Source organism: Oryctolagus cuniculus, chromosome 14 (assembly GCF_964237555.1).
Source record: "Oryctolagus cuniculus chromosome 14, mOryCun1.1, whole genome shotgun sequence".
Taxonomy (NCBI): Eukaryota; Metazoa; Chordata; class Mammalia; order Lagomorpha; family Leporidae; genus Oryctolagus; species Oryctolagus cuniculus.
Genome location: NC_091445.1, coordinates 1,340,968 through 1,410,554, shown reverse-complemented (window position 1 = coordinate 1,410,554; position 69,587 = coordinate 1,340,968). Strand labels below are relative to the sequence as shown.

Genomic DNA, 69,587 nt, shown 5'->3' with positions numbered 1-69,587 from the left:
TAATTCTGTTTCCCACCAACTCTTTGAAGCATCCTTGCAGGAATGTAAAAGGGTACCTCCTTGACGGAAAACAACCAGACAGATTCTTTAAAAATTCAACCTGCATCTACCATGCATCCCGGTGACTCCACTCCTGGGAACTACCCAAGAGCAATAAAACATATGTATACTTTTCAGTAAGGAACTGTTTTAAAGAGTTATTTATTTATTTGAGAGGTAAAGTTACAGGCAGAGGGAGAGACAGAGAGAGAAGTCCTCCATCCACTGGTTCAGTCTCCAAATGGCTGCAACAGCCGATCCAAAGCCGGGAGCCAGGAGCTTCTTCCAGGTCTCCCATGCGGGTGCAGGGGCCCAAGGACTTGGGCCATCCTCACTGCTTTCCCAGGCCACAGCAGAGAGCTGGACTGGAAGTGGAGCAGCCGGGTCTTGAACCGGTGCCCCCGTGGGATGCCGGCACCGCAGGTGGAGGCTTAGTGAACTAAGCCACAGGCTCCCCTGCAGTTCATTTTCCAGAACGGGTGTTGCCGTCACTGCACAGTGCAGACCTGGGTGGTCACTCTGCTGTAACAGCAAACACCTCTTTTTTTTTAGGACTTGCGTATTTGAAAGGCAGAGTGGCAGAGAGAGGTAGGCATCGCCCATCTGCTAATTCACTCCCCTGTGCTGCTTTCCCAGGCCATAGCAGAGAGCTGGATCGGAAGTGAGCAGCCTGGACTAGAACCAGTGCCCATATGGGATGCCGGCACTGCAGGCGGAGGCTCTATCCGCTACGCCACAGCACTGGCCCCGTACACGGATTCACACAGAGATGTGTGCAAGCATTTCCATGGTGGCGTCGCTCGTCACACTCAACAGCTGGAAACCACCCAGACTTGTGTGTCCTGTCCACAGACAGGTGTGGCGGTAAGAGGCCATGTGCCAAGTGCCAGCAGCGGTCAAGTGCTTGGCTGTGTAACCTTGACCTGGTGTCCACACCCGGCTCGTTCCCTGGCACCGTGCAGCCTCCGGGCTCGGGGGCTCTGCTTCCCTGGCTTCTTGTCCAGTCTCTGTGACGTCTGGGCCAGGTGTGCATGGCCTGCTCAGCTCCACAGCACGGACCCTGGTGTCTGCGGGATGCCCTGCTCCGCAAGGGGAAGGATGGGCTGCAGGGTGTCCCTGCGGGGTCTGGCTCATCTGCACGGGACACTGGCCCGCTGCTGGTCTGCCCTCTGCCTGCCTGTGGACCTCAGGGGCTCGGGTCTGCTTCCCAGCTCATGAGCACTTCCTTTCTGACTGAAGGTTGATCGATAGATTGATCGATCGATCTATTTATTTATTTATTTGAAAGAGTTACGGAGAGAGAGAGAGAGAGAGAGAGAGGAGAGAGAGAGAGAGAGAGTCTTCCATCCACTGGTTCACTCCCCAGACGGCTGCAACGGCTGAGGCTGGGGCAGGAGCCAGGAGCTTCTTCCAGACACCCACGTGGGTGCAGGGCCCCACGCACTTGGGCCGTCTTCTGCTGCTTTCCCAGGCTATGAGCAGGAAGCTGATAGGAAGTAGAGCAACTGGGACACGAACCAGCACCCGTTTGGGATGCCAGTGCCACAGACGGCAGCTTTAGCCATGACGCCTACAACACCTGCCCTCCTGTGGCACTTTCTGTGGCCTGTGGCATGGAGGACGCCCTTGTCTGTCGTCCATCGGTGGGACACTGCCCCCAGCTCCCCGTGGCAAGGCCTCTCTCGTGGCAGCTCACTGTCCAGCCGCCTGCTCCGTCTTGTTGCCATCTTAGCATTGCAATTGTGCAGGAGCTGCACACCAGTGTACCCCATCACACCCCCAGTTCTCAGGGTGGAGCCAGGCACAGGTCCCACTCCACAGGGGCACACCAGCGTACCCCATGACATCCCCCAGTTCTCAGGGTGGAGCCAGGCACAGGTCCCACTCCACGGGGGCACACCAGCGTACCCCATCACACCCCCCAGTTCTCAGGGTAAAGCCAGGCACAGGTCCCACTCACATGGGAGTGAAACCCAGAGGCAGGAACCAGGGGTGACGCGAGAGCCTGACCACCACGGTTCACCCTCTCACGCCCAGTGACTGTGTCCCTCCCACGTGTGAAATAGCTTTGCCTCCTCCCAAGGGCCCTGAGAGCCTCCGACCACCACAGCACCACAGTCTCCTTATGCAAATCAGGCCCGGGTACCAGGGCATGTCCTTGGGGTGGCTCCCCTCCGTCCACAGACCTGCGAGCCCCCCAGGGAGGGCAGGTCTGGTGGAAGGCACACGGTTCCCCCTGTGAGGTCGTCTGGGGGCAGCCCGCAGAGCCCAGCAGGACTCTTGGCCAGAGTTCACAACCCCCCTCCCCCCAGCTGCTGGACCCTTCAGGGAGACAGCCCAAGGGTCAGGGAGGGCAGCCCGAGGGTCAGTGAGCACTGTGGTCACCCCGCTTCCTGCCGGGGGACGGCCAGACCTCTCACAGCCTCCCACTGTCCCTTCCAGTTTAAGTCCCCAAGTTTCCACAGATACTTTTCGGGTCACCTGCGACGTTCCCTTTATAAAAAAGCCAGAGCCAGGGCTGGCGCTGTGGCCTCGCGAGTAAAGCCACCACCTGCAGCGCCAGCATCCCATGAGTGCCGGCTCCAATACCAGCTGCTGGACTTCCGATCCGGCTCCCTGCTAATGACCAGGGAGTGCAGTGGAGGATGGCCAGGTGCTTGGGCCCTGCACCCGGGTGGGAGACCAGGAGAAGCGCCTGGCTCCTGGCTTCGGATCAGCCCAGCTTCTGCCGTTACAGCCATTTGGGGAGCGAACCAGTGGATGGACGATCTCTCTCTCTCTCTCTCTCTCTCTCTCTCTCTCTCTCTCTCTAACTCTGCCTTTCAAATAAATACATCTTAAAAAAAAAAAGAAAAGAAAGCCAGATCCACGGTTCTGTTTGGGACACGCCCTCATCTACTATGGGAGGGGCTCACAGGGCTGGAGGACCGCCCGGCTGAGCTCTGCAGGGCCCTGTCCCGTGGGAGGCTCCGGGGGACACACCGTGGTCTCTGGGGACGCCCTGTGTGCCTGGGTCCCCCTCGGCCCCTCCGATCTTCCTGACAACGGAAGCTTGCAGTTCCAGGCTCCCGGCTGCTTTTGCTCCAGGCCTGGCTGGTGTGGCCACTGTGGGAGTAAACCAGCGACGGAAGATCCGTCTCCCCGCCCACCCCCTCTGCGTCTCTGCCTTTCAAAGAAATATGTACACATTTAAAAACATGTTCGGAGTGGGTTAGCAAGCTCACACACTCCCATTTTCAGCTGAGAGACGTCTGCACTGTAGAAGCCTCGCTGCTCGGTCTGCTCATGCAGTTGCGGAACCTGGTAGTGAGCAGAGGCTCTGGCTGTGTGTACTGGGCCTGGGGTCTGCGGACTGCGGGGCCCTGGGCGGCTGCTGCCCGGCCTCCCTTGGTGGTAAAGGCTGCCCAGTCCACCCGGTGAGCACCAAGAGGAACACACAGAGCTCCCGAGAAGCCCGCGAACAGCGACACTAAGACCTCCGTGTGCTGGGGTACGAACGTTTGGAAACACAGGCACCATGTTTTCATAATAAGCACTTTCCATGTACTTTTATTTTTTGGACAGGCAGAGTGGACAGTGAGAGAGAGAGACAGAGAGAAAGGTCTTCCTTTGCCGTTGGTTCACCCTCCAATGGCCGCCGCAACAGGCGCACCGCGCTGATCTGAAGCCAGGAGCCAGGTGCTTTTCCTGGTCTCCCATGGGGTGCAGGGCCCAAGCACTTGGGCCATCCTCCACTGCACTCCCTGGCCACAGCAGAGAGCTGGCCTGGAAGAGGGGCAGCCGGGACAGAATCCGGCGCCCCGACCGGGACTAGAACCCGGTGTGCCGGCACCGCAAGGCGGAGGATTAGCCTAGTGAGCCGCGGCGCCGGCCTTTCCATGTACTTTTGAAGGTTCCCTCTCATATGGATTTCACAACTTTTGCCCTCAGATAAACTTTTCTTCTGATCCATGAACGCTGGGACGTGCTCTCCCGCGCAGGCGTGGTTGTCTTTCTAAAGCACTTCGGAAGCTCCTCCTCCGCCGTCCTCACACTCAGCCAGGCCTGCACGGTGGCCGCCAGGCCGCTGGCGAGCGAGTCTAGCAGCAGGTGCTCCGTGTGTGCCGCTCACTTTGCCCCGCAGCTCGAGCTCCGTGGTTGCCCTCGGAGCTGCCCGGCGCCACCCCGACCTCCTCCACCGACGGTGCTGCAGGAACTTGAGAACAGCTCCCCGTCTCCCGCGACCCAGCACCGGGCGTCCCTACGGCTGCCCCCGCCTGACCCAGGTCCAGGTCCCCGGCTGTCTCAGCGAGTCCCCTCTGGTTTGTCGGCAGTCCCTGCAGATTCTCTGACTGCTGGAGCCTGTGTCCAGCACCAGGGATGCAGCCCCCGTGCCCCCGTGCCCCGGGCTGTGCCAACCTCTCCCCGGCACTCTACGTCAGGGACCCGAGCCCTCCGAGCCGTGCTGCCAGGTGACGGACCAGAGCCTGGGCTTCCTCGTCTCTGGGTTTTTCCACAGGAGGCGACTCCTCGTGCGCCTTTCTTCACCCTCTGTGCATAACTGGAACACGTTCTGGTCATGGACAGAACGCACCCGTTCCCCACCTCCTAACAGATGCACAGCCGACGACTGTGTCTGTCAGAGAGCCTGCAAACCCTGCAGCTGGCTGCTGGCGCAGCCACTCAAGCTTCGTTTAGGACATCCATACGTCAAAGTGCCTGGTTCGAGTCCCAACCACGCGGCTTCTGATCCAGCTTCCTGCTAATGTGACTGCCCAAGTGCCGGGGCCCTGCCATCCACATAGGAGACCTGGATGAGTTCCTGGTTTCTGGCTTCAGCCTGGCCCAGCCCTGGCTGCTGCTCGCATTGGGGGAGTAAACCAACAGCTAGCAGATCTCTTTCTCTCTCTGTCCCTCTCTGTCACACTGCCTTTCAAATAAGTAAATACATTTTTTGTTAAATCTGAAGGAACACTCCCTTGTCTAATTGGGGTGGGGTTTTTTTAAGATTTTATTTATTTATTTAACAGGTAGAATTACAGACAGAGAGAGGGAGAGACAGAGAGAGAGGTCTTCCATCTGCCAGTTCACTCCCCAGATGGCCACAACAGCCAGAGCTGCGCCGATCTGAAGCCAGGAGCCAGGAGCTTCTTCTGGGTCTCGCACGTGGGTGCAGGGGACCAAAGACTTGGGCATCTTCTACTGCCATCCCAGGCCACAGCAGAGAGCTGGATCAGAAGTGGAGCAGCTGGGACTAGAACTGGCGCGTGTATGGGATGCTGGCACTGCAGGCGGTGGTTTTACCCACTACCCACAGCGCCGGCCCCTAATGGGGCTTTTGGGTACCAGCAAATGGGTCTCTGGTGCGCAGGCTGGGACGCGTGACGAGCCAGGTCCCTCTGCTATGGGTTAGACTTACCTTCCCCACCCCCTCTGTGGAGCTGGAGGACCTGAGCCCGCACCGTAGCCCCTGCACAGACCCCTCACAGCCTCTTCTCTGAGGGGCTGCTTTGTAAATGTTCATCATTCACGCTGTCCCCTCCGCTCCTCTGCAGCCTCCCCACAACGTGCTCCACTGGGCCCACGACCCAGCAGAGCGTCCCAACACCGTGGGGGGGGGGGGGGGGGCAGACGTCTGTCATACCACGGCTCAGTGTCGGGGAGACTTAGCCAAGAGGAGTCAGGTACGACGGGTCTGCTCCAGCTCTCTGCAGCAGGCATGGGCTATGTGGGACATGTCCCCCATCCCGCCCCAGAAACAACGTTCTACCCAGCAGGGGCCCGCAACACCCACAGGGCAGCAACTCAGCGCATGGATTCCGGGAGCAGGAGACCGAACGGGCACCTCCTCCGGGTTCTCGGCGCTGTACCGCTCTCCGGTCCGGTCGGGAACGCGGTGGCCGAACGCAGTGGCCTCGCCTCCCTTCTTCCCACCCTTATCCCAGGGTCCGGGGCTGCTGTACTCCTGGGACCGCCCAACTCCTCAACTCCGCCCCCTGTGGCCTCGGCTCCGCCCTTAGCTCAGCCCTCAGCGCCGCCCCCAGAGGCCCCCGGCTCCACCCTCAGCTCTGCTCTCCCTCAGTGACCCTCAGCTCTGCCCCGGAGGCCCTGGGCTCCGCCCTCAGCTCCGCCCCCGGAGGCCCTAAGCTCCGCCCTCAGCTCCCCCTCTCCCTCCAGAGCCCGCCCTCCAAGAGAGTGAGGACGAGGACAACAGGCTCAACACAGGAGACTGCGCACCAGGCAGCCTCACTGACTCAGCAAGCACAGGCCACAGACCCGCCCCTGGCCTGCCCACCACAGACCCGCCCCCGGGCCTGCCCACCACAGATCTGGCCACAGATCTGCCCCTGGGCCTGCCCACCACAGACCCGCCCCTGGGCCTGCCCGCCACAGATGTGGCCACAGACCCGCCCCTGGGCCTGCCCACCACAGACCCGCCCCTGGGCTTGCCCGCCACAGACCTGCCCCTGGCCTGCCCACCACAGACCCGCCCCTGGCCTGCCCACCACAGATCTGGCCACAGACCCGCCCCTGGCCTGCCCACCACAGATCTGGCCACAGACCCGCCCCTGGCCTGCCCACCACAGACCCGCCCCTGGGCCTGCCCACCACAGACCCGCCCCTGGGCCTGCCCTCCACAGACCCGCCCCTGGCCTGCCCACCACAGACCCGCCCCTGGCCTGCCCACCACAGACCCGCCCCTGGGCCTGCCCACCACAGACCCGCCCCTGGCCTGCCCACCACAGACCCGCCCCTGGGCCTGCCCACCACAGACCCGCCCCTGGGCCTGCCCACCACAGACCCGCCCCTGGGCCTGCCTACCACAGACCCGCCCCTGGGCCTGCCTACCACAGACCCGCCCCTGGGCCTGCCTACCACAGACCCGCCCCTGGCCTGCCCACCACAGACCTGGCCACAGACCCGCCCCTGGGCCTGCCCACTACAGACCCGCCCCTGGGCCTGCCTACCACAGACCCGCCCCTGGGCCTGCCCACCACAGATCTGGCCACAGACCCGCCCCTGGGCCTGCCCACCACAGATCTGGCCACAGACCCGCCCCTGGGCCTGCCCACCACAGACCCGCCCCCAGAGCCTGCCCACCACGGACCCGCCCCTGGGCCTGCCCACCACAGACCCGCCCCTGGCCTGCCCACCACAGACCCGCCCCCAGAGCCTGCCCACCACAGACCCGCCCCTGGCCTGCCCACCACAGACCTGCCCCCAGAGCCTGCCCACCACGGACCCACCCCTGGGCCTGCCCACCACAGACCCGCCCCTGGGCCTGCCCACCACAGATCCACCCTCGCCCCGGGGCCTGCCCACTACAGATCTGGCCACAGACCCGCCCCTGGCCTGCCCACCACAGATCCACCCCCCCACGCCCCCACCCCCTGGGGCCTGCCTGCCACAGGCTCCCTCCTCCTCCGCCATGTCCGCGCGCTCGGGACAGGCCACCGTCAGTCCTCAGCAGCTCCAGGACTTCTCCTTGTCACCGTGTCGAGGCACTGCCGAGGGAAGGCCGCCGGGCACCGCCCTCCAGGAGTGGGTATGTGGGATTGCGTTCCTGAAACACAGAAGAGGAAGCAGCCTACGGGACAGACAGCGATGGAGCTCGCCCAGGGCCTGGAGCCGGGGACCACCCCAGACAGCCCGGGGGACGCTCTCGCCCGCACTGGGGTGGAGCTTCCCCAGGCCCCCCCCCCCATCCCCACGCGTCCAGGGACCGCGCCGTCACTCCTCGGAAAGTGCCACAGACGCACAGAGGAGGACGCACACAAGACCACTTGGCGTGCATCCAGCGGGCCGTATTTGCTGCAGGAATATTCCAGGAACGAAGTGGAGCAGACCCCAGTGACAGCCCAGCCAAGCCCATCTCTTCACCCGGCCCCAGGAGCGGCTCTGCATCCGAGCACAGAGCACAGAGCGGCTAATAATTCTACACGCATCCACGGTCTGAAACCACGTACTTCCATGTGCTTAACAGATCTACATACATGACACCCATGTTATTCTACAGGTCTTCTACAGCACGTCATGTGTAAGAAGCGGCTTTCTATGCGCGGCTACACCGAGTGATGTACAGGCACGGCCGTCACACAGAAACACACTGCACTGCAGAGACAGTTCATTTACCTGTTCTCCCAGGGACAGGCACAGCGTAACAACAAGCGATTCTGCAGTCAGCTAAACAGTCCTCAGAACACACGAGTAGCACCGGCGGTCAGCACCACTGGCCGCGGCCACCACGTGAAGGTGTGCACAGGTCCCGTACAGGCCGGACGCTGGGGAAGGGAAACGTCTGGTTCCAAACACCCACGACTGCACACAATCACCCACGTGCAGCCGGTCACGTCCAGAGCCCTGCACAGCCACGGGGCCGGGGATGTCCCGTAGGACGGTTCCAGGGGCCCACAACTCCCAGATCTGACGTGGACACACCCCACAAGCTGGCGGGGGAGGGGTGGATGCCTCTGGCGAGTCGGCCACTGGAGTGCCGCTGCCCAGAGCCCACCTGCGTTGCTGAGGGCGGAGAGCGTGTACCGGCGGCCTCCAGGATACTGAGTGTGCTGCACACACGTGAAACCTGCCTTGTGCGCCGTGCCTAACATTTACTTTGTTGGTTTGCAAAGGCTCTGGGCGCACCTTACAGCAACACAGCCACAGTGTGGGGCCAACAGCGGCTCTAACAATGAGGCACACACAGGTGTCCCAAGGTGCCAAACATGCGTCTTTGATGCCAGAGTTGCCTTTCGTGTTATCGAATTGTATTTCAAGAGCAAGGACTGGGGGTGACCAGCACTGTGGCATAGCGGGTTAGGCAGCCCGTCTCAGTCCCAGTTCAAGCCCCAGTGTCGCTCCCCCTCTTCGTGGAGGAACGACACAGGACCCTGCGCTGTTCTTTCGTCTGCTCGGCCCTCCCCGGGTTTGCTGCTGGTTCTTCCCGGGTTGGCTGCCGTCCCTTCCACCTCCGTGGAAGGGCGGTTCCCCCTGCCACATTCCCCACTTCCGCGGGGGAGCGGCACACCGCCGGCCGGCTCTCTCGGGGGCTGCACAGGTGTTCCTTCAGATAGATGTTCCTGGTGCATGTTGTCTCTCTCCTCCTTTATAGTCCTCTTCCACCAATCCCAACTCTGCTACCCACACGCCGAGTACGCTGCTCTCCTCCAATCAGGAGCAGGTCCCACAGTTTATTGGTTGAACTGGAGGCAGCTGAGTAGAAGCTGTTTCTCCCTTCTCAGCGCCATATTGTGGGAGAGCAGATGCATAGAATAAGTCTTAATTCCAGTAACTTAGTCTAGTCCGAGTTGCTCCCAGTTGCTCCCCACACCCCAGCTGCTCCACTTCTGATCCAGCTCCCTGCTAATGCACCTGGGAAAGCAGCAAACGATGACCCAAGTCCTTGGGCCCCTGCACCCAGGTGGGAGACCCAGAAGAAGCTCCTGGCTTCAGCCCCACTCAGACTGGACAGTTACGGCCATTTAGGAAGTGCACCAGTGGATGGAAAATCTCTCTCTCTCTTTAAAACTCTGCCTTTCAAATAAAAAAAAAAAAGCGAGGATTGGAGAACCTCCAGCAGTAGAGGGGCCCTTGCGTGGTGCAGCAGGATGCCCCCGCAGAGAAGGTGGGGAGTAGGGTGTGTGGTCCCACACGTGGGTGCACCTGACAAGACAAAGGCGCAGCCTGGCTCCAGAGGCCCAGCAGGAGGCGGGGCTAACACCTCTGTATGCCCACGGGGTCTGGACAAGCTGAGGGCCCCGGGCCCCCCGGGGTTACAGACCACTTACAGACCAGTAAGGTCTGGTCTCTGGTACGGGCTAGGAAGGCAACTGAGCATACCACAGAGTCTGTCCCCAAGGGCGGCCCTGCTGGCAGAGCCAGGATCAGATACGGTGCTGTGTGCTCGGTCTCTTGGTGAAATACCAAGGTCACACGGGTGGGCGGTGGGCGCAGCAGTCAACGTGCCAGCTAGAAGTCCCACAGCAGCTGGCAGTGTGGAAGAGTGGGCAAAGCCGCCACCTGTGACACCAGCATCCCGTATGGGCGCCGGTTGGAGTCCCGGATGCGCCACTTCCAACCCAGCTCCCTGATAACGGCCCTGAGAAAAGCGGCAGAAGATGGCCCACGTGTTCTTGGCTGCTGGCTTCGGCCTGGCCCAGTATGGGCCTTTGTGGCTATCCTGGGAGTGAACCAGTGAATGGAAGATCCCTGTCTCTCCCTCTCTCTCTGTAACTCTGACTTTCAAAATAAATAAATAAATCTTTAGAGGAAAACCTCCCACCTCCCGTGTCACAGCAGCAGCGTAAACTCCTGGCTCTGCTCCCGACTCCAGCTTCCTGGTGATGCGACCCTGGCGAGGACACCGTCCTGATGCCTCCTGACGAGCGCACAGGCTCACTAGCTCACGCTTCTTCTGTTTCTAAAAGATTTATTGACTGATTGAACGTCTGAGGTAGAGACAGAGAGTGGGGGAGACAGAGAGGTCTTCCATCGGCTGGTTCACTCCCCAGATGGCCACAGCAGCCAGAGCAGGGCCATTGTGAAAGTCAGGAGCCAGGAGCTTCTTCCAGGTCTCCCACGTGGGTGCAGAGGCCCAAGCACGTGGGCCATCCTCGCCTCTCCGCTGCTTTCCCAGGTGCATTAGCAGGGAGCTGGACTGGAAGCGGAGCAGCCAGGACTGGAACCCACACGGGGTGCTGGCGCCGCAGGTGACGCCTTCACACACTACACCACAGCACTGGCCCCACCACTCACGCTTCCATGATAAGTGATTTGGGCCTGGCCTTGGTGGTGTCTGTGGTCAGTGGGCAGTGGCTTTGCTCACGTTGGCCGCCCGTGAAAGGAAGGGTGGAAAGGAGGCCGGGCCCGCGTGGCCCCGGAGATGGCTCTCCCTGTTTCACTCAGCAACGCCCGTGGCAGGGACGCGCAAGCCGCGCGTGACCCCGTGAACGGTTTGCAGCCGGCTTTTCAAGCATCCCTGGAGCAGCGGGCTCCACCCTTCCACGCCGACCCTGACAGACTGGGGGTCAGATCGCCGACGAACCGGAAGCACGTGTCCCAGGAGGGGCGTCAGAGCTGTTTAAGCGCGTGGCTCGATGCTTCTCTGTCACTGCGCAGCCTGAGTAAGACATCGCGAGTCCTATCCTTGACCATTCCCTCTCTACACTCAGGAACTGGATTTCGAAGTTCGTCTGGTCCTGAGCTTTTGTCACCAACGCTGTGTCCGCAGTGGCTGTCAAGGCTACTGTGAGGACGCGATCAGGACGCAAGGAAGGTGCTTGTGGCAGCGCTGGCTCCCAGCTGTCCCTCACGTATGGTCGGCCCAAGCTGTGAGCCCCCCACGCAGGTGCAGGCCCACAGGACCCAGTGAGGAGCGAGGGGGTGGCACTGAGCAGCACAGGGCAAACGCAGCCCCCGCGCAGCCCTGCGGGCTGTGAACAGCAACCCCAACTCGGTGCGTGCGCAGGGCGGGAGGAGAGGCTTGGAAGCCACAGGCAAGGCCACGGAGGAGCTGCGTTGGAAAACCATGCTAAAGCGCCACTTCCTGTTTCTGGCTTCCCTGTGCTGGGCTGGAGAACAGCGGGCAGCCGGGCTGACGGCAATGCTACACAGAAGGCAGGTGACGCTGGCCAGTCGGGAACGCCCACGCCAGCGCGAAGGTCACGGGCCATGTCCCACAGTCCTGGAAAAACAAACGCCAAGTGAGACTCCACCAGCACCAACTCCCAGCGACCTCCCGGGAGAGACACGGCTCCCTCTGCCAGGAGCAGCTGCAGGGAGCCCGGGCGAAGCAGCCAGCCGAGGGAAGAGCTCCGTGGCAGGCTGCCACGAGACGCGGGTCGCCTCCTGCCTCCCTCACGTGTGCCTGGAATTCCCAACTTCTCTGGTCCTGGAGGCTGACTGATGGGACTTCCCGATTTTATTCTTCCTCCTTGTGTCCATTTACAACTTCCCATCAGGAAGGGTTTTGGAAAACTCAGCAATCACAGCTCCTCACGCCAGGAGATGCCCGTGACGGCCGTCCGGCCGCTCCCCGTGTGTGTTTCCCTGCCCAGGAGCGCGCTGGCCTTTTCCACGACTCACTGCATCACGTACCAGATTACAGGCCCAGTGGCTGAGCAGGCCGATGGACTGCGTCCCGACCTCGAGACCTGCCCAGAGCTGCGAGCCGAGTGCAGTCACTGGGAGGTCCAGGGCGAGGACGTGGACGAGTCGGGAATCCTCAGGTCCTTCAGGCCCCTGAGGAGTGACCTGGAGACCACGGCCCTCCGGCTGAGCCAAGCCCAGCACCGAAGCCACACGGATCACAGAGGAGCCAGGCATCACACGGCAAGCTGACCTGGTTCTGGTCCATGTGTCTGGGAACTGACCTCCAGTTTCCCTGGGTTCAGCCGAGCACCAGGAGGGAGCTGACCATGCGTCGCTAACCCATGGCTACAGGCAGAGCCACCAGGGTACCAGACTCCAGCCACGCTGCAGGCAACGCATTCCAGGTGGGCACGGGCTGGCTCCTCGGAGACGGCATCTGACACAGTCTGGATCTCATGCGCTGGCTCCGGGGCCCGACAGCCGCATCTGTGATGCCATGACCCGCACAACCCCCAGGGCCAGGCAGTTACTGCTCCTGAGCTCCCTCGGATGGGACGCTGCAGGTGGACAGACGCTGCAGGTGGACAGACGCTGCAGGTGGACAGAAGCTGCAGGTGGACAGACGCTGCAGGTGGACAGACGCTGCAGGTGGACAGAAGCGTGGTCCCGTGTTACGTGTTTAACTGACACGCTGAAAGCTGTGCGTATTGGTGAGGTACCATGTGATGCTCGGGGCTTATATACACCTACTGTTCAAATCAGGGCACACATCTGTCTCCTCAAATGCTTATTATCTCCTCACGGTGAAGACATCCCAAACCCTTTCTTTTATCTTTGCTAGGAAAAATACACTGATTATTACCTGTATCTACCCTTCTGTGTAACACACAGAACAGCAGAACGGCCCAACCTAACCAACCTCCTTCCCTCTCTGCCTCCACGTCCCCAGCTCGGGACCCACCACTCCACTCAGCTTCTATGAGATCATCTTTTTTTTTTTTTAATGATTTATTTGAAAGGCAGAGTTATAGAGGCAGAGAGAGAGAGAGAGAGAGGGCTTCCAACTGCTGGTTCACTCCCTAAAAGGCCACAACAGCCAGAACTAAGCCAATCCAAAGCCAGGAGCCAGGAGCTTCCTCTGGGTCTCCCACGTGGGTGCAGGGGCCCAAGGGTACAGGGCCCACACCCAGGGAGGTCCTTGGGACTCCCTCGGCCCCCACGTTTACCCCGGGGGACCTGTGCGTCTCTCGTTCCCACGGTGCCACCCGAGGGTAGCTCACTTCTTGAACGGCTGCAGTGACCTTCCCTTTCCCGTCTGTCTGCAGTCCATGCTTCGTTCTGCAGCCAGAGGGACTTCTCGTCACCAGGCGACACGTCCCCCCGGAGTGGCGACATGCAGCGCTGCCGGTGGGTGCTTCGTGGTGCCTCTGTCGGGCTGAGGGGACTCCCCTCGACACCAAGATCACCGAGACTTTTCTCAGGACTGGCTGCTGAATTGCATCAGACGCCTTCCACGTGCTGAGCTACAGGCTCCGTGCCCGCCATCTGACGCCCCGCGGAGCTGGCTGAGCGGGAGGCGGAGCTGCAAGGTCAAGAGCGATGGCACCGTCTGACAGAGCCGATGCCTCCTGGTCTGGGGCAGGGGACCCGGTGGGAGGCCGCGGGAGGCAGTGATTCCGCCGTGCCTGTGGCTGGCGAGGGGACGGGTCCTGCAGCCTCAGCGCACAGCCTCCTGGGGTTCCCTGCAAAGCCGACTGTGCCCACTCCTGCAGCCTTGCCCTCCCGTGACAAACAGCGATGGTGTCATATGTGAACCTGCACCCAGTGCAGTCCCTGCGGTGAGCTGTGAAGCCGCAGGCCCGACCCCCCACGCAAATCTATTCAGAGGACGATTGATTAACCTGACTTGCTCACTGGGCACCTGCGGCTTCCCTAACCTCTCACTCAGGCCACGGGGTCCAGGTGATGGCTGTCACCTTGTCGTTTGTCACGTCAGTCACACCACTGCATCGTGCAGCCCTGAGACCACTGAGAATGCGTCACCTGACTGCGCAGAGCGGCAGTGCAGAGGACACAGCTGTGGTCACTAAGTAGCACGGGCCGTGGCACGTGTTTCAGTAATGCATTCCAGCGTGTCGGCTCAGCCACGGCCACTGCCCCGGCCACCCTGCCCCGGGAAGGCTTCCCTGAACCTACAGCAAGCGTGGTCTACCTCGGGACAAAACTTCACCCGTCCCCAGATGACAGACGCGGACAGACACACCACACTGCGGCGCCTGGTGGGCTGGGGGCTGACGCGGCCCAGGGCTGCCCTGCGCGGCTGGAGCTCCCCGTGCTGGGAGTGGCACCCTCCACCCCTGCCCCCTGCTGTCGTCCTGAGCAGCCCCTGCCAGGGGACCATGGGAGCTGTCCCCTGAGCGTGGCGCATGCGCCTGCCAGTCAAGCAGGAGATGTGAAACGTGCCACGGTTGTCAGGGATCAGCACAACCCACCGATGCATCACCTGCTGGTCTGTCCCGGAAACGGGTCACGCTGCTCCCAGACCACAGGAGCAGCCACGGAAACGAACCAGCTTCCGGCCTGAGGACGTCATCCACGCTGTGAAGTGTGGGAACAGGAACACGACGCTGCCGCCCCCTGCCTCACTGCTGCACGTCTTCAACACAAGGGGCCCGCCCCTCAGGGGTGACGGGCCGGAGCTGAGCTCTGCTTCCACACCTCCGCCCTCTGCCCCGGGCTCCGAGGAGCAGGCGCAGGACGAGGCTGCCCGGGGCTGGAGGCACGGCGGAGGCTCTGCCACTGTCCGCACCCCTCCCGCAGGGAGCGCACAGCCGAGCTGTGGCCGTGGGACAGGACAGCCGCGCGGCGGGAATTCTCTGAACCCCACGTGTGATACTCACCGAAGGGCGACGCCAGCAGAGCGCACACCACTGACAGACAGGTGCTTTCAAGTTATCTGAGAGGCAGAGGGAGGGCAGGGGGCGGAGGGAGGAGGAGCGCGAGAACGGGAGTTCTGTCACCAGGTCTCCCTCCAACGCCAGCGATGGCTGAGCCCCAGTGTGGGGGACTCTCTTAGGAGAGAGGCACCTTCGGCCACGCGGCCACACGGCAACCGCCCACCCCCGCAGAGGGCACAGCAACACGGCGCCCGCTGGACACGGAGACCGCAGCCCAGACGCAGGCTCTGGGGGCCTCCTGGTGCCCAGGAGAATAACTGCAGATTCCAACTTGAGGGACCGTGGGCAGGCCCAGCGCGGCCCTTTAGGGAGGAGGCAGGAGGCGGCTGTTCCCTGCACCCAGACACCAAGGTGCACAGGCAGAGGACGAGGGCCTTGGGGCTGGGGGGTTCCCGGGACTGGCCTACAGCTCGTGGCCCATAGGGGGCGCCTCCGTGTCCCACTGCTGACTTTCGGGAGGCACAGTCCCTTCGCAGGACACCCGCTGGAGGGCGCACAGGCTGTGGTCGGGAAAGGCTGGTGTCCGGGCCTCACGGGGCGAGAGCCCACCACACTCCAGGTCCTTCCTCTTCAAGCTGGAACTGAGGGTGGGAGCACAGCTGGGGACAGATGGACCAGGAGCTGCCCTGCTTCTGTGGGGGGCAGGCGGGTCCTGGATTAAGAGCCTGAGCTGGGGGGGGGGGGGTTGCTCCCGCAGCCACAAGGGGGCGCCTTCCAGGCAGGCGGTCCTAGGTGGTCCCCGAGGGGGAAGCTGTGGTGTTGCAGGGCCCCCTCTGGTCCACTCGCGGCTGGGCCTTCCACGCAGCGCGTTCTGTTTAATCCTCACAGCGACGCCATGGACAGAGGCGTGAGTGCTATGGTCTGTGTCTTCCAGGTGGAAAAATCAAACCAAACCAAAGACCTGAGCTGTTAGGCTGGAATGGAACGGCGGCTTCTGGGGACCCTGCTACCTGTTCTCACGCGGACATGAGCTGTAAGCCAAACCCAAACCAAATGCCTGGTGCACGCGTGCTGTCTGGGAAAAAGGGAGCCGGCCGGGGGGAAGCCGATCCCGTCCAGGTTGCAAATCCTCACTGGTGGTGACCACTGCGGGCATCCATCTCCTGAACCGTTCCACCTTCCCAAACGGCAACTCAGGGCCCGGAACGCTCACCTCCCCCAGCCTCCGGCAGCAGCACCCGCGTGGTCTGAGCCTGCTCACTCCATGGGGCTTGTCCACGTGGGACAGGACACGCTCTGGTAGACCTTCCGTCCTCCCAGGCACTCGCGGCTGCTTTGCAGTGAGAACACACACGACGGAGGCCGAGTCCCACGCCCAGCGGCTTCAGCTGCGCTCCGAAGGCAACACCAGATGCTAACAAGCCACGCACTAGGTGCACGACGCCAACATGGCGGCTGAGATGGAGTCAGAGCCAGGGGAGATCCTGGTGGCACCAGGCAGTGGAGGAGAAGAAAGCTTCATTCCGAGGGTGGTGACCGGAAGAATGGCCGGGAGGTCTGGTTGGGCAGAGAGGGAGACCCAGACCCAGGCAGGCGGCTGGGCCGTCCCCAGCAGAACCCCGCCCTGGGCACAGCTCCGTGCGTGTCTCTGAGCACAGAACAAATGCTCCGAGTGTGAACGGGGCCTCTGCCTGGCCCCAGGCCACACACACACGTGATTCTGAGAGGGAGGGAACCTGAGGCGGGCGAGAGGGCGAGGCCCTACCCTCCACGACGTTTCATGTCGGTGCTAAGCGAGCCGGGAGGGCCTGCGCTCAGACAACCCGGCAACGTCAAGAAACGCAGGCAGCCCCAGCAGCTGGTCGGGGAGACAGCAGGGACTGCCAGGCGGACAGTGTCCGACGACCACCTATCCGTGCCCGGTCCCGGGGGCACGGGGAGGGGCAACAGCTCTCCCGACAAGCCCAAGACAACGTCCGGTCTTTGTTCCGTGGAAGACCTGTCGCACACAGGTAACCCTGCGGGGCGGAATCAGAACGGTGAAGACAGACCTGAGCACCTCCGTGCTGCACGGTACGCCGGCCCGCGGCTCCCGGCTCCCGGCTCCCTCAGCCCCGCTTCCTGGGAGCCCCTCAAGGCCCTGCCCCAGTCCTTGGTGTGGGCGCTGCCTGCAGAGAAACCCAAACCAGGAAGAGGCCCTGGACTCGCAGTTCCTCCAGCCTGCAGCCCGCTCCCCGCGCTCCAGGCCCAGCGCTCCCTCCTGCATGCTCTCCCCTGCTCTCCCTTCCCTCCCTCTCCTTCCTCACTTCCTTCTTTCAGACCCAAAGCTGCAAACAGCTAAGAAAAAAGCTGCTAATCCTACCTTCCAGGGAACCGGGCTACAGGGAAACACGGGCAGGAAGGATGTCGGCAAAGAGGTGGCTACAAGACGGACTTGAGGAGGCCAGCCCCCCGGCAGCCCCCAGCCCTACCTCTTCCCTGTGCAGCCAAACACCACAGGTGCCACACCGGTGCTGGCCCAACACACCTGCTGCGGCCCTGTGATGGCCTTCACTGGTCACAACGTCCTGACAGTGAAAGTGCCGGCTCGCACTCCTGCTCCCATATGCACCTCAAACCACAATACGCCCAAGATTTCAACAGGAGGGTGAGGATGCATGGAGCACTCAAACCCACCCAGGCCACAGACCCTGACAGTCAGCTACCACGACCCCTATGCACACAACACCCCCTGTGAACAGTCAGCTAACACTGCCCCTCCGCACACAACACCCCCTGTGAACAGTCAGCTAACACTGCCCCTCCGCACACAACACCCCCTGTGAACAGTCAGCTAACACTGCCCCTATGCACACACCACGCCCCCTGTGAACAGTCAGCTAACACTGCCCCTATGCACACAACACCCCCTGTGAACAGTCAGCTAACACTGCCCCTCCACACCCCACACCCCTGTGAACAGTCAGCTAACACTGCCCATCCACACACCCCACGCCCCCTGTGAACAGTCAGCCAACACTGCCCCTCCACACACCCCACGCCCTATGGCTCCCGACTGTAGAACGGATGCACCAGGATCACGCCGAGTACAGCTGTCCCGCGCGTGCCTTGCTGTCCTGCTAACGTTCACCTACGGCTCTTCCTCGCACCAGGCACACGAGCCCGGGCCCAGCAATCTGTGGCTTCCTGTCAACAACGTGACAGGAAGACAACAGGTGCGGTGAGCGGGGTCGATCAGCACCCAGGAAGGCTGGCCGCGTGCCCCTGCAGGAGAGGGTTTGTGGAGCTGTGTCTGCAGTCCTAACCCTGGGCATCGTCTTGCTGTGTGTAATTGTGCTACAACGAGGTCACTGCAGTTGGCGCTGTGGTGTTAACGGTTTGAGTCCTGGCTGCTCCACTTCCCATTCAGCTCCCTGCTGATGCGCCTGGGAAAGCAGCCAGAGGTGGCCCAAACGCTTGGCCCGCTGCACCGATGTGGGAGACCCAGAAGAAGCCCCTGGCTCCTGGCTTTGGCCTGACCCAGCCCTGGCCATTGTGGCCATCTGGGGAGTGAACCAGTGGATGGAATACCTCTCTGTCTGCCGGCCAGGGACACACGGGGCCCAGGGCTGTGGCCCGATGCTGGGCCCTCAGAGACTCCTGCGGAGAGCCAGTCCCAGGGCAGCCATGCTGGGCTGGGGCATGATGGGAGGTGCTCAGGCCTCAAGAGCACAGCTCAGTGCCGCTCCTCCCCCACTCACCTGCAGAGGCCAGAGCCCAACCCCGGGCAGCCTCCAGAACTGCCGGCCACACCCGGCTGTCCTGCTGAGCCTCTTCGTCTCAGGTGCTCTGTTCCAGCAGCACCGGGGTGTCGCTCCCCCTCTTCATGGAGGAACGACACAGGACCCTGCGCTGTTCTTTTGTCTGCTCAGCCCTCCCCAGGTTTGCTGCTGGTTCTTCCCGGGTTGGCTACTGTCCCTTCCACCTCCGTGGAAGGGCAGTTCCCCCTGGCCACATTCCCCACTTCCGCAGGGGAGCGGCACACCGCCGGCCGGCTCTCTCGGGGGCTGCACAGGTGTTCCCTCAGATGTTCCCCTTAGATGTTCCTGGTGCATGCCGTCTCTCTCCTCCCTTATAGTCCTCTTCCACCAATCCTAACTCTGCTACCCACACGCCGAGTACGCTGCTCTCCTCCAATCAGGAGTAGGTCCTACAGTTTATTGGTTGAACTGGAGGCAGCTGTGTAGAAGCTGTTTCCCTTCTCAGTGCCATATTGTGGGAGAGCAGATGCATAGAATAAGTCCTAATTCCAGTAACTTAGTCTAGTCCGAGTTGCTCCCCACAGATCCCCCTTTCTTTTTATTTTTGGGGTTGATATGCGCCTGTCTTCGGTGCCCCGCGGCACACACTCTGCTCTGCTTGCTAGAGTTGCCCACAGGTGCTTACAAGCCCTATCAATCAGGCAAACCGAATCCGGGTCCTCTCTTCGCCATGTTGTGAGGAGGTTTTTAGGCGCTGATGCGTGCCTGTGTTCGGTGCCCTGCAGCGCATGCTCTGCTCTGCTAGAACTGCCTGCAGGTGCTTACAAGCCCTACCAATCAGGCAAACCGAATCCGAGCCTTCTCATTGCCGTCTTGTGGGGAGACTTATTGATGTTAATTCGTGCCTATCTTCGGTGACCTGCAGCTCATACTCTGGTCGAGCTGCCTGCTGGTGCTTATTGCCTAATCAGGCAGACCGAATCCAAGCTCTCTCATTGCCATGGTGTGGGGAGGCCTTATTTTTCTCTATTTCTCTATCTCTGGGCATTCCTATCTCTCCTATTTTACTTCTATCTGCCAGCATTCCTATTTCTCATTTTACTTCTAAACTTCCCGCGGCTTCCCGGCACCCGCCCTGAGGCAGCTTCTCGGCGCCTCCCCCGCGGCAGCTTCCAGGCTCTGTGCCGCTTCAGCCTGCGCTTCTCTCATCTGCGCGGCTTGGCTTCGCACGCTCCGCGGCCCTTCGTGCCCGCACCACGGCCTTCGCGCCAGCCCCGCGTTCCCTATCTATTCACGCCCCGTGCTCTCTCTGCACGCGGCGGCTTCCGCGAATCACACAGCCCAGCTCACGTTTCCGCCACCGGCATTCAATCTAAGTTCCCCGGGCTAACCTGGCGAATTCAACCTAGCTCACGTCTGCGCCTTTCGGTTTGCCTTCCCATCTTTTGCTCCCTGGGCTAATCTGATGGATTCCAACCTGGCGGCCCACGTCTCTGCCTCTGGTTCCAGATTTTCGCCTTTTGCTCCCCGGGCTGACTTGAAGAATTCCAAGATAGCTTACGTCTCCGCCTCGGCCTGCCCCCGCGGCTTCATCCTCCCTAACATATTTTTCTCTACCCGGTATGTTTCCTAAGTTTCTTCCAACAATATTCCTCCCTCATTTCTCCTGGCTTCTCCCCACAGTGTGTATCCGAGTCTAAGTTTCTTCTAAGTTTCACTTTCACTTTCAACCTGCAGTCCGTATCTGAGTCTAAGTTTCTTCTTGCTTTCACTTTAAATCCTAACTTCTTTCCCACAGTCCGTATCCGAGTCTATGCCTAGGCTTTCGATAGCTTCTTCCGGCACCTTTTCTGTCCGGCTTTTCCCTAGGCTCTTTGCTAGTCTCTCCGGTATTTTCCCACTTCTTCCCGTTTCTTTCCGCTTCTTCCCTCTTAAGTTTCCTTATCCGAGTCACGGCACCATTATGTCGCTCCCCCTCTTCATGGAGGAACGACACTAAGCCCTGCCTAGGCTTCATATCCGAGTCACGGCACCATTATGTCGCTCCCCGTCTTCGTGGAGGAATGACACAGGACCCTGCGCTGTTCTTTCGTCTGCTCGGCCCTCCCCGGGTTTGCTGCTGGTTCTTCCCGGGTTGGCTACCGACCCTTCCACCTCCGTGGAAGGGTGGTTCCCCCTGCCACTTTCCCCACTTCCGCGGGGGAGCGGCATACTGCCGGCCGGCTCTCTCGGGGGCTGCACAGGTGTTCCTTCAGATAGATGTTCCCCTTAGATGTTCCTCGTGCATGTTGTCTCTCTCCTCCTTTATAGTCCTCTTCCACCAATCCCAACTCTGCTACCCACACGCCGAGTACGCTGCTCTCCTCCAATCAGGAGCAGGTCCCACAGTTTATTGGTTGAACTGGAGGCAGCTGTGTAGAAGCTGTTTCCTCCTCTCCCAGCGCCATATTGTGGGAGAGCAGATGCATAGAATAAGTCTTAATTCCAGTAACTTAGTCTAGTCCGAGTTGCTCCCAGTTGCTCCCCACACCGGGGTCCAGGGTGCTGGCCGCCACCATAAGCTAGGATGAGACGGGCAAACAGTCTTGGTTTTGACTTCTCACGCACCACCCTGCTGGCAGCTGCCCCGGGGACCTGCTGGCGGCTGCCCCGGGGACTAGGGACTAACACAGCAGGTCTGCACACTGACTCTCAGCCCTTACGGCAGCCAAGGCCGGAGCGAGTGCTACGTGACCCACAGTGGGACTGAGAGACCACACATTCAGGGCTGCAGCGCTTGTCATGACACCAGGACACCAGACAAAGTCTGCTCTGGTCCCACAGAGCCGACGCGGTGGGTGACACCATCACGCTGCGGGTGACAGCGGATTTTGTGTGCATTTCCCACCAGGTGCCACACTGACGGCAGACGGCACAACCCAAGAGACCCCAGAAATGAAAGAGGGCACATTGTTTTTTTTAATTTTTTAAAAATTATTTATTTATTTGACAGGCAGAGTGGACAGTGAGAGAGAGAGACAGAGAGAAAGGTCTTCCTTTGCCATTGGTTCACCCTCCAATGGCCGCCGTGCTGCGGCCGGCGCACCGCGCTGATCCGAAGGCAGGAGCCAGGTGCTTCTCCTGGTCTCCCATGGGGTGCAGGGCCCAAGTACTTGGGCCATCCTCCACTGCCCTCCCGGGCCACAGCAGAGAGCTGGCCTGGAAGAGGGGCAACCGGGACAGAATCCGGGGCCCCAACAGGGACTAGAACACAGTGTGCTGGCGCCGCAAGGCAGAGGATTAGCCCTGTGAGCCGCGGCGCCAGCCTGAAAGAGGGCACATTGTTATCAACCTCATAGGAATAAGAGGACCCTAAGGGACTACTGTGGACAACACTAGACTGACACATCAGACAGCGCAGAGCAAACAGACAAATTTCTCGAGTGACACAAACCACAAAAGCCGGCTCAAGAGGAAACAGAGCGGCGGACAGAAGATGGCCGAGCAGGAGAGAGCCGCGCTGATTCTGGGCGCAGGAAGACAACAGAGGAAGGGGAGGGACTGCATTCCCGGGGCGGCGGCGGCGGCTGGCGCGGCCTCCGCAGTGCACCAGGCGGCAGCAGGGATGAGCCCGTGGCTGGAGGGGACGTCGTCCTCTGGGAGCCAGGCAGGGCAGCCGGCAGGAGAGGGGCTGTGGCCTGCGCCTCACTGCAGGATTCCACCCGAGAGACAGACCTGCAGCCCCCACTGATGGAGTCTGGCCTGGAGCAGGGCGCCCACCCGGGCCCGTGAGGCCATCCCCTCCCTCCCACTCTGCCAAGGCCGAACACGGAGCATCCTCTGTCAGTTAGGCAGGGACTCTGGGAATGCCACAGCTCTGTGGGGGGGGGGGGGGGCTGAGAGTGGGTCCCCTGCGCCCCGCGACTGGGTGGTAGGGCGTGTGGCAGGATGTGGCCGGGTCCGTGGGCATTCACTGTGTCTGGTTTCAGAGGCTCAAGGCTCCACCATCACCTTTGAGGAGCGCACAGACCCCTTGTGGGCGAGGTCCCTGGGTGGCTGGGCCCACTCAGCAGAGGGGAGCAGACCCTGTGGTCGTGCCAGCCCCTGCTGACCAGAGAGGAGACCTACCACACCCAACTGGGGTGCCACACCCTTGCCCCACCCTAAACGCTGGCTGAGCTCGCTGGCCCCACCCAGCACACACCTCTGGGTATCCACTGAAGGAGCAGACCCTGCACTAAGCCACAGAGGTCTGGGTCAAAGGTAAAACCCATTGATGAGGAAAACCAATGAATGCTTCCACAAATGCCTACAACCAAACATAGAAACACAAGAACAGGAACAAAGAAGACAGTATGTCTCCCCAAAAGGAACACAACCTTTCAGTATTAGGATGTGAAGGTGAACAGATTTATGAAATACTCGAAAAAGAATTGCAAGGAATGATCACAGGATTCCTCAAAAACACAAAGAAGCAACTACCTGAGCTAAAGAAATCCACACATGACATGGACGAGAAATTCTGCTGGAAGACAGAACTGAAGAGAAATCAAACTGAAATATTAGAAACGAGGAATGCAATCTGTCAAATAAAAAATACAGTGGAAAGCTTTGACAATAGACTTGGTGAGGCAAAGAAAGAATACTCAAGATGGAAGACAAATCCTTAGAAATATCTCGGTCAAAAAAATGTAGAAGAAACAATAAGAAAAATCTGCAATAGCATTCAAGATTTACGGGATACTGGCTAACGACCAAACACACAGGTCTTAGGAGTTCCTGAAAGTGTGGGAGAGAGAATGGACTAGAAGGCCTGTTCGGTGAAATGGCAGCAGAAAAATCCCCTAATGTGGAGAAAGTTACGGACGTCCAAGTAAGGAAGCACACAGAATTCCTAACAGACGGGACCAGAAAAGATCTTCACCACGACCCACCGTAGTCAAACGTTCAAAAGTAAAACATAAAGATTCCAAAATGTGCACAGCAGAAATGCCAGATTACTTTCAGAAGATCTGCAATTAGACAGACAGCTGACTTCTCATCAGAAACCCTGCAGGCTAGGAGAGAATGGAGACACAGTCCAAGTCCTAAAACAAAAAGCTGCCAACCCAGAATACTGTACCCAGCCAAGCGCCCATTTATAAATGAAGGAGAAATAAAGACCTTGGAAAACAACCAGAAATCGGAAAAATCTGTCACCACTCATGCAAATGATACATAAGGATGTGCTGCACACTGAAACAGAGACACACAGTCCTCTTCATAAAAGGATGCGAGGGCAGAAGATCTCCTAGTACAAGCACAGAGTAGTTCCAAGGGGCTGGCGCTGTGGCGTAGCAGGGAAAGCCGCCGCCTGCAGTGCCGGCATCCCATATGGGGCATTGGTTCAAGTCCCGGCTGCTCCACTTCTGATCCAGCTGTCTGCCATGGCCTGGGAAAGCAGTAGAAGATGGCCCAAGTGCTTGGGTCCCTGCACCCACATGGGAGACCAGGAAGAATCTCCCAGCTCCTGGCTTCAGATCAGCACAGCTTCAGCTGTTTCAGCCAACTGGGGAGTGAACCAGTGGATGGAAGACCTCTCTCTCTCTCCCTCTCTCTCTCTCCCTGCCTCTCCTCTCTCTGTGTAACTCTGACTTTCAAATAAATAAATATATATTTTTAAAAAAGTACAGAGGAATTCCAAAGCAAACAGTAAGAATGTTTATGGAAAAAAATGACATAACCAAGCCGTTACTTATCAATTATAACCTTGACTGTAAATGGCCTAAATTCTCCAACTAAGAGGTACAGATTGGCTGAGTGGATTAAAAATTAAGACCCATCAGCTGGCACCACGGCTCACTAGGCTAATCCTCCACCTTGCGGCGCCGGCACACCGGGTTCTAGTCCCGGTCGGGGCGCTGGATTCTGTCCTGGTTGCCCCTCTTCCAGGCCAGCTCTCTGCTGTGGACAGGGAGTGCAGTGGAGGATGGCCCAAGTGCTTGGGCCCTGCACCCCATGGGGACCAGGAGAAGTACCTGGCTCCTGCCATCAGATCAGCGCGGCGTGCCGGCCGCAGCGCGCCGGCCACGGTGGCCATTGGAGGGTGAACTAACGGCAAAAGGAAGACCTTTCTCTCTGTCTCTCTCTCTGTCCACTCTGCCTGTCAAAAAAAAAAAAATCTATATTCTGCCTATAAGAGAAAGGATGGAAAAAGATGATCCCTGCTAATGGAAGGCAAAAAGGAGCAGGCAGAGCCACGCTAGTGTCAGAGAAAATCATCGTCAGCACAGAAACTGTTAAAAAGAGATAAGGGTACTAAGGGATCAACTAAGCAGGGAAGTGACTACAGTAAACATATATGCACCCAAAGCCAGGATGCCTTCCCATTTAAAACAAACGTTAACAGACCTAAGGAAGACACAGGCTCTAATATAACAATAATGGGGAATTCAATACCCCACTTTCATCAATAGATCCACTAGACAAACAAAAAGTCAACAAAGAAGCAACTCAGTAATCCACACCACGGGCAGATGGACCCAGTCGGCATCTACAGGTCATTTCCTCCCACAGCTGCGGAACACACACACTTGTCATCAGCGCGTGGAGCCTCTCTAGGACAGACCACCTGCATGGCCATAAAGCAAGTACTAGTAAGTGAAAAAACTGAAACCATGCCATGTACCTTTTCTGACCACAGTGGAATGAAGCTGGATTTCTTTTATTTATTTATTTACTGACAGGCAGAGTTAGATAGTGAGACAGAGAGAAAGACCTTCCTTCTGTTGGTTCACCCCCTAAGTGGCCGCCATGGCCGGCGCTGCGCCGATCCGAAGCCAGGAGCCAGGTGCTTCTCCTGGTCTCCCATGGGGTGCAGGGCCCAAGCACTTGGGCCATCCTCCACTGCACTCCCGGGCCACAGCAGAGAGCTGGCCTGGAAGAGGGGCAACCGGGACAGAATCCGGCGCCCCGACCGGGACTAGAACCTGGTGTGCCGGCGCCGCAGGCGGAGGATTAGCCTAGTGAGCCATGGCGCCAGCTGAAACTGGATATTAACAATTTAAGAAACTCAGTAAATAAATAAATCATAAAAAATGAAACTTTGGAAAATATACAAAGAGACTGAACAACACCCTCCTGAATGAACAGTGGGTCACAGAATAAATGAAAAAGGAAATAAAAACTCCTACAAATGAAGAAAGATGACAACACAACAGATCACACTTACAGGATACACCAAAACTCATCTATGACCAGATACCATCAAATCACCAGAGGAGAACATTCAGGAAACTCTGCAAGACATTGGCATACGCATCGACTTCTTGGCAAACACCCCAGAAGCACAAGTGATCACAGCAAAAACAGACAAAAGGGACTACACCAAACCAGACGCTTCTGTACTGCAAAGAGAACTCTGAACAACGCGAAGAGGCAGCTCACAGAGTGGGAGAAAATATTTGCAAACTATGCAAATGATAAAGGATTGTACCCAAGATCTATGAAGAGCTAAAGAACCTCAACAACAACAACAGCACAAACACTCCACTTAAAAATGGGAAAAGGAAATGAAAAGGCATTTTTCCAAGAATGAAATCCAAACGGCCATCAGACACGTGAAAAAAGGGCTCAGGATCACCAGCCATCAGGGAAACGCTCACCGCACCCTGGTTAGAACGGTCATCATCCGAACATCAAAACCAGTAACTGCAGGCAAGGATGTAGGGAAAGGGAACCCTAACCCACTGCTGGTGGAAAAGTGAACTCGTACACCCGTTACGGAAGACAGTAGCAGCTTCCTCAGAGACTTGACAATGGATCTGCCATATGACCAAGCAACACACTCCCAGAAACTTCTCCAGATGAAATGAAATCAGCATATGGAAGAGTTCTCTGTACCCCCATGTGTGCTGCAGCTCACTTCACAGTAGCTAGGATGTGGCATCAACCCAGATGTCCATCAACTGATGACTGACTGCATGAGGAAAATGTGGTGTGAATACTCTCTGCAATACCGCTCAGCCGTAAAAGAAGAGTGAAATCTTGCCTTCTGCAACAAAATGGATGCAACTGGAAACCATTATGCTTACTGGAATAGGCCAGTCCCAAAAAAGATAAATTTTTTTATATGTGGTAGTTAGTGCAGAATACAAAAAAAAGTATGGACGTGAAAGTGCCATCTTGTAATCTGATTGTTGTTTTAGCCCTCGTGGAACTGTGGCCTTTCTTCATACTTGTTGAGTGTCCTGGTTAGTGCTGCCATCCGCCTATGATTACAGAGCGGACTGAATTACGTTTTTGTAAAAATTAATGAAAAAGGAAGGAAGGGGGTTGATAGGGAGAGGGAGGAGGCATGCCTATCTCCTAGGAGCTGAACCTATGGAATACTTGGAACATGTTCTCTTTATATTAATAAAATTTTAAGAAGAAGCAGACCATCTGCATAGACCTACACAAAGTGAAATGAGGCAATTAGTAACCAAAACCCTACCCATAAAGCAAGCCACCATTTCTTCAGAAAGTCTTCCAAAAAACAGAAGAGGAACGTCCCACCTCGTTGCATGAGGCTGGTATTTTCGTGGTACCAAAGCAGACACCAACAGCCAAAGGGAACACCAGACAGAGCACACCTCGGACGTGCCCGGGTGCAGGCAGGCACCCAGCTGCGTCACCCCAGGGCCCAGGAGCGCGCCTCCCACCCGGCCTTTGATGAGTGGTGGACAGCGGATCTGAACGCCTCCATTTCTGTCCAATCTGGAGGTGACCCCTCCAACCGCCATGGCACGCAGGTGCCCGTGCCTGGCCAGCTCTCAGCCCCGGGGACGCGGCACGTCGTGGGGGCAAAGTCAGGCTCACAGCAGCCCGGGGGTCGGTCCCAACGGAGGTCCTCGCGCTGAACCCCCAGGCGGTGTGGGCAAGCAGAGGAGTGACCGGGTCTAGAACTCATTTTGATTTCACATTGACGTGAAACCTGCAGGAAGCTTAAGACAGGCTTGCAAAACACGTCCAGAACACAGCTTGTTAGGACCACAAAGGCGAACTTGCAGCCGCATTTTCCAGGCCTGGACGCGCGGCTCCGCCCAGCTGCCGGCGGCTGACCCCTCCTCTGCCCCACTTCTCACCCGGGCTCGCAGCAAAATGTCCTGGAAGCACCTGCTGCTCGGGTGAAGGCAGCCCTCGGCCCGCGGCGGGGGGCTGTGGAGGAATTAGGATATGACGGCTTGAAGTCGGGCGGGTTCTGAGGCGCCCAAGGCGACCCTTGCGACAAGAAACCTCAGAACCCTGTCCACGGCAAATGTGTGCAGGCGGCTTCAACCTGGTCGTCGCCTGCCCTGCCTTTCCAGCAACGGTGCAGACGCCGCTGGAGCGAAGCTGCTGGAGACAAGGCCATGGCCCAGGCCCCGCCCCCGGGCCAGTCCCCGCCCCCGGCCCGGCCCAGGCCCCGCCTCCGGCCCCGCCCCGGCCCCGCCCCCAGGCCCCGGCCCGGCCCAGGCCCCGCCTCCAGCCCCGACCCCGACCCCCGGCCTCGGCACCCCCCGCCTCCCCCTCACCGGCCTCGGTCCCCCGCCCCCGGCCCCGCCCCCGGCCCCGCCGAGCAGCACGGGCGCGCGTCCCGCCGACGGGGGTCGCTGTCCCCCGGAGCCCCCGCCGCCGCGCCCACCGCCGAGCCCGCCTGCGGCCTCCCCGCCGGCGCCCGCCTCACGGCCCCGAGAGCGCACTGGGCCATCGACCGCGGACCGGGTGAGTGTGAGTGCGGGCGCGGGCGCGGGCGCGGGGAGGCGGGAGCGCGCGCCCAGGCGGCGGAGCGGGAGGCGGTGAGGAAGGCCCCGCGCCTCCTCCCGCGAGGTTACCGGGACGCGGGGCCCAGGGCCGCGCTCTGACCGACTCACCGAGTTGCCCGCTTTCCGGGGCGCCCCTGCCCCAGACCTCCGGCCTCGGCGCGGCTCGGGCTCCCGTGGGCCGCACCGCACGCCCCCGCCCCGGGTCGCCACCGCAGGGCGAGCTGTTAGGGGCAAACTTGGTAAAGAGAAATGGCCGAGTAAGCCACGCACTCGGTCATTGTCTTCTCGTTTGTTAACTTGGGGCTCCAGCGGCTCCCCCGGAGCGACAGGAGAAAGCAAACACAATGGAAACGGGCCCGGGGCGCGGGGCGCGGGGCGCGGGGCGCGGGGCCCGGAGCCCGGAGCGCGGAGCCCGGAGCGCGGAGCGCGGAGCCCGGGGCCCGGGGCGCGGAGCCCGGGGCCCGGGGCCCGGAGCCCGGAGCCCGGAGCGCGGAGCCCGGAGCCGCGAGCCCGGAGCCGGGGCCCGGGGCCCAGAGCCCGGAGCCCGGAGCGCGGAGCGCGGAGCCCGGAGCCGGGATCCCGGAGCCCGGAGCCCGGAGCCCGGAGCGCGGGGCCCGGAGCCGGCGGCTCTCAGCCCGGATGCACAGGAAATCGCGCGTTTTCACAAAGCTGTGGCCCCCTCTTCAGAGCTCTGGGCATTAGACGAGGCCACGCAGGTCTGGCACGCAGGTCCTGTTCCGAGAGTGCGTTACAGTCTGTGAGTGCGGGACAGCAGTGCCTCCCGCCTCCCGCCTCCAGGCGCGCGATGCATCGGTCAGCGGTCGGCCCAGTGCAGCACTTAGGGTCCGGGCACCCTGCTCCAGGCCTCCGCACCCTGCCTCGCCTCCCGCACACAGGTGCCCAGCTGACCCCGGCTGCACCCTGCCTCGCCTTCCTCCAAGCCTCCAGCCTGGTAATTCCAGCCGATTTTCTCTAACTGCCCGGATATGTGTACAAAAGGTAAACATGGGGCAGAAACTCCGTAGACAGCCAGCCAGCCGCTGCTGGACGGGCTCCCGGACCCCTCCGCTGCCCGTGCTAACCGCGTGTTCGGACGCCGGTGTCCGCTTTGCGTGAAGTCTCCAGAGTGAGCGAGAGTGTTCTCAGGGTGTCCACACCCTCTCTCGGAATTCCTCCCGGACAGATCAGCCCGGCCGACACAAACTGTCTCTGCCTCCTTAACCCGATGGAGCTGCCTTCCATTTGTGATTTCCGAGAACACAGGTGTGCGGGTGTGCGTGTGTACGTGTGTGTGTGTGTCTCTCTCTCTCCCCGAGTGGAAGGGTCGCAGACAGTAATGAAGTTACCTTTCGTGGGGTTGCTGGGCCAGCACCTACGCCATCTCTTCTCCCAGGAGATGGCCCTGGGCAGTGTGGCCGTGGTCTGGTGGGCATTAGGGGGGCGGGCTTCCTCAGGCACAGACTCCAAGGCAGAGACAGCGAGTGTGCATCACGCGGGGCTTCCTGTCACCCTCCCAGCTGCAGACGCCGAAACCAAAGCCGGCCACCGGAGGGTCTGGGGGCACGGTGCCAGCAGTTAGCCCCCTCCCCTGCCATCAAGGACCTGAACTCCGCGTGTTTTTTCTTTCCCCTGAAGTTGAACTCAACTTTCCGCCGCAAAGTTCATTTCATGCTGGCAGTGCTTGTATTGAGCTTTCAGACGTTTCAGACAGGCCATCGAAGCCTGGTCACGCAAGCGAAGAACCAGAGCTCCCTCAGGGCCGCGCACTACTGGTGCTGGCGGTGGATCCCACGGTGCCCCGGGCGCCAGGAAGAGGGGGTTAGAGCAGGAGGAAGGCTGTGCTGGCCCCCAAGGCCTCAGCGCCAGAAGCTGCCCCTGGCTGGGCATCGTGATGGGATGAACTCTGATGGGTGAGCCCCAGACAGCACTTTGCCGGGGCCTCGAGTTACTGTCAGTGGCACCTCGGATTGGCTTCCTGAGGGCAGGAGCCGTGTTCTCCTCCGGGAATGCTGGGCCTGGCCCCGAGGGCAGGGACACAGAGCACCCACGTGAAGAGCTGGTGGGGGAGCGCGCGCAGGAAGACCACGCAGCCGGCCCTCTGCGCTGCCATGAAAATGAAGGGAAATGAAAGGGGAACTTCTCGTTTTTTCTGGTTAGCTCAACACACATTAATGCCAATGCATTCTGTCGGATACTTTACAGGAGAAATCTGCATCGTGGGGCTACTGGTCAGGCCACCCCCCCCCCCATCTTTTACCTGAGTCCTGAGCAACCTGTTTTGCATGAAGGTTAATTTAGGAAGTAAGAATAAACTGGGGTGAGGCTCTTGGATCTGGTATTTTAAAGTCTATTTGAAAAGCACAATGGCAGGGAGGGAGGGAGGGATTACAGGGGAGCAGGCAGATCTGTCGTGCACTGGTTGATTCCCAAATGCCCTTAACAAGCAGGGCTGGGGCGCACCAGACCCAGGAGCCAGCAACTGCGTCAGGTCCCCCACGTGGGTGGCAGGAAACCAAGTCCTCGGGCCAACAGCGCTGCCTCCCGGGTGCAGCAGCAGGAAGCGGGGTCCGAAGCGGTGTAGCCTAGGCCCACGGCAGGCGCTCCGGCGTGGGATGAGCGCCCCGTGGGTGAACCTGCCGTGCCACAGTGTCCACACTGTGCCCTGGCCCATTCTCCAAGGGCGTCCTGCCGACTCAGACCACCATTGCACGGAATCACCTGATGTTAGAGAGGCAGCGACGCTGACGTTGAACCACCAAAGTCTCAACGTGGGCGGACGAGGCAGCAGTAAATACCGGTGCCTTCTCTTCTGCCCCGGCCTCAGTGACGGCAGCTCCAGCAGGGGGTGGGTTACAGGCTGGGGGAGACACTGCATCTCGACTCGGCTGACTTCCACCCTGTGAGGGTTTAGCGGGAAGTAACCCCCTGTTCAGAGCCCGTATCCGGATCTCCTGTACAGATCCGTGTGACCCAACCATTAAGAACCTGTACCTGGGTCTCCTGCACGGATCCAATCATTAAGAACCTGTAACTGGGGCCGGCGCTGCAGCTCACTAGGCTAATCCTCCGCCTGTGGCGCCCGCACCCCGGGTTCTAGTCCAGCTGCTCCTCTTCCAGTCCAGCTCTCTGCTGTGGCCGGGAGGGCAGTGGAGGATGGCCCAAGTGCTTGGGTGCCTGCACCCACATGGGAGACCAGGAGGAAGCACCTGGCTCCTGCCATCGGATCAGCGCAGCGAGCCGGCCATTTGCGGGGTGAACCAACGGTAAAGGAAGACCTTTCTCTCTGTCTCTCTCAGTGTCCACTCTGCCTGTGAAAAACAACAACAACAACAACAACAACAACAACAAAAAACTGTACCTGGGTCTCCTTCACAGATCCGTGTGACCCAACCATTAAGAACCTGTAACTGGGTCTCCCGCACGGATCCGTGTACGAGCCAATCGCTGTGGGATCCCACTCTTGTGCCTCCCCCCCGACCAGGAGATGCCCAGGACGGTGGCTGCGGGCGCCCCCTAGCGTGAGCCGCGTGAAGCGCTCAGCCGTCCTCCCGCTCCTTCGGGATTTTCCATCCTAATCAACCTGGGGCGCACTCCCCCTCGCACAGGACTGGATGTGCTGTGCTTCCGGCTCTACAGGACAGGGCCCAGGAGTGGGGTCTGTGAGGACGTCATTTTTAATGGGCACGGGCACGGCTTTCTCAACCCCATCCCACGCGTGGCCGTGTCGTCCTCCCCGCCCCCTCTGGCTCTGTCACAGCTCATCTTTGTCGCTGCGCCTTGCTGCTGTTTGCGCACGAGCTCAAGACTCCCCGGCCGCCCGCCTTTGCTCTCCGGACGTCCACCTACTCTGTGTCCCGCTCTTCCAGGCGTCGGCTCGTCAGGTCCTGCGCGCGCCCTGTTGGCTGTGGACTGCGGAGGCTTCGCTGCCGCGCAGGTGGGTGGCTCGGGGGCCCTCTCCCCCAGGGGGGCGCGGGATCCGTGGCCGTCACGCCGGTCACCGGGCAGCGTGACGTGGAGGACTGAGAAGGTGAGCAGCCCCTGCCGTGCTGTTCCTGCCGGTGAGGACCTCCGACAGCAAAGGGCTGCCTGGCCAAGGCCCCCCTGCCGCCCCGGGGCAGCGCCGCGCCAGCCCACAGTCCCCAGGCCCAGGGCTCCTCCTGGCACCCGGGCGCCCACCAGACAGCACTCACGCCTGTGGCGCTCCTCTGGGCGACCCAGAGACCTCTTGCGGGGTCAGCACTGGCCGTCCGAGGCTCCCGCCAGCCCCTGCAGGCTCTGTGCAGCTGTGAGCCCCCTGCTCAGGGCCCACGGGGACCCAGCGCGGCCACTGGCACAGGCTGGGTCTGCTCGTGGCTGAGGAGCGCGGGACAGGGGTCCGGCACTGTGCTCCCCTGTCTGCGCACGTCCGGCCATCGAAGGAGCCAGGCGCCCACTCGCAGAGGAGAGTGAATTCTAAGAGGAAGGCGGAGGCGAACTTGGATGCTGAGACGCTGCCCGGCAGCATGTGCCCCAGGGCTCAGGACGCCGGCCCCCTCGGGCGCCCGGGCTCACGTCCCAGCCCCGGCTCCTGCTCCCCACAAAGCAGCCCTGCGCGGCGACAGTGCCGGCTCAGTACTGGGCTCGCGCACCCTTGTGGGGGTCCAGGTCGAGTTCCCAGCGCCAGCCGGCGCAGGCACTGAGAACGAGCAGCAGATGGGTCCGGCTTGCTGGCCCCTTCTCTCTCAAATTAGAACTAAAATAGCCTTTCTAGACCGCAGTCTCCCCGTGCTCGCTGGCCGTAACGGCGCAGCACCCGCTGCTCAGGGTGCCTTAACTCCTCCTCCCGCTTCCGGGACATCAGCTACTTGGTCTCCGGGGAAACGCAGCCCTCAGACGCCAGTAGAGAGTGCGGGCCGCACGCGGGTGTATCAGCAGCCGTCTGTGAGAGGAGTCTGCTCAGGCTGCCACCTTTTCAGACAGTGTCAGTCACGCTGATGCTGGTGTGGCCCCAAGCGGGCGGGCATGCGTGGTGGAAGTGGGTTTGGAGACACGCTGACGCTGGCGTGGCCCCGAGCGGGCGGGCATGCGTGGTGGAAGTGGGTTTGGAGACACGCTGACGCTGGCGTGGCCCCGAGCGGGCGTGCGTGGTGAGAAGTGGGTTTGGAGACACGCTGACGCTGGCATGGCCCAGAGCGGGCGTGGTGGGAGAGAGTGGGTTTGGAGACACGCTGACGCTGGCGTGGCCCCGAGCGGGCATGCGTGGTGGGAGGGAGTGGGTTTGGAGACACGCTGACGCTGGCGTGGTCCCGAGCAGGCGTGCGTGGTGAGAAGTGGGTTTGGAGACACACTGACGCTGGCGTGGTCCTGAGCGGGCGTGCGTGGTGAGAAGTGGGTTTGGAGACACGCTGACGCTGGCATGGCCCAGAGCGGGCGTGGTGGGAGAGAGTGGGTTTGGAGACACGCTGACGCTGGCGTGGCCCCGAGCGGGCATGCGTGGTGGGAGGGAGTGGGTTTGGAGACACGCTGACGCTGGCGTGGTCCCGAGCAGGCGTGCGTGGTGAGAAGTGGGTTTGGAGACACACTGACGCTGGCGTGGTCCTGAGCGGGCGTGCGTGGTGAGAAGTGGGTTTGGAGAAGTACAACACAGCGACCAGGAGCGCTGCAGTGACTCCTGTGCCCTTCCCACGCCTAGCCGTGCAGGACCGAGGGCTCCTGGGCGTTCTCTCCCCTCCGCCAGGGCCCGAGCCCGACAGCCCAGGCAGCCCACGGCCGCTCACCGTGCCGGGGTCTCGCCGGAGCTCAGGACTGCACGCGCGTGCTCTGTGCGGAGTCTCACGCCTGACCTCGGGGAAGCTCCTGAGAGAAACCCCACCAGCCCTGGTCAGCCTTGCGGGTCCTCCCGCGCTGACCCGCCGCCTCTCGCACGGACTGGTGGTTGTGCTTCCTCAAGGTACCAAGCACACAGAGGAGCCCCTCGTCAGGTCCCCGCGCGGGCCGCGTGGGTGCTGCTCTGCTCAGTGTGAACGGAGTCCGGTACTGCCAACGCCTAACCTGGTTGCTTTTACAGCCGCAGAAAGAGAAGCGCTGCCCGGCCCCGCACCGCGCCTGTCCGCGCCAAGAGCGCCTTCCACGCCCGGAGCGCCACTTCCGCTGCTCCTGACGCCGGCTCTGCCACCCCCAGACAAGAAGCCCCCGGATCGATCTGCCAGCAAAGGCAGCGTAGCCACCAGCGACCGTCAGGAGGCCGGGCCGCGCGCGGGGACCAGCGCCACACCCGCTCCGGGTGCCCCCGCGAGCGCTCCTCGGGAGACAGCGGCCCCCGCACCGCAGCCACGCACACGCCTCTCCGCAGGCGATGAGGAGCGAGGAGCTGCCGGCCGCCCCCGAGCAGGGCGGGCCGGGCCCCGGCCGCCTGGGGGCGCCCTACTCCGAAGCCTGGGGCTACTTCCACCTGGCCCCCGCGCGCCCCGGGTGCCCGTCGGGCCACTGTGCCACCTGTCGCCTGTGCGGGGAGCAGGTGGGCGGCGACCCCGGCTCGCCGGCCGGGACCGCGGCGCTGTGGCAGCACCTGGAGCGCGCGCACCGGCCCGAGCTGGAGAAGAGCGGCGCCCGCCGGCCTGCACCGGGAGCCGCGGCCGAGCGCGCCGAGGGCGACTGGGCGCGCCTGCTGGAGCAGATGGGCGCGCTGGCCATGCGTGGCAGCCGGCGCGAGCGCGAGCTGGAGCGGCGCGAGGCGGCCGTGGCGCGGGGCGAGCGCGCCCTGGAGCGCGGGCGCCGGGCGCTGCGGGAGGCGGAGCGAGCCGTGGCCCGGGCGAGCCGGGAGCTGCAGGCCGAGCGCGAGGCGCTGCGGGCGCGGCTGCTGGAGCTGGGCGCGGCCGAGCGCGGGACCGCGGCGCTGCCCGGGGAGCCCCAGGCGGGCGGCAGGGGCGGCTGCGGCCCGGTGGGATCCTGGCCCGTGAGGACAGCAAAGGGAGCTGCTGGGCAGCGCGAGTGAGGACGGCGGTGTGGACCCCACTTCCCAGCGCCGAGCTCGGGTAGGGGCGCCTCGTCCCCTCGCCACGCTGCGCACCGACGCCAGGTGCGCCCGGTCTCAGCCCCGCGGCGGCGCCCTGGCCCGCGCAGGTGCGGCGCATTCCCCTCCCGCCTCGCGCCGGACGTGGCCACCCCGGTGTGGCCTCCCTTCTCGCCGGAGCTCAGCCCCCGCCACGGGACAGGACTTGGGGCGCGGGGGCCCGAGGCGGCCGCCTGCCCCGGGATCCCACAGGCCGAGGACGCTGGCCGCCTCCCCTTCCTCGGGCGCGACGCGCTCCGTCGCGTGCCCGGTCCACACTGGCTCCCAGGCAGCTTTCTCCCCAATCCTGGAAACTGGGGAGCTCGGGGTCACCACGTAGACTGAGCCGCCGCCAGGACGGCCGCGGGGCGGTCACGCCCTGCGAGGCCCACCCCGCCGACTCCCCTGCGCCACCTCCACTGGCTCCGACTTCATGCCCATTCCCCGAGCACAGGCCCCGGCTTTCGAGCGCCCGCCAGGCCCCGTGTCTGTGGCCGGAACCGAGTGGAGTGTGACACGCACGCCCCCAATGCCCCCCTGCACAGCAGCGCCCCCTGCAGGGCAGGTGCTCCGTGCCCTGGTTAGGGCAGGAGACCGCACAGGGCGGGCGCTTCCCAGCCCGCCTGCTGTGGCGCCCAGCCTCCGGGGACCCCTGTCCATGCCCCATGCCAGGGACTCAGGACGCCGAGGTCACTCGGCTGACCTGCCCCCGCCTCCCCTCCGGGCCGTACAGATTGGCCCAGGCGGAAGACGTGCCCCCGCCAATGCTGATCGCCGCATGTTTACCATGGACCATGGACGGCCAGCACGCAGGCCTGACCCGCTCCTCGCACCCCTTCAGCCTCCCTCGCTGTGTCTGGGGCGGGCTGGGGTCCTCCCACCTCCGGGGCACACGCGCCCCTCCTCTCACAGCCCCTGCGCCCACCAGCTCCTCAGCCAGCACCAGACACCGACCCGAAGCCGCTGTTGATACAATTCACGCGTCACTGACTGCGAGTAAAAGACCAGCCCCGAGGGACTGGCCGCTCCGTGGGGAAAGCGCCCTATGTGGGCGGCACCGACTACCGGAGCCCCGCCCAGCTTTCATCGCAGGAGCCTGTGCTGCCCCCACCCCAAAGGAGAGGCGCAAGACCCCCCCCCCCGGGGGCAGAGGTGGGTTCTGAGGCCCCAGTCCCCGGGACTGCCCACCCCGTCTGCCCCCCTGCCACCCTCCCGGCCAGCAGGGCAGACACCGGGCAAGGCTGAGGCGGGGCCCACGCTGGGTGCGCCGGGAGTGCAGCTGACCAAGCCTGCAATGGCTTCCAGCCGCCCATGGCAGGTGTCACAACCTTCCCACAGCCGCCCCGCACCTGTAACGTGCAGACCTGAGGGGGTGGTGAGCACAGCCCGCTTAGGTGACTCCGACAGTGAATGGAGCACCTGTGACGTCAGCCTCACACCGCTCTGGGGAAGCCGAGAGCCACGCATGGGGACCTCCGAGGTGGCAGGCACCCGGCGGGCTCCCGGGAGGTGCCGTGGGAACTGCCGCAGCTGTGCCAATACCTTGCCGCCGGGGCACGGCTGTCTCCCAAAACTGCTCCTGAGACCTAGTGAGGGCACCTGCGTGAGCGGGACTGGCTCTCTCAGATCGGGCCACTGCCCACAGCCCGTCTACACCCCGAGCAACAGTGGTTTTTCTACTCACCACTTGTTGAACTCCACTTAGAGGAGGGTTAAGCTTGAGAGTATAAGGTGTAAGTATGTCACTGTAAAAATTAAAATAGGAAGGGAGGGCGGAGGAGGGAGAGGGTAGGATGGGAAGTATCACCACGCTCTTAAATCTGTATATGCTAAACACACGCAATTTGTTCTACATAAAAACATCACAACGTACACTCATCCTCGGCTTGCTCAGTGAGCCTGCAGGAACCCGGGATGGCCACAGCGGAACCTGTGTCGCTGGCCCGCCCCCCAGCAGCTCGGCTTGTTCATTGAGCCTGCAGGGACCCGGGATGGCCACAGCGGAACCTGTGTCGCCGGCCCGCCCCCCAGCAGGTCTGTCTCTCCCCGCAGAGCAGCCCCGGGTGCCCATTCCGAGAACGTCCGACTTCAAACCTCCCCAGCCGCTGCAGCCCCGCGGCCTCGCTCGTGGGTTTGTGTTTGCATTCTCTGGTGCTGCCCCAGTCCCCTGCTCCGACCGACAGCTGGACAGCCCAGACTCCGAGCGGGCAGCTACGTTCCCGTGCGTGAGGGCCGCAGCCTCCCACGTATCGCAGACCCTCAAACGTGGCTGAGAAACTGAAGGCAGACTCTGTGTCTGGCGTAGAGACAGCTGAAAATGTGAAACAGACAGCAGCCAGCTCCCACCCCCACCCCAGGAACGCCGAAGGACCGAAGCCCCTCGAGGCCACCCGCGCCTCTCAGGTGCCAGACACAGGCCACACGACCCCTGTGCTCTCGCTGCCGTGGACTGGCGCCCACGTCAGTGCAGATGGCTGCAGCAAAGGTTCGTCTCCACACGAGAACAACGCAGGCCTGGCACAGGAGCGGCGAGCAGGGGCGCGAAGGTTCACAGGCAGGGTGGACCCCAGGCAAGCAGCTACCTGGTTTGATGGGGAAAATGCCCGACAGGCCAGTGGGTGTCTCAGAGCTGAGCGCACCGCTCGCGTGCCGCCTGCATTCAGACCGTGGTGTCTAAGGGAACGGGGTCCCCGCCTTTCTGCCGTTTCTCCTGCCCCCGCCCTATTCTCGGGGGTGAAGGGTTTGCTGGGTTTAAGTCAGTAAATCCCCCCCACGGTGTCACTGCCCGGTGTTACCAGCCTGGGTAGCCCACTCGGCGCTGGGCAGGGGTCTCTCCCGGGGAGCGTTCCCTGGGGGAGGCTGTGGAGGTGTCACTGCCTGGTGTTACCAGCCTGGGTAGCCCATGTGGAGCTGGGCAGGAGTCTCTCCTGGGGAGCGTTCCCTGGGGGAGGCTGGGCCCACCTGTCGCGTTGCTGGGGTAGGGCAGGACTCTGGTGTAAAATGCTGGGCTGCTTCCACGGCTGCCCGAGGCTGCTCTGCTGCGCTCAGGCCCCCCACACACGTGGGCTAACTTGTCTGCCTACCCCGACCCAGCAAGTTCAGGTGCAACTCGGCCACCTCACTGATTCCAACCACCAAACTGATCTTACAACCTGTGAAAGGGCTGGGCTCTACAATTAAATTTCCAACTGCTTCAAGAGAGAGAGGGAGAGAGAGAGGGAGAGAGACCTCTACCTTGTATGTGCACACCAGCTAGCATCCTGGGCCGTGACTTAAACTGCATCTCTCACTGTGGACCACGGCCAGCAGTCAACTGCTACTGCTTCACATCCTTGCTAGCGCCAGCTCCCACAACTGCACCAAGCCCCACCCTGCCTTCTCTTCTCTGTCTAGAGAAGGTGAGCCAGGCACCGAGCAGGCACGAGGAAGCAAAGTCCCGTCCCCTGGCAGCTGCATTCAGAGAGACGGATCCCACTCATGGCACTAATATATAATATATATAACTAATACAGAACTACAAATCACGCTCAGTGAAAGAAAAATGGTTTTTCAGGAATGTCGCTGAGAGGCAGCTGACCAGCCTGAGGGATGAGAGGCCCCGGAACTAACTCTCAGAGCAGACGCCGCATCAGCACCAACTACGGAGGACGTGCCGGGAGAGTACAGAGACAGGCCCTGTGGTGAGGGCCAGGCACAGCGCACCAGAGCAGAGGCCAGCCGGCTGCAGCCCAGACAACAAGTGGGAGCCTCACGGCCACGGCCCAGACAGCAAGCAGGAGCCTCACGGCCACGGCCCAGAGAGCGAGCGGGAGCCCACACGGCCACAACCCCGACAACAAGCAGGAGCCCACACGGCCACGGCCCAGAGAATGAGTGGGAGCCCGCACAGGCCCGGAGTTTTCTGTCTCAGATAAATGGGAGCCGCGAGGCCCCCCGGCCGGCAGAGGCTGCTCCTAGGCTCCTGGCTCGCACAGACGGTATCACCAGGCTGAGGAGTGAACACCAGGCCTGGAGGAGAGCGCGGGCTAACCCTGGATAAGCAGCTTTAATTTAAAATGATTGTGAAAGGACTGGCATTGTGGCCTAGAGGGTAAAGCAGCCCCCTGCGATGCCTGCATCCCATCTGGGTGTCAGTTCAAGTCCCGGCTGCTCCACTTCCGATCCAGCTCCCTGCTGTGGCCTGGGAAAGCAGTGGAAGATGCCCCAAGTGCTTGGGCCCCTGCACCCATGCAGGAGACCCAGATGGAGCTCCTGGCCACTGCAGCCATCCGCTGAGTGAACCAGTGGAGGCAAGAGTTCTGTCTGTCCCTCTCTAATAAACCTACAACAAGAAGGTGACTGGACACTCGATACCACGTTTCTGAGCTCAGCGTCCTGACACAGCCGCGTTCCCAGGCTTAGGACGGTCCACACAACGGCACAGCAGAGTGAGGACACGGCCTGAGGCTGGGCCCCACGGTGCCGCACCTCCGCCAGATCCCACCGCATCAGTGTACACACACACAGGCCACCGTCCATCTGTTACTCCTTGGATAGCCAACAGTTTTGATACGGACTGCAATGCTTATAAAATACAAACAGGACCATTTTCAACATTCTGTTCTGACCACCGCTTTTGAAAATGGGCAACATAGCGACCACGCAGGGCCCCCCAGGCAGGGAGGGGGAGCCTGCACTCGCCCCGCCCTGCCGCTCTGCTCATGGAGCTCATGGAGCCCAGCCCCAAGCCCAGCCCCAGCCCCAGCCCCAGGAAGTGGCTCATGCCTGGCTGAGGCTGGCTGGGACCCTCCAGGGGCAGCTGCGCCTTCTGGTCTGGCTAAGGAGCCTAGAGAAGCCACGGTGAGAACCGCGCAGGCCCCGGCCTTCCTGAAGCAGACCCAACCCTGCGCTCCCGTGCCTGTGACGAGGATGGCGGCCGGGGTTCCAGGGATCTAAGTCCACACTGGGACAGCAGCAGAGAGCCTGGCCTGAACCAGACACACACGCACTGCCGCCTTCGCAGGAAGCCTGGCACAGAGCAGGCGGGCTGCGACCAAGGCGTGCCGGCAGCTCCGAGCGTGTACACAGTGCAGGGCCCAGAAGCGCTCGCAGGCCCCCAGGCCCCCGCTGCTCCCTAGGGGCCGTCCTCTGGGCACCCCACCTCCTGGAGTTCTCTGCCCCCTTCTGCCTGCCCTGGAAATGTGCCGCGTCTACAAGCACATTGTGCACAAGCTGGGAGATGTCTCACATGCGCAAGCTCTCACGCTCCAAAGCCCACGAATAAAAATGACCTCAGAAACGAAACTTCCAGAAGCAGCGAGAAGTTGCCTTTCACGGCCGAGGGCTCCTCAGGCCACGCAACACCAGCAAGTTTCTGCGGCTGTGCTCTGGTGTGCTGGGCTCAGCTTGGTAGCTTCTCATGTTCCGGCAAAATTATGAAGTGCTAGAACTCCTAAAATTCACCAGCTTGCAGCTCCGCTTACCTCTTAAACTCTTGAAACACCAGCTTTAAGCGATTTCACGCATAATCCGAACTGTGCACCGTCCACATGTATGCCTCGAAACCCACAGCAGCTCACGTGTGCTGCTCCTGCTGTTTCCAGGGGCTCCACCCCATCCGCCTGCCTGCTCCTCAGACAGACCCTGGGGCAACGGCGCTCACCGGAGCAGAGCCACGCCGCACCCGGCGCCCACCAGGCTCAGCAGTGCAAATTCCCACACTGCAATTCTTCATCACCACCTGCAGGTCTTCCATTTCCTTAACCAAAGAAAACGGAACAGTTTCCCCCAACGGAACAAAGGGCAGCGTCACAGCCAGCCACACCAGCTGTCACCGGCCTGACGGTAGGACCGCCAGGGCCAGGCCCCGTCTCGTGGCCACACACCTGCAACAGCCGCAGGACCACTCCCAGGACACACCCGCCACCTCCATGTCCCGGGCACGTGTGGATGGCTCTGACGGTGCAGCGCGGTACAGAGCCTGTTCCCCGGGGCCAGCTCTCCCGCTCAGCACGCCTCCCTGTGTGCCGGCACCACTCAGACAGGGTCCCGCGTCCCCAGTGCAGAGGTCCCTTTCTTCCCAGCACAGGGACCTGCGCTCACTCTCACTGCCACAGAGCGGCAGCCAGAACCTGCAGACCAGTGAACATGCAAATCACAGCCAACAAACCACTCAACGTTGTCATTTTTTATTGCATTTGTCAACACTCCATCACTATTGTGAGGCTGAGGCTAGGAAACCCTGGCACTGCAGACCTGGTATCCCTAGCAAACTCCACTGCCCGCAATGGTACTGAACACAACCCCAACAGCCAGCACGCCGCGCTGCTTCCACTGTTCTCACCTGGAACCTCAGCTGCTACGGAACTAACAAGCGCGAGTGCGGAACACAGAGCACACATCCGGATTCTTCACAGAAGAAATGAGTGGCCGTGGGATCTCCCACCAGCGTCAGCTGTGCACGAGCTCTGGGCTGCTCCCCCCACATCGCACCATCGCCCACATCTTCTCAGCGTCCTCACCAGCCTCTAAGTGCGTGAACAGGGATGCGTGGAGGCCAACACTGCTCCAGTGAACCCTGGACTTGTCCTCTGCTGCTGTGCATCGCCGGGACAAGGACAAGATGCAGCTCATGAAGCTCGCGCACTGGTGTTGTGCCGACCAGACCAAGTAACACAGCCTGCGGCCACTCTGCCCGTGAACTTTAGTCCGCTCAGCACACGCCCTGATCCAGTCCCTGTAACTACTTTATTACAGGCCTACACGTGGGCGGCAGCTGTGACACGGGTCCCTGTGCCGCTGACCTGTCGAGACGCAGTTTCGCGTGCGCGGAGACTTGCAAGCTCGTCCTCCAAGCTCCCGGCTGCGCTGCGACTGGCTTCACTCTGCAGCCCCTTTCACCCAAGGCGCGCTGCCCGGCGCATCTCGGGGCGGCCTGGCTTCCGGGAAGTTCTCGGCAAACCTCTCTCGTGCTTTGTCCCAGTTCTTTCTGCTCTTGTTCTGGAGGAGGGGAACCTCTTCAATGGAGGACGGCTTGCCGGTCCCCAAGCCCGCGTGCGCCTGCCGAAGCTGCAGCTGGATCTGTTGAGAGGGCTTATTTTAGGGTCTGAACACAGTGAGTGTGCGGCGGCCACACTGGCACGCGCATCTTCAACTCATCACACACTGATGCAGACAAAAACGCCGAACGCACCACAGGCACACAGGAACGCACGCACCGCCACACGGACGTCAACTCCAGTGCCTCCGTCCTCCTGTCACGGCGAACAGCTGCTCCTGACCCAGCGCCTGCACGTGCAGGGGGCGCCAGGCACGAGCAGGGACGCCCTGAGTCCCCGTCTGGTTTTCACTCGAGTGGGGAACACAGGAGTCAGACAGAGAGCCTGACTTGTTTCCGTGGCAGGAGGGCACTTCCTGTTACTCGGGCCTGATGGGAGGCACCACGCGCACACGTTCTCGGAGTTCCTGTTTCCACACAGGACAGCTGAGGTCCAATGGCGTCTACACCACACGGCTGTGAATGGCAGAGCCCACGTGCTGAGCGCGTCTGACCACGCCAGCTGCACTCTGCACAGTACCACAGTGGAAGAGGCAAAGCTGCGTGGGGCTCACACCCACCGCCCATCTCTCAGGTGGCACAGGTTCTGCAGGCAGGCGGCTGTGAGGTGTGTGAAAGACAACCTGAATCGCTCACAATTAAGCCAGACACTATTCTCTGGACATGCTAAACCCAAGGGACTCCCAGCCAGCACAGAATCTCCTGTCTAGCAGGACACTGGCTGTATCTGCAGTATGCTAGACCAGGCCCAGAAAGGAAGGCACTGAGAACAATGGAGCCGGAAGAACGTCTGGCTCAGGACACAGTGCCCATCACCCCCGCCCCGAGGCAGGAGAAGACCGGGAGAGGCTTCCTCGAATGCGGGAGACAGAGCACAGACACACACGCACGTGTGGATCGGGTCTCACTCGGCACGCCAGCAGTACCGAGGGCAGCACGGGCACTGCTGGGGCCGGCAGGCGCCTGCTGCGAGGAGACGCGGCCTTACCGGAGCGCGCACGCCGCCGCCGTCCTTCCCCAGACCCTCGCCTCTCTTCCAGCCCATCTTCTCCAACATCTTCCGGCCTTTGTTGCTCTCTGTGATTTCACTAGAAGGAAGACGGAGGCGGCACATTTGTAAGTTCGTGAATTAAAAATGATCAGTCCGACCAAAAATGGTTTGGCATTACCTAATAAAGCTGCAGATGTAAAAACTTCACTCCTACGAATGCTATGTAACAAAACGGCTAAAGTTTCACTCCTACAAATACGAAGTATGTAAACCAACTGTTTATAGGCGTAGCAAATCTGCCATCCGTGCCCTGTTCCCGTGCGTAGGTGCGTCTATCCACAGGTCAGCGTTGCGCAGGAGAAAAACAAACCGCATCCGACAGGGACGCGAGACAAGAAGGGCAGACACAACACACAGCGGACTGCTCACTGAGCACCTCGGAGACAAGAAGGGCAGACACAACACACAGCGGACTGCTCACTGAGCACCTCAGAATAAGGGAAACGACTCCACTGCTGTCCAGAGGGGCGTCGCCTCCGCAGAGAGGCGGGAGTCGGGGGACCCCCGAGGGTGGGCTTCCAGGCGACTGGGAATTTCCACTCCTGTCCAAGAAACGCACGTTCTGCCAACCTTAGGTGTCACTGAGCTACACGCTGACGGCTTGTGCGCTTTTCTGACGAACGTTATGCATCAGGGAAACGGGTAAAATAAAATGAAAGAAAACCTCTTCTTCGCTATTTGTATTTTGTCCTATAATTTTTTTTGTTTTTTGTTTTGTTTTGTTTTGTTTTTTTACAGGCAGAGTGGACAGTGAGAGAGAGAGAGACAGAGAGAAAGGTCTTCCTTTGCCATTGGTTCACCCTCCAATGGCCGCCGCGGCCGGCGCACCGCGCTGATCCAAAGGCAGGAGCCAGGTGCTTCTCCTGGTCTCCCATGGGGTGCAGGGCCCAAGCACTTGGGCCATCCTCCACTGCACTCCCGGGCCACAGCAGAGAGCTGGCCTGGAAGAGGGGCAACCGGGACAGAATCCGGCGCCCCGACCAGGACTAGAACCCGGTGTGCCGGCACCGCAAGGCGGAGGATTAGCCTAGTGAGCCGCGGCGCCGGCCTTGTCCTATAATTTTATATTGCACTGAATTAAGGATGTTCCAGTTTTATATTCTATTGTACTAACCTTTCAGTTCTACAAAATGTATTGTTAGTTTTTCAATAAAAATAAACCACAGACAGACCAATGCCTTTCACTTTTACTTTGGCCTTCTGATACAGTCCTCACGTTCTAGAGCAATTACGTGAGGACAGGAAACGCGCAACACTGCCTGCTGCCTGGGCAGCTACGCTGTGGGCGTGTCTGGTCCATGCCCAGCTGGCTGCCTCTACGTCAGGAAGAAAACACTGCCACCCTGGGGAAGTGTACGCCCACCTCAGAACCAGTGGCATACCACAGTTCATTAATGCTACCATCATCCCTTCCACACAAAACACTGAAATCTTAATTAAACCCAGAAACTCTAAGAAAACAAAAAACATAGCCAATTTGATTAAATGTAGACATACGCAATATTACAGGCTTCAAAAATCATTTTTCATGCTTTATCAAAGCTGTAACCAACAAGAGAGAACCAAATCAAAGAAAAATAGTATCACAGAGTTAACAAGAACAAAAGCATCTGTATGTTAAAGAATCATAAAAAACACCAGGGAGGGTATCTGGCCTCGTGACTAAGACCCCCACAGCCCACATCGCGCGTGGGTTTGATTCCCAGCGTGGGCTCCTGACCCCAGCTTCTTGCTAGAGGACCCTGGGAGACTGCTGATGGTTCAAGTACAGCCCCGTCCAAGTGGGGACCTGGATGGAGCCCCTGGTTCCAGCTTTGACCTGGCCTGGCCCAGTTCGCTGCAGGCGTTTGAGGAGTGACTAGCAGACGAGCGCACAGGCACATACATGCTCGCTCTCGTCTATTTCAGAAACAACCATCAGATCTCGGGTCCTGGAAGTCAGAGTCCCCGCCGCATGGCATCACAGAGCAGACACGACACTCACGCATGGACAGACGCAGGAGCATCATCCCTCAGGAAGGGCCCTTCACTCCCAACCTGCTCTCTGCGCTTCCCAGCTCGATCTTTGTATTTTGGATTCTTCAAGGCCTTTTCATCTTCATAATCTGTATTCTTAACAGAGAAAAAGAAAAGCTGATAAGTAAAAATGTCACTTCTGTACATTTGCCTTAGCTGGCAAAAATGGCTCCACGTGGGGTGGGTGCTGTAGGGTGAAACCACCACCTGCAGTGCTGGCATCCCATATGGGCGCCAGTTCTAGTCCCAGCTGCTCCTCTTCCAATCCAGCTCTCTGCTATGGCCTGGGAAAGCAGCAGCAGATGGACCAAGTCCTTGGGCCCCTGCACCTGCGTGGGAGCCCTGGAAGAAGCTCCTGGCTCCTGGCTTCGGATCAGCGCTGCTCCTGCTGCTGTGGTCACTTGGGGAGTGAAACCAGCAGATGGAAGATCTCTCTCTCTCTCTCTAACTCTGCCTTACAAATAAATAAATCATTCTTTTAAAAAAAATGGCTCCACGTGACCTCTCTAACAGAAGAAACCAAGCAGTGACACACTCTCCTTTGCAGCTGTAACACTGCTTCAGATTGTAGCACAACGTGGGCAGTGACAGAGGAGGGGAGAACAGCACACTGACTTACTGCCGTGTTCTCGTGTCCTGTGAGCACGCACATTTAAAGGAAAACACAGAACAGGCCTGCGCCGCGGCTCACTAGGCTAATCCTCTGCCTAGTGGCGCCAGCACACCGGGTTCTAGTCCCGGTCGGGATGCCGGATTCTGTCCCGGTTGCCCCTCTTCCAGGCCAGCTCTCTGCTATGGCCAGGGAGTGCAGTGGAGGATGGCCCAGGTGCTTGGGCCCTGCACCCCATGGGAGACCAGGAGAAGCACCTGGCTCCTGCCATCGGATCAGCGTGGTGCGCTGGCCGCAGCGCGCCGGCCGCGGCGGCCATTGGAGGGTGAACCAACGGCAAAGGAAGACCTTTCTCTCTGTCTCTCTCTCTCTCACTGTCCACTCTGCCTGTCAAAAAAAAAAAAAAAAAAGGAAAACACAGAACAAATGCGGGTGGGAAAGCCCACGCCCTGATGCTGTCTCTGTGAGAGGCGAGGCTGCAGCTCCCCTCGCCCGACCTGGCAGTCACCTTCCGCGGCCCTGGAGAGCAGCTCCTGACTCGGGAGTGCAGCCTGTCGGTGTGGCACGCGCCACGCCTGCCGGGAGTCTCAGCCTAACCTCTGTTCCTGGAGTCTTCTGGACGTTTAAAGCTCTAGGTTTTATACTGACACCATGACGCGCTCTCAGTTCATCTCTGTAGGCGGCGTGAGGCAGGGACCAATGCTTCCTGTCTCTGCACGTGGCCCTCTCTGTACGTCAGCACCGCTTGTGGAAAGACACCCTTTCTCTACCCAACTGCCTTCCCTCCTCTGCGGAAGACTGCTCGTCCACACAGGCACAGGCTCGCGCATCCGGAGGTGGGCGTACCCCCGGACTGCTTGGGTCCATGCCCATACGACACTGTCTTCAGGCCAAACGGAAGCCACACGTGCTCTTGGCGGCACCTCACTCAGCGCAGGTCTCTGTGAGCCGCAGCGGCTGTGGAAGTCTACTTACCCTCAGCGGTCCTTAGTCAGGATCCCCAGACCGGGAACAGCTGACACAGTAACAAAGCGCAGAAGGACAGTAAGCAGCCCTGGACAGCAGTGCACACTCACCACACCTAAAGGCAGTTTTACTCAAACCAGATAGATAGCTTAAAACATTCAACAAGGGGCGGCGCTGTGGCGCAGCGGGTTAATGCCCTGGCCAAAGTGCTGGCATCCCATATGGGTACCGGTTCTAGTCCTGGCTGCTCCTCTCCCTATCCAGCTCTCTGCTATGGCCCGGGAAAGTGGTGGAAGATGGTCCAAGTCTTTGGGCCCCTGCACCCGCGTGTGAGACCCAGAAGAAACTCCTGGCTCCTGGCTTTGGATTGGCGCAGCTCCGGCCATTGCGGCCATCTGCGGAGTGAGCCAGCAGGTGGACCACTCTCTCTGTCTCTGTCTCCACCTCTCTCTGTAACTCTTTCAAATAAATCAAATAAATCTTTAAAAAAAAAATCAACAATATTTAAAACCCATACCTGTAAACCATATTTCACTCGTATTTTCTTTAATTCTTTTCTCCTTTCCAACTCTTTTTCTTCTTTACTTAGTGCTGGACCAACTAAAAGAAAAAAAGTTAGTTAAAAAAAGAATCCAACATATCCAATAGATGTTGTAGCAACTACTATTAATTAATAAAAAGCTAACAGTATTAGTAACCCATTCCTATTAATAAAAGTTTAAACATTAATATACATGATTTTGGGTTATGTTAAGATTCTCTGGGCATTTTTGTAACTAAACGTCTTGGAAAGAAAGCCAAGAACCAAACCTTACAGGAAGATCATAATGTAGATACCATAATGAACAATGGTGGTATCAAACAGCAAACCCAAAGTAGAAATACTCTGTAAATCTCCCAAAGGCACAGACACAATACAATCTGTAATGCTCAAGATTCACGTTCTCGTGTACTAGGGCACACTCAGTTTCACCCTAAGGATCAGAGAAGAGCAAACAACGGGCAGGCACACGGCCGGGGGATCCGACGCAGAAACCGAGCTGCCACAGCTCATGCATCTGTGTGTGCGCAGCTTTGCGTGGGGGCCTGACGCAGCAGGCCTCAGCCTGCGGGCAGTTTATTAGAAAACACGACGGCGCACAGAGCCAGCAGACCAACATCAACCAAGAACTCCAACGCCCCTCGACGTCCATGCCGACGCCACGTGACAGGCTTTCACCACGGATGACTTTTTCTTGCTGGTAAACAGATGTTACATCTTGTCATTCAGTTAAAAGGAAATCAATTTTTACGATATTATGTCACAATTTTTAAATTATACACTGACAAGCTGCATACAGTGTCCATGTTTTGATATGCATACTCTATGGAATGAGTGGCTCAATGAAGCCAATTAACAGCCACATTACCTCACCTTTCTTTCTGTGGTGAGAATACTTAAAATTTGCTCTGTTAACCATCTTTAAACAGTTCTCACCAAGGACATTTAGGTACCACAGCTGTCTATTTCCAAGTGCTGCTAAACTGGATTAGCAAAAAGAGCGGATCAGCCTCTCTCCTGCTCAGAAAGCCACCTAATGGCACATCCCCTGAACCACACGCTAACACAGAAAAGCCAGCACCGTCACCAGCAATACCCCAAGTCTCCAATTTCAAACACGCGGAACTGTACAGCCCTGTCTCACTCTCCCGACACCCGCACTGAAGCACCATCACACCCACTGAGACACGGGCTCGCAGGGCCACGGTCACCCTCACGACCCCATCACGGCCACCAGCTGTGAAGGAGGAGCGGGCGACCGTCTTGCAGAATGGCACGCCCGCGGGGAGCAGCGTCTCACGTACCGAGAGCTTCGTGCTTCTGATCGAGGCGCAGGTGCGCCCTCACCTGCCCCGGCTCGCAGCCATCGCACGTCTCGCTGCCAGGGTGGATGTGGAAGGACAGCACGGTCTCCCCGATTCTCACCTCGTCCCCGTGCTCCAGCACGTGAGGGGCACACCTGGCTTTTGGCTAGAGGAGAAAACGTCAGAACACAGTCACGGCCGGCTACGGTACGTATACCGCACAGAACACCTGCACTGAAGACACGGGACGCCCTCACAGCGAGGGACCCACACCGGGGGAGAGGCAGAGGCCCTGGGCACCTTCTGACGTCACCAAATCCACCAACCGCCCTCTCTGCGTGCCCAGTGCTGTGAGAGATACACCCCTTCAGATGTCAGCCACCACACAAGGAGCTCTAGAAGCCTCCGAGAGGGGCTGGATGCACACCCCTGTCCTGCAGGCCGTGCGAGTCACTGCTTCACCCCGACAGGCGGGGCCTCTGTTCTCCCCACTCCCCTCTCTGTTCCCATTACGTGCCGAGCACTTCCTCACCAGCACAGGACAGAAGCACCGGGGGGGGGGGGGGGGGGGGGGGGGGCACAGCCCCTGCCCTCCACGGAGCTTCAGTCCGTGACATTTCCATGACAACTGGAAGGAAGAAGGAGTGCCTGAAGGTGCCCTAAGAGCACGCAGCCCGAGGAGGTTTACCACACACTCACGGGAGAGGGCAGAGCCAGCAACAGCACCGCCCAGGAACGCTTCCCGGCAGCCCTGCTCCCGCACGGCCGGGCCTGAGCTCCCAGGGGAGCCCCGGCGGCCCTGCTCCCGCACGGCCGGGCCTGAGCTCTGAGGGGAGCCCCGGCGGCCCCGTTCCCGCACGGCCGGGCCTGAGCTCCCAGGAACGCTTCCCGGCAGCCCCGCTCCCGCACGGCCGGGTCTGAGCTCCGAGGGGAGCCCCGGCGGCCCCGTTCCCGCACGGCCGGGCCTGAGCTCCCAGGGGACCCAGAGGCCGTCTACAACGGCGACGTCCTCCGGGGTGAAGCCGCGTCCAGTTTTCACCACGCACTCACCTGGAGAATCTGCTTCCCGTTGACAGTCGTGCCGTTCTGACTGCCTTGATCCACCAGGACGTAGCTTTGTAAGTCGTGGTCAAAATGCACTTCCGCATGAAACTTAGGGAAACAGAAATCAGGCAACATTAAGTTACAGCTTTTTTTTAACCACGGGTAACAATTTTTCTGGCACGATGATGTGGACTTTGTTTTTTTCAATACAAACTGATATTCTGGTAGAAATCTGGCGGCTAGTGAAGAAGCAGTCATCCGTAATTCTCCCTAACACTCACAGTTCAGTATCTACCCATTACCTAACAGTTCAGTATACGAGAGGTCTTCAACACGCTTATGGATATGTGTACTATGAATGGGTTCCAAATTCTCTCTTCACCAAAACACACTCATCTTTTAATTCCATTCTGCACACACTCTGGCAGTGCCCTGGCACGTGTGTGCCTCTGCTTCCTCACAGTTCGTCACAAAGTCAGGAGCTGCTGCACACAGCACCGGCCACTCCCTGCACTGAGTGAAACGCACCACGTGGACACACCACAACCATACGCTCCAACGACGCAGGCAACGCTTTCTCCCGGTCTTACAATTTTTAAAAATATTCCTGCTAACCTTCTTACAGTACATGTACACTCTGTGTGCACTGCAATGAAATAGCTAAAACATCACATATCCCACTTTTTAAAATTTTGTTAAAGATTTACTTATTTGAAAGGCAGAGCTAGAGAGAGAGGTAGAGGGAGGGAGGGAGAGAGGGAGGTAGGAGAGGGGAAGGGAGGGAGACGGTGGTGGGGGTGCAAATGGAGTATCTTCCATCTACTCGCTGGTTCACTCCCCAAATCGCCACAGTGGCCAGGGCTGGGCCAGGCGCTTCATAAGGGACTCCCACGTGGCTGCAGGGGCCCAAGCACTTGGGCCATCTTTTGCTGCTTTCCCAGGTGCATTAGCAAGAAGCTAGACTGGAAGCGGAGTAGCTGGGACTTGAACCAGTGCACCTATGAGATGCCAGTGCTTCAGGTGGTAGCTTAACCTGCTGCGCCACAGCGCTGGCCCCCCACATCCAGCTGCAATTCTGCTCTGCTCTGGCCTGACAGTTTGAGAGGCTCCGAAGGGCAAAGCTGTGAACAAGAGCCGTGAGAGAGGACAGACTATTCTTGGCTGTGAGACAGGTCCAGGGCCACAGAGCCACTTCCCAGGTGTCCTGAATCCAGATGTGATTTGCTTTGGAGTTGGCAAAACATGTAACATGTGCCACATGGCATGTCACTCAAAAAACATGTCAAACGGGTGCTACTTTAACACTCAGTGCTCTCCCCCGCTCCAGGTGTTCAAAGCAAACATAACGCGTTCAGACTGTGGAGGGACTCTTCTCCCAAGCACTGGAACACCCGATCTGTACCCCGCACCACGGCCGCTGCACCCCGCCGCACACCCTCACGCTCCAGGAGGGAGAACGTCCACGTGCTACCTGGGAGGAGATCGCCGCACTCACCTTACTGACACCGACTTCAGGGATGCGCAAGGTGTGCTCCATGTCCTTCTCTCTGCAATGGAAGGGACAGTCACCTCCGCAGCACACACAGCGGCGGGCAGACTTGGGAACAGGCCCCGAGGGACCCCCTCTCCTCCCTGGCTGCTCCTACGGCTGCTCTTCTCTCCACACTGTGCTTTCTGTGGGGGAGGGGCTGCCTCAGTCCTCTCTGTCGCCGCAGTGCACAGCACGTCTGACACTCAGCACACGGAAGCCCTGCCTCTGCGGAAGCCCTGGCGGAAGGAGACGGTGACGTGAGCCGTTTTTACCTTCCGATCGTCGCAGGGGTCACAGCGGTAATGATGAACAGCGACCCTGTCTGCAGCACCGGGGACCGGACAACGATCACTCTAATACACGGGGGCCAGATCTTCTCCTCATCTGCAAGGCAAGGAGACGGCACACGTCAACTCAGCCGCGACAGAGCGCACGCTTCAGGGTGTGCACAAGGCACCCTCGCGTGAACACTCTGATCACAAACCTCAGATCTGAGAAACGTCAACTCCGCCGCGACAGAGCGCACACTTCAGGGCATGCACGAGGCACCCTCGCGTGAACACTCTGATCACAAACCTCAGATCTCACTAAGAAATTCCTCAGGCTCTGCAATTTGATATCTACACGTTACAGCAGCATACGAGGCCCAACACTGCTGCAGGGGACAAAGGAGGGGTGCAGCACACCCCACACCTGGCAAGGTTAAGACGTCAACACTGTTTAAAGATCCAGGACTTGAAAATATCCCAAATACATACTTTTAAGTTAGAAATTCAAATGTACTTTTACTAAAAGCTAGGAGAACCGTCACTGAGAACAGAAGAACAAAAGCACACGTCAGACAGTGTGAGGTAACGTGCTTCACAGCATGTACTTCTGCCTTCAGGAGCAGAAACAGGCTCACCCAGTACGTCAGCGACTGGATGCAGGGGCACACTTTTGGAGAGGAGCTTGCTCCTCCCTTCAACCTAGAAAGTAGACAGCAGGGACCGGCACTATGGCGCAGTGGGTAAAGCCGCTGCCTGCAAGGCCAGCGTCCTCTGTGGGCCTTGGTTTGTGTCCCGGCTGCTCCACTTCCAATCCAGCACCTGGGAAAGGAATGGAAGTTGGCCCAAGTGTTTGGGCTCCTGCCACCCGAGTGAGATCTGGATGGAGCTCCTGGCTCCTGGCTTCAGCCTGGCCCGGCCCTGCCTGTTGTAGCCATCTGGGGAGTGAGCCAACAGAAAAAAGGAGTTTCTCTCTCCGCTTCTCACTCTTAACTCTTTCAAAATAAAGCCTGCAAATCTCTAACCTAGAAACACCTTCACATGTCCTCTAGGGTCCGCTGCAGGCCGCCTGTACTTTAAAAAGCACAAAACTCTCTGAGGGCCGAAGTGTGAAGCACTGCTTCACATCACATCTCTGCAAACCACCGAGCGGGGCCTGCGTCACTTTGGGTAACGTCAGACTCCGCACAAGTCCCCGATATCGCCGGCGCTGGGTTCCTGCACACCCACCGCCTGGCTTCCCCGCTGCAAACGAGAACGAGACTCACCCTCCTCCTCGGTGTCCACACCGCCGCCGTCCTCCTCACTAGTGCCCTCGGTGTGCGAGTCTGTAATTTCACCTTCCTCCGGCTCACTGTCGGTCTCTGGGCCTTTCCCGGCGTCCTCTGCTGCGGCATTTGCGGCGCCGTCACAGGGCGGGGACTCTGCGCCACCTCGGGGAGGACTGTGTCTGTGGTCAACGTCCGTTCTGGCCTTCTTCCTCCCATCTGCACAACTCTCCCCCTCGCCGCGGCTTGCGCATTCCACGCTGGCGGCCTTCTGGTCCGCTGAACTCGCGTCCTGAAAGGCGGCGGGAGGCAGGTGGGGCAGGAGAACATCACCACCGAACAGCCGTCGCGGCACGGGCGGGGGACACACGGGCGAGCACAGCAGCCGCACTCTGCACCGCTGCCTCTGCTCCCTTCCCGGGGGACGACGCCGTCACCCAAAGTAAGGACTTGACAGTTCTGTAACCACCAGGCGGAATCAAACCCCGTCTCAGGCCACCCCAAATCTGTCTCCCAAGCGAGCCCGCCCTCCACACGCACGGCCCAGCCCACACGACAGGGCCTGTGATGGACCTGTCAGGAGAGTCACTCTCGGACTCGCCAGTATTCGTGTCCCACCGTCCATGAGACGGTCACCTTCATCTCTGTGTGCTAAGCCCTCAAAAGCCTGTGTACTTCACACTTCCGGCACATCCCAGTACAGACGAGCCACACGCACTCACCCAGGCACACGCAGCTGCCTGCCTGGACGGTGGGCCTGGACAACACACCTGTGCCTGACGTGCTTTCTGAACGTCTAACCGGTCAGCAAGTCAACACAGAAGCGATCCAAACAGACCCAGTGGACACGAGCTGCAGTTTGCCGAAACTTGGAATTCTGGAGCACAGACAAGGCAGCTCTATCTGTCATCCCAGAATTTCAATTTGTTCGCGTTTTATTATTAATTTGTTGAATACGTGGAGTTGGCATGCTTTATGACAAACGAACTTTTTCTAATTGATAAAACTGCATACTTTTACCATGTTCAACAACAATGTTTTGAAACAAGTACCCTGTGGAACTGCCCAATTAAGCTAATTAATGTGCATTACACCTCACGTTTTTGTGCTGACAATATCTAAAATTTACTCTCAGTGATTCTCAACTATACACAGTATTAACTATAGGCACCACGCTATACAATGGATAAATCTCTAAGTTTAATCTTAGAAGAATCCAAGAGTTATTCTCCTGTTTTTCCTTTAGTTTGTAACACATTCTCATTTTTTCTTTCTACCTTAGAGCAACAGGAAGAAGCAAATTCATACGTTCTTTTGTTACTTATAAGAGCGCATAGGAGGCCGGCGCCGTGGCTCACTAGGCTAATCCTCCGCCTTGCGGCGCCGGCACACCAGGTTCTAGTCCCGGTCGGGGTGCCGGATTCTGTCCCGGTTGCCCCTCTTCCAGGCCAGCTCTCTGCTGTGGCCCGGGAGTGCAGTGGAGGATGGCCCAAGTGCTCGGGCCCTGCACCCCATGGGAGACCAGGAGAAGCACCTGGCTCTTCGCTTCGGATCAGCGCGGTACGCCGGCCACAGCGCGCCAGCTGTGGCGGCCATTGGAGGGTGAACCAACGGCAAAGGAAGACCTCTCTCTCTGTCTCTCTCTCACTGTCCACTCTGTCAAAAAACAAAACAAAACAAAAACACACATATTTACAGTAGCATGAACTCTGTTTGGAGATGGCTACCCAGTCACAGTGTGGTAAATGAACCACTTACATTTCCCAGCAACGCACTCATCAAGAACAAGAAAAACCACAAGGACAATCCCCAGTCAATACAGATTTTCACAAAAGCAGATTCTCATCTTGTGTATTTTATTGTCATCATTATTCTTGGGCAACACGCGCAGCACGAAGTGTGACCGTCAGCGGTGCTCCTCACCTAAGCTACCTGCAGTGCGGAATGTCAGAGTGTTAGGTAAGAAGGCTGCTCTCAAACAGGCACTGAGGCCTGGGGAGGCGACCTCCCAAAGGCTCATGGCAACACATGCTTCCTGTCACCTAAATTTTTCAACGCACTTTTTGAGGCACTCATAGACATACTTCACATTATTTCAAAAATATTCTTACTTCTTACTTATTTTCATTTTCTTGAAAAGGCAGAGAGTTAGAAATAAACAAAGATCCTCCATGCACTGCTCCACCCCCCAGCTGCCTGCTACAGCCAGGGCTGGGCAAGGCCTCCCATGTGGCTAACAGGGGCCTGCTGCCTCCCTGCAGGAAGCTGGCATAGGACGTGGGCAGGCTGGATTCAGGCACCTCGACGGGGGACGCAGGCATCCAGGGCAGCATCTCGGCTCTGTGCTGACACCCTGCGTTCAAGTCCCACTCGTCTCCTCAGCCTCCTGCCCTCCTTCACAGTCATCACCTCTAAACGCAAGCCTCACGCGCCCTAAAAACAACGAGGAGGAAGCTTCAACAGCCTCGCCCGGCTCGCAGCCAGGAGATTCCGGTCAGAACCTCGCCAACTCTCGCAATGCACGCAGGGTGAAGCCTCTGACCTAGAGCTCGCGTATTCTCGTGGTTGTGGGAGCCAGAGAGGACCCACTGGCACAGCACGCATTTCAACCCGATTCCTAGGGAACAGCCGTGAGCTCCCACACCCCCTACCCGCAGGGGAGAGGCACTTTCACGGCCTCGCCTTTAAACAGTTTGCCCACTAAGAAGGCACGAGTCACTGAATGAGGTCCTCAAACAAAAGAAACCACTCTTCCTATATAGCTGTATACTCTAGACACACACTACCAACGAAGAATGCAAATAAGCAAGTCTAACAGAGAACAGCAAATGAATATGGCCGAATCCTAACTGTATGTGAACTTTAGAATTCCGTATGTAATCATTTTTCTCTCATTAAAAAGCGAATGACATGAGACAGAATTTCAAAGGCAAAGCATCCAGCAGGAGCCACCAGCTGCTCTGCTAGGAGCAGAAGCCAGGGCACACGAGTTTCTACATGGTCCTTAACATCACATCTCAGAGGTTCTCCAACCCCTCAGTCTAACCACCACCTGAAGCCCTCACAGTACCTTCTCTACTCAGCGCACCATCGCTTCCTTACTCAGTACCTTGCAGGCCATCTTAAATGCTTTTCTCTTTGTTCTTACAAATATAAAGCTACTTCAAAAAGTTAGTGGGGGCCAGAGCTGTGGCATAGTGGGTAATACCAACGCCTGCAGTGTCGGATCCCATATGGGCGCAGGTTCACATCCCAGCCGCTCCACTTCCGATCCAGCTCCCTGCTGTGGCCTGGGAAGGCAGTGGAATGGCTCAAGTCCTTGGGCCCCTGCACCGGCGTGGGAGACCCGGAAGAGGCTCCTGGCTCCTGATCGGCTCAGCTCTGGCCGTTGTAGCCAACTGAGGAGTAAACCAATGGATGAAGGACCTCTCTCTGTCTCTGCCTCTCCTTCTCTCTGTGTAACTGATTTTCAAGCAAATAAATCTTAAAAAAAAAAAAAAAAAAAAAGTTTGTGGAAAAATGGAATTAAACATCAAGTTTATTTTGATGTAAATTAATTTTGAAGTTCAATGGATGCATAGCTTTTTCATAATATGCATTTTCCACGCACTTCCTGAGGACTCTTCATTTTGCTATAGAATTATGCAGAGGGATTTTTCTTTCACTTAAATTTTTAAAATAAATTACTAGAAACAAGATTTTCTAATAAAGAATAAGAACATTTTTATGGCTACTATATACACAAACACTGTTTTTTTTTTTGTTTTTTTTTTGTTTTTTTTGTTTTTTTTTTTGACAGGCAGAGTGGACAGTGAGAGACAGAGAGAAAGGTCTTCCTTTTGCTGTTGGTTCACCCTCCAACGGCCACCACGGCTGGCGCGCTGCGGCTGGCGCACCGTGCTGATCCGAAGGCAGGAGCCAGGTGCTTCTCCTGGTCTCCCATGGGGTGCAGGGCCCGAGCACTTGGGCCATCCTCCACTGCACTCCCTGGCCACAGCAGAGAGCTGGCCTGGAAAAGGGGCAACCGGGACAGAATCCGGCGCCCCGACCGGGACTAGAACCCGGTGTGCCGGCGCCGCAAGGCGGAGGATTAGCCTAGTGAGCCGCGGCGCCGGCACAAACACTGGTTTTCAATCCCAGCATGTACCTCCCTCCACTTGCCAGCCTGGATATTCAATGTTTGCTAATGAAAGCCCTACAGGAGATTCAGAACACTGAACCTGACATCTGACAAACTGTTCTTTGCAATTTTTTTTTTTTTAATTTTTGACAGGCAGAGTTACAGTGAGAGCGAAAGAGAGACAGAGACAGAGACAGAAAGTTCTTCCTTCTGTTGGCTCACTCCCCAAAGGGCCGCCACGGCCGGCGCTGAGCCAATCCAAAGCCAGGAGCCAGGTGCTTCCTCCTGGTCTCCCATGGGGTGCAGGGCCCAAGGACTTGGGCCATCCTCCACTGCCTTCCCGGGCCACAGCAGAGAGCTGGACTGGAAGAGGAGCAACTGGGACTAGAACCCTGCACCCATATGGGATGCCGGCGCCACAGGCGGAGTATTAACCCACTGCGCGACGGCGCCGGCCCCCAAACTGTTCTTGAAGACAGTGTTCGCATCAAGTTACCAACCAGGGTCTGAATGCCCCCTCCCAATTATGCAGAATCCATACCTGCCCTCCATCTATCTTCCAAATCTGAGAAATGTTCTCCACTCCTAGTCACGGAGAACTGAGAAAAGCCCACATTTGTTCCATCTCAACTCTCCCCAGTTGTTGGATTGAAGCATCTGAGTGTTTATGCTTGACATACAGAGTAAAGGAATTATTTTCATATGAAAATATTGGCTTATGTCTGTCATCAGCATTATGGAAACTTCTAAAATCATGAAGACATTACCTTTTCTTCTGTTGTTGTAGAGCTATCTGGATCCTTTCTTTTCTTCTTTAATTTTTTATCCTTACTCTGTCTTGTGGCAGGAGTCTGGTAAGGCTGCAGATCCACCCGAGAATGAAACTGATAGCGCCCGCTGTCCACGTCGCAGTAGTAATAGATGCCAGTGGAGGGGTCGTAGTATAGCTGGTTTTCCTTTCAAAGTCAAACGCATAAACTTAGTCACACAGGTCGAAATGCAACAGAAAAATTCAAATGGCCAAACAGAGTAAATTTACTTCTTTGATTCACTATGATATTTTTGGAAGACAATGAATTAAAGGCAACAGAATGGGAAACGTTTACAATCTTCCAAAACACGGCGCCATTTAATATCTATTCTAATTTTTCTAGAGTGAAAAGGAATCATATAAATATTAAATGGAACCACACGAAAGTGCCAATATTTGACTTTTTTTTACTGTTAAGGGACAGTGTTTCATATGGCTCACTTTAATAATATTTGACTTTTTTACTGTTAAGGGACAGGGTTTCGTATGGCTCACTTTAATACATTCAGAGAAAATGTTAACAAGAAAACCCTCTGAAGGCACGCATCAGAAAACGCTGATCGGATAAAAGCAATTCTAGACTTAGCACCCTTAACGACTGCACAGTAATGGCCTGGTATTATAAAGCCCCAAGCCCCACTCTGTCATAAAACATGATTTCCCTTTTAATGTTCATTACTTAGAGACACTGACAAAAAAATCTGAAGATAAATTTAAGCTCATAAATACCATGACACAACATACTGTAAGCAGAAATAGATAATTTGCTTCACTAAATTAAGTAAATAACACAGAGTAACTATACCAAAGAATTTTGGCAAATTACGGATAAAAAACTAAAAGAAGGGGCCAGTGCTGTGGTGTAGTAGGCTGAGCCTCCGCCTGGGGAGCTGGCACCTTCATGTGGGCACCGGTTAGTGTTCCGGCTGCTCCTCCTCCGACCCAGCTCTGCTGTGGCCTGGGAAAGCAGTGGAAGATGGTCCAAGTGCTCGGGCCCTGCACCCGCGTGGGAGACCCGGAAGAAGCTCCTGGATTCGGACTGGCCCATCTCCAGCCCTTGTGGCCACCTGGAGAGTGAACCAGTGGATGGAAGACCTTTCTGTCTGTTAACTCTACCTCTTAACCTTGTTAACTTTACCTCTACTTCAAAAAAAATAAATAAATAAACAAACCTAGAAAGCAAAAGTTGTGCAATCATTTGCATTTAGAAATGCTGGATGGCATTCTCTAACGGAGATTTAATGGAACACCTCTAATCTGGTGACATCACACATTCACGCAGCCCAGACCAGGAAACATTTTAGTGTACACAGACTGAGCACCTTTTCCAACTGTGGACGGCACTGCAATCTGTCATCTTTAATCCATGCATTTTGCAGAATTCTCATCTTCTTTCCTCCAAGAAACTGAATCAGAGTTTTATTTATTTATTTATTGTTTACTTGAGAGGCAGAGGACCAGAAAGAGCTCCTTTCCGCTGACGGCTGGGCTATGCTGGGGCTGAAGCCAGGAGTGGGGACAGGAACCCAACCGCCTGAGCTCACTGCTGCTTCCCTGGGACTCAAACCCAGGCCCTGTGATGTGGGACACGGCTATCTTAACCCCCAGGCTTCAGCCTGCTCCTCCGAATCAAAGGTTTTTATCTTTACTACTATAGCTTAAACCTTTAAAACCTCTTATTGGGACAAAATACAAACATTTTCAAAACCTAAGAGGAATTCTACTTAGTTAACATATAAGAAAACAAGCACAATAAAAATGGCAAAATAATTCAGTCTGCAACTGACTTAGAATGTAACCTGACGTTTACGTCAGGAGAGACACCCACGTCTACTCGTCTACTGGGAAAGGGTGTTCTCCTAGCAGCCTGCAGCAGCCACTCCTCTGGGCAAGCTCGTGATAAGCCTCTGCTGAACTCAGATGCCTGGCCCGGCCCTGCATACCGAGAGCCAGCCGCGGTACCGGTAACGAGAAGGCCGACCACCCGTTCACCTCTCAGCTCGGCGTTCTGTAACTCCTCAGGAGACCAGGGATACGCCGGGATCCCCATATGGCGAGGAAGTTCCATCGCCACTGCCAGAGTCCCGGATGCGACTCCCATGGCCGCACCGCCGTACTGTCAGCCAGGGACTTTATTTTCTGGTCCTCTGCCAGTGTCCACTATCAATCAAATCTTCAGAAGTAAAATGTCTAAGAAGCCACAGACGATAAAACACTGACAAATAAACATGCTACTAAGAACTCAACAAAAGTCTCCGCCGTGGCCTGAACTGAAATTCATAAGTATTTCAGACAGTTTTTAAAAATCTCACCCAAGCCTAGAATCAACGATCTTACATCCTTATGAATTCCATATTCAAGTGCGTTCCTTGCACATTTTATGATGACGTAGGTAATTATCTGCTTTCCTAAGTGAAGTCTCAGTGTTTCAGCGCATTTCCCTACATGGGAACGTTAATCTACAATGACCAATGACAGCCTGATTTAAAAGCCTGGAGGTGCAGTACCGTAAGCCACTTTCTACCTTCTGCCAACAGCCAGGACTCAAACAACGACTGAACACAGCTGCTCATCTTCTTCCCGCAGCCAGGCGCGCGACCACACAGTGCTCAGAGTCTGACACACTTACGGAGTCGTAATAGAAACCAGTGCTGTGGTCAAAGTAGAGCCCAGTGCTCTCGTCGTAGCTGAAGCCCGTCTGCGACACGGCAGCCTCCGCGGCGGCTCTCAGACTCTCGGCCAGCGACGAACCTCCCGAGGGCGCCCCTTCAGCTGCTGACGCAGACGCCGGCCCCTAGGAGAGACACTGTCAGGTCAAATGAGACGAGCTTCTGCGCTCCCACTCAAAGTCAGCAGACCCAGGACGGCAAATCCACTTCGAACTGCAGGGCACGACTGCGGCTTCCACAGTGGGAACACCGCAGGAAGCCTCTCTGAATCCCTTTGGAGAACATTTACTAGTGTGTCCGTGAATCAGACTGACCCCGTTTTGCAGACTAAAAGTGAGGACAATTACTCAAGAATAAATAAATTAAGCAATACACACACACACACACACACACACACACACACACACAGAAGCTTGAAACATCCTGTAAGACAAACGCTCTAGATTCTTCAGCAGTTGCATCTTGGTGGGAAAGAGAATTACAAAGAAATTCAAGGGGGCAGGCGCTGTGATGCAGCGGGTTAAGCCGCTACTTGGGATGCCAGCATCCCCTACCAGAGGGCCAGTCTGAGTCCCCAGCTACGATGCTTCCGACCAGCTGCCTGCTAACACAGCTGGGACGACAGCGGATGACATCTGAGGCACCAGAGGCGCTGCCACCCACACGGGAGACGCAGGCAGTTCCTGACTCAGGGCTTTGGCCTGGCCCAGCCCTGGCTATTGTGGGCACTGGCGGAGTGAACCAGCAGATGGAAGATCTTACTCCCTCTTGATCTGTCACTCTGCCCTTCAAATAAATAAACCTTGAAAAATAAAGACAGATGGAGGAGAAAGCGACAGAGTAAATGAGATGAAGGAATTTCACAAAGTTTATGGATAATCAAATTAAATGACATTTTTGGTGCAGAAGTACATGCACACGGGTTGGTACTGCGGCGTAGCAGGTTAAGCATCTAAGTACTTGGGCCCTGTACCCACACGGAAGACCCAGAGAAGCTTCTGGCTTTGGATCAGTAAAACTCCAGCCACTGTGGCCATTTGGGGAGTGAACGGCGAAGGAAATGTCTCTTCCTCTTTCCTTCTATGTATTTCTGCCTTTCATTTAAATAAATACATTTTTAATGAAGTTTTTTTTTAAAAATTTTTTGTATTTGAAAGGCAGAGTTACAGACAGAGAAAGAGGGAGTCATCTTCCATCTGCTGGTTCATTCCCCAAATGGCCACAACAGCTGGGCTGGACCACAGTGAAGCCAGGAGCTTCTTCTGGGTCTCCCACATGGAAGGAGGGGCCCAAGCAATGGGTCGTCTTCCACTGCCTTTCCCAGGTCATTAGCAGGGAGCTGGATCAGAAGTGGAGCAGCTGGGCCTGCCAGAGTGGCAGGCAGCAGCTTAACCGGCTACACCACAGCGTGAGCCCCGTTAATGAATTCTTTTAAGATCCCTCAGGTGCATGGATTTCAAAATTTTTTACACCAAAATAAAATTCTTTTAGTTCCACTTTCCACAAACTTTTTGAAGTACCTTCATATATTATACACAGTGGGTTTCTAATTCACATGAATTATAAAAATAAGTTTATAAGACATTCAGGGAAATTAGAATAGTAACAGGATACCTGATATAAAAAATTTGAAATATTTATTTATTTGAAAGGCAGAGTTAGAGCAGAGAGAAAGAGAGAGAGATCTTCCATCTGCTGGTTCACTTCCCAAATGTTCACAATGATTGGGGCTGGACCAGGCCAAAGCCAAGAGCCTGCGACTTCACCCAGGTCTCCCATGTGGGTGGCAGGGGCCAAACACTTGGGTCATCTTTTGACGCTTTCCCAGGCACATTCAGCGGTAAGCTGGGTAGAGGTGGAGCAGACTGGACTGGAACCGGCACCCATTCGGGATGCCAGTGTCATTGCAAGTGGTGGTTTAGCCTGCTGTGCCACAACACCAACACCACATTAAAACTCCTTAGGTGTGGCCGGCGCCACAGCTCACTAGGCTAATCCTCCGCCTAGCGGCGCCGGCACACCAGGTTCTAGTCCCAGTCAGGGCGCCGGATTCTGTCCCGGTTGCCCCTCTTCCAGGCCAGCTCTCTGCTGTGGCCAGGGAGTGCAGTGGAGGATGGCCCAGGTGCTTGGGCCCTGCACCCCATGGGAGACCAGGAGAAGCACCTGGCTCCTGGCTCCTGCCATCGGATCAGCGCGGTGCGCCGGCCGCAGCGCGCAGGCCACGGCGGCCATTGGAGGGTGAACCAACGGCAAAGGAAGACCTTTCTCTCTGTCTCTCTCTCTCACTGTCCACTCTGCCTGTCAAAAAAAAAAAAAAAAAAAACTCCTTAGGTGTGACACTGATGTTGTGGCTGTTAGCCAAGGCTATTGGGTGGAGTCCAAGATACACTGTCAGACTGTTCCACTTTATGCAGACCATAAAAATTGAGAACATGATGTAACGGGAAAGCAATTACACATAAACAGGCTTTAATTTTTCAGGAACTGCGATATCGCTGCATAACTACACATCAGAACAGTTACCACTCCTCGTGTGCAGTGCCGAGCAGAGACGTGTTTTCTCACACTCACACTCACAGTACGAGGAGGCCAGCTCTCGAGCGCGACCGTCCCGGGCTGCGCACTGCGTTACCTCCGTGTCCGGGGCGAGGTGGTGCCCAGAGGCGCACTCAGCGGGGTCGGCGTAAGCAGCACGCTCTGGCTGTGACTGGTCTGCGGAAGTCAGAGCTGGAGCTTCAGCACGCTGGCACTGCTGAGCCGCGAGTTCCGTGACTTGACTGGGAAGACTGTCATCGTTATAATATGTCTGGTAATAATAATCTGCAGCAAAACAAGCCAAGCGGCGGATTAGGACGGTGCGCATAAAAAGGTCTCCATTCCACAACACTGGCACTGATGACACACACTGTCCACGATTTCTACAGTCTACACATTTGAAAGGGAAGAACTGGCGGTGCAGACTAACCCAGGGACGGACGCATCCGATTCTAACGTCCCCATTCACACCCACCTGTCACGCCGAAGAGGGAAAAAACACAGCACTTCTGGATTCCCCACACTAGCAGGAAGCAAATGGGCAAGAGCAACGCTTAACTTCTCGCCTCATACCCCATACTGCTGCTTATCAGTGACAGCAAAACAAAGCCAAGGTATTAGTGGCTGATTTTCTGGCAATCTGCTCACGAGGCTGACTCCCAAAGAATTTCTATCACACAGATACATAAGATAGTATTACTGCTGTCTGTGGAAATTCAGCTACATTGCTAAGTGATATGCATCTGAGTAAAACAAGACAGCGCTTAATGGGAAGATGACTACTTCTTGTAATCCACAACATTAAAACCCAGCAGCTCACTGGTCTTCCTCACAATTTAACGCCACTGCGAGGCCACGGTGGAGAGCTCACTGTTCAACAAGGGCCTAAGAGACTGTCACTGGACACGTGCCTCAGTGGACGCCCCAACAAGATAACACAGCCCTGTGGTCACAAGGCGGATACACAAGGACGTAGGTGACGCACAGCGAGGCAGAATCCCATAGCAAGCGTGCCAATGAGAACAAATCAGCCACGCCACGATGAGTGTGGCACTAAGGACACATGACCCACGCCAGTGAGAGTGCCAGTGAGCACACGTGAGACACATAGGGAGTGTGCCAGTGAGCACACGTGAGACCCATCAGGGAGTGTGCCAGTGAGCACACATGAGACCCATCAGGGAGTGTGCCAGTGAGCACACGTGAGACCCATCAGGGAGTGTGCCAGTGAGCACATGTGAGACACATAGGGAGTGTGCCAGTGAGCACACGTGACCCACGCCAGTGAGTGCCAGTGAGCACACGTGAGACACATCAGGGAGTGTGCCAGTGAGCACTTTGAGCCACGCCAGTGACAGTGCCAGTGAGGACAGGTGAGACACACAGGGAGTGTGCCAGTGAGCACACGTGAGACACATAGGGAGTGTGCCAGTGAGCACATGTGACCCACGCCAGTGAGAACACATGACCCACACCAGTGAGTGTGCCAGTGAGAACACATGACCCACACTAGTGAGTGTGTCAGTGAGCACACGTGAGACGCATCAGGGAGTGTGCCAGTGAGCACACGTGAGCCACGCCACAGGGAGTGTGGCCCTGAGCACACATCAGCCACGCCACAGGGAGTGTGGCCCTGAGCACACGTGAGCCACGCCACAGGGAGTGTGGCCCTGAGCACACATCAGCCACGCCACGGTGAGTGTGGCCCTGAGCACACGTGAGCCCCGGCCCAGGAGCTGCAGGAACAGAATGTATTTCTACTTTTCCCACAAGAACAGACTGCCGTGCAGACGCCACATCGCAGGGAGAGAAGTCGGCGCTCCACCGCCCGCTGTGCCCGCTGCGCCCCGCTGCGCCGACGGGCCGTGGAGAGCAGGAAGGGGTACCTGAGCGCGCCCAGGGAGCGCCGTCCTCGGTCTGCACCTCCACGTCAGCCTTCCCGCTGGCTCTGCTCCTCGCGCAGTGCAGCACCTTCCTGAGCTCCTCCACCTGAGAGAGAACAAGGCGTCAGGGCGCAGCACCGCCACCCCGCCCGGATGCGCCACTTTCCTGACACTGCAAGAGGTCACGTCTTTTTTAGAGAAGTGCTAAGAACAGCTGGCTTCCTATTCAGAAAAAACTAAAGATGGCATAACTTACTTCCTGTAACATTTACATGTAATCTGCATCGATCTTCTTAAGCTCTCTTGTTAAATGTCCGAAACCAAACCGGAAGAAATTAGGTAACAGGACTTCGCGGGCGGGATTCTTTATTTCTAACAAGAAAGTTTCAATGATAGTATTTCACAAGGTCACTAGTTCTCCTGAAACAGGAATTTCTGTTTGCAAGTGTCGTGACTATCAGTGTAGGAAGCAGCTCCAGCCGCTTCACTCGGGCTCCGGCAGGGCGCTCCCCAGACCGAGCCGAAGCCCCGGCGCTCAGCGAGCTAGAGAGCACGCGGGTTCGGGGCGGCTTCACAGACTCGGCCGGGACCAGAAAAAAATGAAGCAAAAGTTCCACCGCCACCAGGACGCCCGCCCGGAGAGGCGAGCAGGGTGGCGACTCGGGCGCCCTCCGCCCCAGCACGCCGCCCCCGCCCCCGCCCCCGGACACCCCCCGACGACCCCCAGCACGCCGTCCCCGCCCTCAGCACGCCGTCCCCGCCCTCAGCACGCCGCCCCCGCCCCCAGCACTGTCCCCGCCCCCAGGACGCCCCCCGACCCTGGAGCACACCGCCCCCGCCCCCAGCACGCCGCCTCCGCCCCAGCACACTGTCCCCGCCCCCAGGACGCCCCCCGACCCTGGAGCACACCGCCCCCGCCCCCAGCACACCGTCCCCGCCCCAGCACGCAGTCCCCGCCCCCGGAGCACGTCGTCCCCGCCCTCAGCACGCCGTCCCCGCCCCAGCACACTGTCCCCGCCCCAGCACACTGTCCCCGCCCCCAGCACACCGTCCCCGCCCCCAGGACGCCCCCCGACCCTGGAGCACGCCGCCCCCGCCCCCAGGACACCGTCCCCGCGCCCAGCACACTGTCCCCGCCCCCAGCACGCCGTCCCCGCCCCCAGCACGCCGTCCCCGCCCCCAGCACACTGTCCCCGCCCCCAGCACGCCGTCCCTGCCCCAGCACACCGCCCCCAGGACACTGTCCCCGCCCCAGCACGCCGTCCCCGCCCCCGGACACCCCCCGACGACCCCCAGCACGCCGTCCCCGCCCCCAGCACGCCGTCCCCGCCCCCAGCACGCCGTCCCCGCCCCAGCACACTGTCCCCGCCCCCAGCACGCCGTCCCCGCCCCCAGCACGCCGTCCCCGCCCCCAGCACACTGTCCCCGCCCCCAGCACGCCCCCGCCCCGCCGTGCACCTGCGCGCGGAGCTCCTGGTTGCTGGTCTCGGCGCTCTGGTACAGCCGCTCCGTGTGGTGCAGCAGCCGCTCCACCTCCCGCACCTGCCGCCGGCAGCTCCGCAGCTCGCGCTCCAGCTTCTCCACCTTCCGCCGCAGCTGCGCCAGCTCGGGCTCGGGCGAGGCCTCGGGCTCGGGCTCCGGCTCGGGCGAGGCGGGCGGCGGCGGCGAGGGCGACGGCGCCTCCGCCGCCATGGGCGCGACGGGCGGCGCTCAGGCCCGGGCCGGCGCCGGCGGGCCCAGGGGCCACGGGAGTGCGCGGGCGGCGGAGGGCGGCCTCGGCCCCGGCCGGACGCGCCGGGCCCCGGCCATGACGCGCGGACGCTCGCGGCCTGCGGCCGAACGGGGCGGCGGACGGCCCCTGTGCGATCTAGGCGGACCGGGACCCTGTACCGGAGACCCCGCGCCCCGGTCAGGGAGACGCGGGAGGAACGCGGGCGACGGAAGCGGCCGGAGAGCCCGAGCCCAGGCGCGCCGCGGCCGTCAGGCTCCGAGCCGGAAACGAAGCTCGGGGCGGGCCCGGAAGCTACGGCGAGCGGGAAGGGCCTGGCGGCGGGCGAACTCGCGCGTGCGCGGGGCGGGGCGTTCGGTCCGCGGGGCGGGGCTGCGCTCGAAAGGGCGGAGCTCTCGGCCGAGGGGCGGGGCTGCGGCGGGCGCGCTCCCGGGCTCCGTGGCCTCCTGGGCGAGCGCGGTTTCCTGCGCGCGCTGCGGGCCCTCGCCGCTCTCTTTCCAGGCCAGCGCCGCGCGACCTCGCAATCGCCGAGGCCGGGATCGCAGCGCCCACGACGCCAGCGTCCTCAGGGGTCCTGCGGGGCCTGGGCTCGGCGCTGTGGGGGTTGCAGGGCCCCCGGCCGGCGTGGCCCCTGGCGGCCCCCTCTGCCGTGGCCTCGCCGCGCCCCCGGCCCAGCGGAGGGAGGCCGGGCGGGCGGCCTGGCTTTGCGCGAACGAGGCGTGACTTGCGTGCACGCGGTAGATGACGTCTCCCGGTCCGGCCCGCACCGCGGACCCTGCCCTCGTGTCCCTTACCGGACCCCGGTCGAGGCTTCTGAGGGCGCCCCAGCTGCCGGCCCGGCCCGCACCCCGGGCTCGCAGGATCTCACGCGGGGCGGAGCATCTTTCCTCCGCTTGTTCTGGGGTTTGACCCCGGCCGGCGTTAGCGCCTTTCTGAGGTCCAGCCCCGGCGGCCAGCGCAGCGGAACCCGCCTCCCCCGCCTTCCGGCTCTGCGCACGCTCAGAGACAGGAGGACGCCTCCCGCTGCTCCCCTCAGCCCCCGGTTCCTGCGCTGGCCTCTCCGCACGCCACCTCGCGTGTCCCTGAAGCGGTGTGTGAGGCGACACCTGGGTAGCCCGTGGCCAGTGAGGGCCACGGCCGCCATCACACTGGGCAGTCTCCTGACGGCCCCAGTCTGTCCCGGGTCCGTGCCCACGGCTCCCCTCGCCGAGTTCCCCGTCCCCGGTCCGTGTCCACGGCCCCTCCCGCCGAGTTCCCCGTCCCCGGTCCGTGCCCACGGCCCCTCCCGTCTAGTTCCCTCTTCTGGTCCCGGGTCCGTGCCCACGGCCCCTCCCGCCGAGTTCCCTCTTTTGGGTCGGGGTCCACGTCCACGGCCCCTCCCGCCGAGTTCCCCGTCCCGGGTCCGTGCCCACGGCCCCTCTCGCCGAGTTCCCTCTTTTGGGTCGGGGTCCGGGTCCACGGCCCCTCCCGTCGAGTTCCCTGAGGGGAGGCGGCCCCCGGTTTGCGTGGCACTGCTTGCCGTCTGCATTTCTGCCCTGGCACTGAGAAGACACCCAGGCCAGGCTGCTGGTCTAGGACGATGACGGACACATGGTGCTCCAGGACCCCTCACTCCCCCACCCCACCTCACGTCAGCAACCCAGGGCAGTCAGCCCACGAAGCCCCCAGGCTCGCGGGAATGAGTAAGCGAGGGCTGTTTGAGGCCATACGGTGGTAGCGCACACTCAGCCTGACAAGCCACACGGAGCCTGTGGGGTTCCACACAGCTGACGACACCCCACAGGGCAAGAACGCCGTCCACTCAGAAACCCAGTATATGTCCAGTTGTGAAGAGTGTCATAAACTCCGTATTTAACAAGCATGCACCTGTGGTAATACACCGGTCCTCTGGGGAGCCGACCCTCCCCTCCCACGTACCAGCGGATGTCACGGGAATATCCGGAGAGCCACAGCCTCTCAACAGCTCTCACCGACGGCTCCATGTTACTTTTGGTCAACTGACCATTACCCTGTCCCCTGGAGGCCCAAGAGCGGGTGGACGTGGTGTTGCCACACCAGGGTACTAGAAAGGAGGCTGGAGGAGACGGGGTAAACCCCAGCCTGCACGCGTGCATTTGTGAGTTCACTTTGTGCGACTGTGCAGCTGGCTTTCAAAAATTACTATAAACCTTCTCCTCTGCTCTCCTCTCCTCTGCCCCGGGAAGGAGGGCGCTGACCCTCGAGGACGCTGGCTTCTCCACGGAACTAACTGTGGGTCCTCAGGATCCAGCATCAGCGACGTACACCAGACGGCACCTCCTCAGGGCGCCAGGAACGGCCCTTGTGAGCAAAGAGCCACCATCCACCGCGAGGGCTCCTGGAGGGGCCAGAAAGCAGGCAAACGGATGCAGGAGGAGGAAGCCAGCCAGGGCTGCTGGTTCCTATGGGATGCGTCCCTTTAAGTGTTTCCCTAGAGGGGTCAGCACTGTCGCCTAGCAGACCTGGCCACCTCCTGCAGTGCCAGCATCCCAAGTGGGTACCAGTTTGGGTCCTGGCTGTTCCACTTCCAATCTGGCTCCCCGCTAATGCACAGCACGCAGCAGAAGACGGCCCAAGTGCTTGGGCCCCTGCACCCACGTGGGAGACCTGGATGCAGCTCCAGGCTCCTGGTCTAGCCCTGGCTGCTGGGGCTTTGGGGAGCAAACCTGTGGAT

The 69,587-nt window shown here is 58.9% G+C and overlaps 2 protein-coding genes and 1 non-coding gene across 6 annotated transcripts; 2 read left to right on the top strand and 1 right to left on the bottom strand.

Annotated features, from left to right (window-relative positions):
* The first annotated feature begins 28,279 nt into the window (after positions 1–28,279).
* Positions 28,280–44,271, top strand: ZBED3 (zinc finger BED-type containing 3). Of its 4 annotated transcripts, none has more exons than XM_051838702.2 (3): positions 28,280–28,444; positions 32,352–32,419; positions 34,532–44,271. In XM_051838702.2, exon 3 carries the CDS (start codon positions 34,820–34,822, stop codon positions 35,456–35,458), a length of 639 nt encoding a protein of 212 aa, XP_051694662.1. In that variant the 5' UTR covers positions 28,280–28,444; positions 32,352–32,419; positions 34,532–34,819; the 3' UTR covers positions 35,459–44,271. The 4 variants fall into 4 exon arrangements, with proteins under 4 accessions (XP_051694662.1, XP_051694661.1, XP_051694665.1 ...); XM_051838701.2 differs by having other exon boundaries at positions 31,782–32,419; XM_051838705.2 differs by lacking the exon at positions 32,352–32,419.
* Positions 32,498–32,624, top strand: LOC127488623 (small nucleolar RNA SNORA47). The gene has a single exon (XR_007916404.1). It is a non-coding gene; the product is annotated as a small nucleolar RNA SNORA47 (small nucleolar RNA).
* On the bottom strand, positions 41,667–67,179 carry AGGF1 (angiogenic factor with G-patch and FHA domains 1). Its single transcript, XM_051838699.2, has 14 exons — positions 66,625–67,179; positions 65,170–65,272; positions 63,381–63,568; positions 60,709–60,873; positions 58,036–58,224; positions 53,149–53,440; positions 51,887–51,998; positions 51,579–51,630; positions 50,090–50,191; positions 49,040–49,205; positions 47,712–47,794; positions 45,587–45,714; positions 43,540–43,639; positions 41,667–42,574 (listed from the first exon to the last, which is right to left on the bottom strand). The coding sequence occupies exons 1-14, from the start codon at positions 66,856–66,858 to the stop codon at positions 42,374–42,376; spliced, it is 2,115 nt and encodes a 704-aa protein (XP_051694659.2). The 5' UTR covers positions 66,859–67,179; the 3' UTR covers positions 41,667–42,373.
* Between the last annotated feature and the right edge of the window lie 2,408 nt (positions 67,180–69,587).

Bases quoted from the DNA above. Each gene is read 5' to 3' on its own strand.
- ZBED3 (XM_051838705.2), top strand. From the start codon at position 34,820: ATGAGGAGCGAGGAGCTGCCGGCCGCCCCCGAGCAGGGCGGGCCGGGC.
- AGGF1 (XM_051838699.2), bottom strand. From the start codon at position 66,858: ATGGCGGCGGAGGCGCCGTCGCCCTCGCCGCCGCCGCCCGCCTCGCCC. The intron at 51,631-51,886 runs GTAAAAACGGCT...CTTCCATTGCAG, and splicing joins ACCCCTGCGACGATCGGAAG to AGAGAAGGACATGGAGCACA. The intron at 47,795-49,039 runs GTACGTGAGACG...TTTTTCTTTTAG, and splicing joins TCAGAAGCACGAAGCTCTCG to TTGGTCCAGCACTAAGTAAA.